Consider the following 72,089-nt stretch of genomic DNA (forward strand, 5'->3'; position numbering starts at 1 on the left):
CTTATGGTATGGAAATAGAAGACTTAACAGTATTCCCTGAAAACTCCCTTCTGTCTGATCATTTCTTAATAACATTTACATTTACTCTGATGGACTACCCAGCAGTGGGGAATAAGTTTCATTACACTAGAAGTCTTTCAGAAAGCGCTGTAACTAGGGTTAAGGATATGATTCCTTCTTTATGTTCTCTAATGCCATATACCAACACAGTGCAGAGTAGCTACCTAAACTCTGTAAGTGAGATAGAGTATCTCGTCAATAGTTTTACATCCTCATTGAAGACAACTTTGGATGCTGTAGCTCCTCTAAAAAAGAGAGCTTTAAATCAGAAGTGCCTGACTCCGTGGTATAACTCACAAACTCGTAGCTTAAAGCAGATAACCCGTAAGTTGGAGAGGAAATGGCGTCTCACTAATTTAGAAGATCTTCACTTAGCCTGGAAAAAAGAGTCTGTTGCTCTATAAAAAAAGCCCTCCGTAAAGCTAGGACATCTTTCTACTCATCACTAATTGAAGAAAATAAGAACAACCCCAGGTTTCTTTTCAGCACTGTAGCCAGGCTGACAAAGAGTCAGAGCTCTATTGAGCTGAGTATTCCATTAACTTTAACTAGTAATGACTTCATGACTTTCTTTGCTAACAAAATTTTAACTATTAGAGAAAAAATTACTCATAACCATCCCAAAGACGTATCGTTATCTTTGGCTGCTTTCAGTGATGCCGGTATTTGGTTAGACTCTTTCTCTCCGATTGTTCTGTCTGAGTTATTTTCATTAGTTACTTCATCCAAACCATCAACATGTTTATTAGACCCCATTCCTACCAGGCTGCTCAAGGAAGCCCTACCATTATTTAATGCTTCGATCTTAAATATGATCAATCTATCTTTGTTAGTTGGCTATGTACCACAGGCTTTTAAGGTGGCAGTAATTAAACCATTACTTAAAAAGCCATCACTTGACCCAGCTATCTTAGCTAATTATAGGCCAATCTCCAACCTTCCTTTTCTCTCAAAAATTCTTGAAAGGGTAGTTGTAAAACAGCTAACTGATCATCTGCAGAGGAATGGTCTATTTGAAGAGTTTCAGTCAGGTTTTAGAATTCATCATAGTACAGAAACAGCATTAGTGAAGGTTACAAATGATCTTCTTATGGCCTCGGACAGTGGACTCATCTCTGTGCTTGTTCTGTTAGACATCAGTGCTGCTTTTGATACTGTTGACCATAAAATTTTATTACAGAGATTAGAGCATGCCATAGGTATTAAAGGCACTGTAGTGGTTTGAATCATATTTGTCTAATAGATTACAATTTGTTCATGTAAATGGGGAATCTTCTTCACAGACTAAAGTTAATTATGGAGTTCCACAAGGTTCTGTGCTAGGACCAATTTTATTCACTTTATACATGCTTCCCTTAGGCAGTATTATTAGGCGGTATTGCTTAAATTTTCATTGTTACGCAGATGATACCCAGCTTTATCTATCCATGAAGCCAGAGGACACACACCAATTAGCTAAACTGCAGGATTGTCTTACAGACATAAAGACATGGATGACCTCTAATTTCCTGCTTTTAAACTCAGATAAAACTGAAGTTATTGTACTTGGCCCCACAAATCTTAGAAACATGGTGTCTAACCAGATCCTTACTGTGGATGGCATTACCCTGACCTCTAGTAATACTGTGAGAAATCTTGGAGTCATTTTTGATCAGGATATGTCATTCAAAGCGCATATTAAACAAATATGTAGGACTGCTTTTTTGCATTTACGCAATATCTCTAAAATCAGAAAGGTCTTGTCTCAGAGTGATGCTGAAAAACTAATTCATGCATTTATTTCCTCTAGGCTGGACTATTGTAATTCATTATTATCAGGTTGTCCTAAAAGTTCCCTAAAAAGCCTTCAGTTAATTCAAATGCTGCAGCTAGAGTACTGACGGGGACTAGAAGGAGAGAGCATATCTCACCCATATTGGCCTCTCTTCATTGGCTTCCTGTTAATTCTAGAATAGAATTTAAAATTCTTCTTCTTACTTATAAGGTTTTGAATAATCAGGTCCCATCTTATCTTAGGGACCTCGTAGTACCATATCACCCCAATAGAGCGCTTCGCTCGCAGACTGCAGGCTTACTTGTAGTTCCTAGGGTTTGTAAGAGTAGAATGGGAGGCAGAGCCTTCAGCTTTCAGGCTCCTCTCCTGTGGAACCAGCTCCCAATTCAGATCAGGGAGACAAACACCCTCTCTACTTTTAAGATTAGGCTTAAAACTTTCCTTTTTGCTAAAGCTTATAGTTAGGGCTGGATCAGGTGACCCTGAACCATCCCTTAGTTATGCTGCTATAGACGTAGACTGCTGGGGGGTTCCCATGATGCACTGTTTCTTTCTCTTTTTGCTCTGTATGCACCACTCTGCATTTAATCATTAGTGATCGATCTCTGCTCCCCTCCACAGCATGTCTTTTTCCTGGTTCTCTCCCTCAGCCCCAACCAGTCCCAGCAGAAGACTGCCCCTCCCTGAGCCTGGTTCTGCTGGAGGTTTCTTCCTGTTAAAAGGGAGTTTTTCCTTCCCACTGTAGCCAAGTGCTTGCTCACAGGGGGTCGTTTTGACCGTTGGGGTTTTACATAATTATTGTATGGCCTTGCCTTACAATATAAAGCGCCTTGGGGCAACTGTTTGTTGTGATTTGGCGCTATATAAAAAAATTGATTGATTGATTGATTGATTAATGTTTATTTGCTTTTATGAGTGTAATATTTATCTAAAAACATAAATATGAAAATACAAGAAGTGTCTTATTGTGGAAAACTGAAAGGATGATGTCGTCGCTCTGCCTCAAACATATTAACAGTGTAATTTAGTTTTTTTTTTTTCTTCTTGGTGGTGTGACAAAGCGCAGATGTCCTCCAGCTCAATCTGAGAAACACATCCAGAACAGATAGACACTGAGGGAGTTATAAAAAATAAAAAAAAACTTTAAAAAAAAACCCTTAACAAGTAACTTCCATCAGAAGGAATTAATGCATTTCCAAACGTCATCGTCCAAAACAAAGGTGTCATGTTGAGAACAGTTTTCAGCTGTGATGATGAATCCAGGCAACAGGTCAGATTAAAAGACTTAAATCTGTGTGCTGCCTTCTAAAGTTCTAGCATCAGTTGCTACTTTGATTCACACTCACGAGCGCCACTAGCTTAGCTTATGATAAGATAAAAGTGGACGCTCTCATGAACAACAGGTGAGAGATTGTGTTTGTCTTCACATTCTGAGCTCATGGGGAACTGTCCATGTCCAACAAAGGCTACTCCCAAAGGCATGCACACGTACAGTAGTGTTCAGAATAATTGTAGTGCTATGTGACTAAAAAGATTAATCCAGGTTTTGAGTATATTTCTTATTGTTACATGGGAAACAAGGTACCAGTAGATTCGGTAGATTCTCACAAATCCAACAAGACCAAGCATTCATGATATGCACACTCTTAAGGCTATGAAATTGGGCTATTAGTAAAAAAAAAGTAGAAAAGGGGGTGTTCACAATAATAGTAGTGTGGCATTCAGTCAGTGAGTTTGTCAATTTTGTGGAACAAACAGGTGTGAATCAGGTGTCCCCTATTTAAGGATGAAGCCAGCACCTGTTGAACATGCTTTTCTCTTTGAAAGCCTGAGGAAAATGGGATGTTCAAGACATTGTTCAGAAGAACAGCGTAGTTTGATTAAAAAGTTGATTGGAGAAGGGAAAACATACACGCAGCTGCAAAAAAGTATAGGCTGTTCATCTACAATGATCTCCAATGCTTTAAAATGGACAAAAAACCAGAGACGTGTGGAAGAAAACGGAAAACAACCATCAAAATGGATAGAAGAATAGCCAGAATGGCAAAGGCTCACCCATTGATCAGCTCCAGGATGATCAAAAACAGTCTGGAGTTACCTGTAAGTGCTGTGACAGTTAGAAGATGCCTGTGTGAAGCTAATTTATTTGCAAGAATCCCCGCAAAGTCCCTCTGTTAAATAAAAGACGTGCAGAAGAGGTTACAATTTGCCAAAGAATACAACTGGCCTAAAGAGAAATGGAGGAATATTTTGTGGACTGATGAGAGTAAAATTGTTCTTTTTGGGTCCAAGGGCCGCAGACAGTTTGTGAGACAACCCCCAAACTCTGAATTCAAGCCACAGTTGACAGTGAAGACAGTGAAGCATGGTGGTGCAAGCATCATGATATGGGCATGTTTCTCCTACTATGGTGTTGGGCCTATATATCGCATACCAGGTATCATGGATCAGTCTGGATATGTCAAAACACTTGAAGAGGTCATGTTGCCTTATGCTGAAGAGGACATGCCCTTGAAATGGGTGTTTCAACAAGACAATGACCCCAAGCACACTAGTAAACGAGCAAAATCTTGGTTCCAAACCAACAAAAGTAATGCCTCGCAGATGTGAAGAAATCATGAAAAACTGTGGTTATACAACTAAATACTAGTTTAGTGATTCACAGGATTGCTAAAAAAGCAGTTTGAACATAATAGTTTTGAGTTTGTAGCATCAACAGCAGATGCTACTACTTGGTGCAACAGCTCTCCAAGGTGTGATCACTCCTTTTTAGATGCAGACTAACAAGCAGATCTGATTTGATGCAGGTGTTAGTTTTGGGGATGAAAATTTACAGGGTGATTCTATAATTTTTGCCTGAGAATTGAGTGATTCCATATTTTTTTCCCTCTGCTTGGTCTAAAAAAGTAACCGTTACTGACTGCCACAATTATTTTTCCTGATTTCTTATAGTGTTTCTTAAAGCCAGAAAGTTGTCATTTGAAATTACTTTAGTTTTGTGTCATATCTGTGATCTGCTTTTTTTCTACAAAATTAAACAACTGAATGAACATCCTCTGAGGCCGGTGATTCCATAATTTTTGCCAGGGGTTGTAATATAATATGAAAAAAAAAATCTTCAGAGACTTTATTGTTGTTTCTCTGCTGGAAACAGACAATGTCACAAGATGAAATAGTCCTGCACCTATAAATTCCCAGTCCAGGTCAGTGTGGCTCTCTACAGCTTTGGAAGGTGTCTGATAACCGAATGCTCCCAGTAACATGGGCAATGAAGCATCGCAGGAGGTATATCCCCAAAAAGTGCAGGGAGCTATATGAGAGAGACAGAGAGAGAAATGAATGAGTATCGCGTGGTAATAGTGTACATGTAGCACAATTATTGTAGATGCAGGGTAGTCAATATTTGTTAAGGAAATAAGGACTAAACATTGCAATGCATAACAAAGAAGACAAGTAACAGTTCTACATACACACGAAAGCAAACCTAAAAATTTGTAGCAAGGAGAGCCAGTAGGGCCAAGTGGTCAATACACTTGCTTGCAAAACAGAAGGTTCCCACTTCAAGACCGCCTGTGCCCATGCTGCATGTAATGTGGAGATGCGTCAGGTCAGGAAGGGGATCAGGCATAAACGTGGAAAATCAACATGTAGACCCACATCGGAGCTGCTGTGGCGACCCCGAGTGAGAACAAACAGTCATTTTATGTTAAAGTTCTGATACTTTTCAATACAATTATGAGTATGAGCATTCAAAGTTAGCGGTGTACTAATTTCTGACTAGTCATTTTACGTTAAAGTTTTGATACTTTTCAATACAATTACGAGTATGAGTATTCACAGTTAGCGGTGCACTAATTTCTGACTAGTCATTTTATGTTAAAGTTCTCATACTTTTCAATACAATTACGAGTATGAGTATTCACAGTTAGCGGTGCACTAATTTCTGACTAGTCATTTTATGTTAAAGTTCTGATACTTTTCAATACAATTACGAGTATGAGTATTCAAAGTTAGTGGTGTACTAATTTCTGACTAGTCATTTTATGTTAAAGTCTTGATACTTTGCAATACAATTACGAGTATGAAAACAGATATTGGTGTCGAGAAGCTCTTTTTATGCAAACCGTGTTAATGTTAACAGAAGGTCAACAAAAACCAGCTGAACACTTAAGACTCCAGATTTTTTTTTTTAGATTATGTCTCTCACAGTGGACATGTACCTAAAATGAAAATTTCAGTCCCCTCCATGATTTCTAAGTGGGAGAACTTGCAAAATCGTAGGGTGTTCAAATACTTATTTTCTGGTACATATCCTCTGGACCAGACTGGAAAAATCATCAATGATCAGGTTATTATTGTTGCTGCCATCAGAAATAAGAACTACGTATGATAAATTAAACCCTGATTAGCTTTTTTAAAGAACACATTTAGTTCTTATTTTATGATTTGTAAAATTTGAAGTGTAAATGGTTTCATATTTTTACAATTGCGCAAATGGCGCACATTTACATATAATTCATTGGCACACATGAATCATCACTCTGGGTCAACAAAGTAAAGGTTTTTCACTTTAACGAGTAAACTAGGGAATACCCTGTTTTATCTAATGATTTGCTGACATTTATGCTGGATTTTACAGTCGCAAATTGAGTTTTACCAGCGACGCGCAACATATACACACATACACACACCCATGATGACAAATACCAAAAAAAGCATGCAAATTAGTCAATGAACTCAAATTTACAAAACCTAATCAGACAAACAATGGCGCACAACACACAATCCCAAAAGCAATAACAAAATCAATAAACCAAAGTCTTCAAACTATAACAAGCAATTTTATTATTCTTGTAATGTCTTTTAAAACCTACTAAAGTACCAAGTACTTTAAATATTGTCAGGACAGTTATTCCAGATATTAACACCTTTAACAGAAACACAATGATTTTTAGCAGTAGTTTGGATCCTTAATTTCTCAAAAAATAAAATTACTCTGAAATTTTAACTGGAGTCCCTTAGTTTAAACTGATTCTGGACATGTTGTGGCAACAGTTTATTTTTAACTTTATATATAATTTGTATTGTGATGTACTCAACCAAGTCCCAGAATTTTATAAGGTGTAAACAAGCAAACAATGGATTTTTTGGGAATATGTATGTTTAGATAAATAATGCGGTATAGCTTTCAATTTAATTGGAACATTTTTAAATTTTGAATTCTGTATGATTCTTCAATTGATCTCTACCTGGCCGCCTATTGAAAATTCAAGTGGCTACTTGGCTTTTTCAACAGAGTAATAATGTCTAAGAAGTATTTGTGCCGACTTTGGTGCTTGTATCACCATTTGCAGAATTGCTCTGCAAATATTGTTATCTGATGCACCATACAGACTGAGGCACAATTTAACAGTATCAAAGTGTCATTTATGAATACTAACACACAGAGCAGTTGGCAGGTCTGGTTTTAAACACTAAGCCTGAATGAACTGGCAGTTTTGTTTGTAGAAAAATTGTTATCTATACTGTAGTTCATATACACATTGGACACAAGTCAACATGCAAACCATGTGAACAAACATTTTATGCTGTGAATGACAAAGATTATGCCTTACCTGACCAGAAATGGTTGGGGGAAGCAGGTTGAAGTGTTTGTATTCATCATATTCTGAAGATTCAAAAGGTTTAACACCAGCTTTCCGGACCCGCATTTGTCAATCTTGGTCGCCACCATCTGCCCAACAAAAATGGTGTTGCATTACAATGTTGCCTTCCAGTAATATTGCATTTCTGATGCACATTTTAGGAGATTAAACAACACATAATTTGCTCTCATATTGAGGAAGTTAGAAGCAAAGTTAGAAGAAAATCTGTCTTTTTAAGGACAGATGAGCCACTTCGTTTGTGTCACACACTTGTCTACCTGAAACAGAAGTTCAACAGTTTTGAAAATAATACCTCACATTCACACACTCACACACCCACAGCTGAAAAAACAAGACAAATTGTCCAAAGATGTTTGTCGAAGATCATGTCATTTTAGTCTAGGGACACCTGGGGCAGAAGGGCAAATGCCTTGAGAGACATTGAAAAATTGTGGGGGAAATAAATTACTATTTTTGCGCTATGGTCAAAAAATGACTAGAGTGCTTACGTAATTTCAAATGTAAATGTATGAAAGTTACTTTCTGACTAAAGTAATTCCAAAATTAACATAAATAGAAAAATCAAGAGATCTGAAATTACATTTGAAATTTACTGATGAGAAAATGTCAAGATAGGGTCTACTTAATACTACTCATATGCCCCGATCACATACAGTAATTGTTACTGCTACTTGAATTATACTCAGGGGCATGGGCGCAATTTGGTGTGGGATGGGGGGGCATGTCCCCCCACCTTTTCAACCAGGGGGGACAGAATATGGTATGTCCCCCCACCTTCTGACATATATGTGTGTACTTGAAACATGCTATGCCAGTCTTATGTGCAAAACCATGTCAGAATAGTATCTTTGTTTCTGCAAGTTTGTATTTTTAGCAGCACTGACTTCTTTACAACACCTGTTTGTTTGTCACATTTGGAATTTTCTGGGACTGCATTTGCCCAGATTTGAAACAAAAAATAGTTGCCTCTAGGGACTAGTGTCTACACATAAGTATCAATGGACCATATGCTAATTTACTAAATTCTGAAAGTTAGAAAAGGACATCAGAAAAGCTATCTGGGACCTCAGAAAGCCCATCTGCAATTATTGCTTTATCTCCAAAATCAGTCTATGCAAGCGAAATTATGTTCAGTATGAGTGTTGTCATTAGTGCCACTTCGAAAATTAAATTCATGATGAGTAATTTATCCTAAACTTATGATCTGTTGTTTTATGCAAAACAAATCATGAGAAGAAAAATAGAGTGATGGTTAATAACTATTAAGAGCCTGTTCTTTCATATTCATGAATACATTTTACCACATTGCAGTTGTTTTTTAATGAAAACTCAACCTATCATTCTTTTTGAGTTCTACACGTGTTGATACCTTATTTACACCAGGATGTTAATAAAATCAATGATGGCTATTCTCAGAATAAAGTACTTATATCCACAGTTTCAAATTACATAAGTCAAATGGTGTCCACTTTATGGTCTCAAAACATTAAAATTACTGTTCTGGATGCTCAGAATACATCTGTGCTTATCTAGAAACCGTTGGCTTCTGGGGGCCTAAAGCGGCCGCCAGATCGCTGGCCTATGGGCTTCGGCCCTGCAGGCCTCGCACTTTGTCCCCCCCAATTTCTAGGTCTAAATTGCGCCCTTGCTCAGGGGTGCACATAACTGGTACTCATCATGCTTCTGTGTGCTAAAAATCATTGATGCACAGCAGACAGCAAACAGAGGGAAACACCTTTCCTACCATCTGTCATTGCTTTAAAAACTACATAACTTACTTGACCCAGTCTTCTTTCATTTCACCAACATCTATAAACAGGTTCTATGTATGGTCATGTGATTCGAGTTTACAAATGAAGTTATAATTTTAATTTTACTGTTGTCAAGTTAGGATTTTTGTTCACTGCAAGTCTGTTTGAACCCACATTCAATTACAACTTTGTTGTACAGCCTCTTAGGAATATGTAAAGTATTTATGAGGAGAATATTAGACTTGGAAACATTTTCTGCACTGCAAATATTTACTGTGATGTTTCTGCATTGTACAGGACAACACGACAGAGCCACGTCACCACTACGCCACATAATGCTACACGTGTGGAATTTCCAGTGACGTTTCAAATAGTTTTAACCAATTCAAGAAGAGTTTGAGAAAGAAGACCCAGCAGTTAGTCTGCTCTAATTAAACGTTCTTACATTAAATTTTGAGAATTTGGGCCAGAAACAGCAACCTGAATCTATGCCAATTTAAACATTATAGGTTGTGAATTCACTATTTATTACAGGTTTTGATTTTCATGATTTACATAATCCACTTATGCAAACACTGCTCTGGGTACATATTTGTATATGAATGAAATACAAGGCACTGCTTTTGTTTACCTGGTGCCATTGTCTATTATATTATGAGGGCTCTATTAGCGGTGGACAAGTGGTTACTGCACTTGGTTTCGGTGCGGCAGGTTCCAGGTTCAAATCCCACCCCTGCCACATTTCTCCATGTAATGTGGAGTTGCGTTAGGAAGGGCATCCGGCGTAAAACCTGTGCCAATTCAACATGCAGATCCACCTCGGATTTGCTGTGGCGACCCCGAGTGCAAACAAGGGAGCAGCCGAAGGGTCTTACTATTAATGACAGCTTTTGGTATGAAACTTAAGATATGAGTAATCCGTCAATTTCTTATCACCCATTCTGGAAAAGAAAGCACTTGGTTTCACCTGTGAGTTGACATTTCTGGTGGAGTTACAGGAAATGTTTACCCGTTTTTCTACATTATGAATCACACTGTATTGAATGGCTGAAAAAGCCAACCATCCTACTGACATCTACAGGCCAGAAAAGGATATTGCAGAAAATGTCAGAGCTGTCCAGTTTAGAAATTACATACTTAAATTTATATTACAGCACATTATTGTTAGCATTATTTAGATTTTGTCCTTCACTGCAGAGATGTAGATTGAATCACCTGCCATTAACTACAGTAACTTTTTAATGTCTGTTTCATGTTTGACATTGTGCAGGGATATCTCTGTTGCATTTTACAGATAAAATTTCACCTTTGGTAAAGATCACAGTCACAGTCTTAATCAAGATCCAAGTGCTTAATAATCTGAGTGTATGAATAATTTAGTGTGAAGTACCTTGAGAATGGAGATGGTTCATTATGTCAAATCTGCTACATTTCAGTGAGGGCCAACATTTAACAGGAAAATATCAAATGAAGAATTAAATGTCTGTAAGAAACACATTACCGCCACCAAACAGGAAAAACTCTAGGGCCAGAAGTATTTGGACAATGCTGTCACTGTACACCACCCAATGGAGTTGGATTTAAACAAGATATGCTTGTATTATAGAGTTTCAGATTTTATTCATGGGCTTTTTTAAAATAAAAAAATACTGCATTAACCAATAAGGCATTATTTGTATGCATAAGCCCCCCATTTTGACAAGCTACAGTGAGGAAAATAAGTATTGGAACACCCTGCGATTTTGCAAGTTCTCCCACTTAGAAATCATAGAGGGGTCTGACATTTTCATTTTAGGTACACGTCCACTGTGAGAGACATAATCTAAAAAAAAAAATAATCCAGAAATCACAATGTATGATTTTGTAATAATTTATTTGTATGTTACTGCTGCAAATAAGTATTTGAACACCTGTGAAAATCAATGTTAATATTTGGTACAGTAGCCTTTGTTTGCAATTACAGAGGTCAAATGTTTCCTGTAGTTTTTCACCAGGTTTGCACACACTGCAGCAGCGATTTTGGTCCACTCCTCCATACAGATCTTCTCTAGATCTTTCAGGTTTGGAGTTACAGCTCACTCCAAAGATTTTCTATTGAGGTCAGGTCTGGAGACTGGCCAGGCCACTCCAGGACCTTGAAATGCTTCTTATGGAGCCCCTCCTTAGTTGCCCTGGCTGTGTTTGGGGTCACTGTCATGCTGGAAGACCCAGCCATGGCCCATCTTCAATGCTCTTACTGAGGGAAGGAGGTTGTTTGCCAAAATCTCACAATACAAGACCCCATCCATCCTCCCTTCAATACGGTGCAGTTGTACCTGTCCCCTTTGCAGAAGAGCACCCCCAGAGTATGATGTTTCCACCCCCATGCTTCACAGTTGTGATGGTTTTCTTGGGGTTGTTCTCATCCTCTAAACATGGTAAGTGGAGGTGACTCCAAAAAGCTCTATTCTGGTCTCATCTGACCACATGACCTTCTCCCATGCCTCCTCTGGATCATCCAGATGGTCACTGGTAAACTTCAAACGGGCCTGGACATGTGCTGGCTTGAGCAGGGTGACCTTTCCTGCCCTGCAGGATTTTAAGCCATGACGGCGTAGTGTGTTACTAATGTAATCTTTGCGACTGTGGTCCCAGCTCTCTTCAGGTCATTGACCAGGTCCTCCTGTGTAGTTCTGAGCTTTCTCAGAATCATCCTTACCCCACAAAGTGAGATCTTGCATGGAATCCCAGACCGAGGGAGATTGACAGTCATCTTGTGTTTCTTCCACTTTCTAATAAATAATCACAACAGTTGTTGTCTTCTACCAAGCTGCTTGCCTGTTGTCCTGTAGTCCATCCCAGCCTTGTGCAGGTCTACAGTTTTGTTCCTGGTGTCCTTAGACAGCTCTTTGGTCTTGGCTATGGTGGACAGGTTGGAGTGTGATTGATTGAGTGTGTGAACAGGGGTCTTTTAAACAGGTAACAAGTTCAAACAGGGGCAATTAATACAGGTAAAGAGTGCAGAATAAGAGGGCTTCTTAAAGAAAAATTAACAGGTCTGTGAGAGCCAGAATTCTTGCTGATTGGCAGGTGTTCAAATACTTATTTGCAGCAGTAACATACAAATAAATAATTAAAAAAAAATCATACATTGTGATTTCCAGATATTTTTTTAGGTTATGTCTCTCACAGTGGACATGCACCTAAGATGAAAATTTCAGACCCTTCCATGATTTCTAACTGGGAGAACTTGCAAAACTGCAAGGTGTTCAAATACTTATTTTCCTCACTGTATATGTAACTGGACAAACTAGATAAGTACTTTTAATTCAACTCATCACTGTTTTAGCCAGTTTTCTTTCAACAAGTCAGCCAATGGATATACTATTAACATTTGCAAGTCACTGAATACGTTTTGGACTTCATTTACTGTACAAAAATCATTAAGAAATACAAACAGTATGTATGAGAAACAGTCATTCTCATTGTGTTTTTTACAATAACACAATCTCTAACCTTAGTGACATGAAATTTGGGGTTCCACAGGGATCTGTCTTAGGCCCCCTGCTTTTCTCCCTTCATAAAGCACCCCTTGGGCATATACTGCGACATTTTGGGATTGCCCTTCATTGCTATGCTGATGATACTCAATTGTACATACCAATAATTGCTGGTAATGTCACTCAAATAAAATCTTTAGAATATTGTCTTGCATCAGTAAGAAGCTGGATGTCTAGTAACTTCCTAGTTTTAAATTCTGATAAGACTGAAATAGGGCTGCCACGACTAGTCACGCCTACTGAAACCGTTGACAACTAATTTAGTAGTCAATGAGTCATTTATTTTATTTAAGTCTTTGTTTTTCTCTCAATTCATAGTTTTAGGCAGCGAGCCGTCCTGCTGTCATTTGGACGTTCAAATTTGGAAAAAGATGGCTGATTAAAACAGTGGCCGTCTTGTTTAAAGCCATCTAAAATGTGCAGTTTACCAAAGGAGCTGTCTGTGTGTGTGTGTGTGTGTGTGTGGAGTCAACTGGCTGCAGACTGCGAGGGAGGGAGGGAGATTCCGCAGACACGAGACATTACATTCTGCTGAGAACCATCAGTGCACGTGAGACAGTGAGCGTGGAGCAGAGAGAGAGGATTTTAACCTGCATGAACATGTTAAAAAACAAAACTAAACCGTGGAGCTGCCTTTTCTTCTCTCTGCACTTTCTCTACCTGTGCGGTCTGACGGCACCATCCTGTTCACACCATGTGCGCAGCGTATACTGAATTTATGAAATCATGAAATAAACTGTCAAATATCCTTAAAAAATGAGAATACATAAATGAACTGAGCAAAAATTATGCATACACGGGTTAAAACCTGCTGTGGAGAAGCTGTTCAGTGATGTTCAGAGGTACAGATCACATAAAGCAGGTGAGAAGTCTGAACTTTAACAGCTGTTATTTTCCAAAGGTATTTATTTGTTAAATCTTGAGCTTAATGTAGTGTTTAAGCACAAAACGTGACTGATGAGGGGAAAAAAAAGGATGACTTCATCACACTAAATTGAACTGGAGTCGGAATAAAAGTACAAGCTGCTGATTTTTTGTTATTTTTCAAAGTTATTAAGCTGCAGCTATATGTTTTATTCATTTCAAAGTGAGTTACCTCTTATTTTATTCTGCTTTAGTTATACAAAAAATATGGGGCGTCAAATCAGCCTGCATTGTTCTGTTCAGTTTATATCAAAGTTTTCCTGCACATGTCCAGGTATTTTTTTCCTTCTTTATAAGAGTTTGGTGTTTGCATTTACTCCATAAAGTTTTAAAACATAATAAAATGTTCACACTTTTCTTTATAGCAGTTCTGTAATTTCAGAAATGGAACAGAAACAACCACAAATCAGAAAAAGTTGGGACTATATGTAAAATGAAGATAAAATAAAAATGTTGCCAAAGGTTCTTCCAGAGTTGTGTCTTGGTGGCTTCCATCACTTGTCTCCTTCCAGCATGGACATTTAGTTATTGAGAACTGCCTACCTGACACAGATTTACTATAAAGTACCACACTGTTTGTATTTCTGAATGATGACGTAAATGAAGTCTAAGAAATAGTCACTGATTTGGAAATGTTCATGTTTTCATTCTCTGACATTTCTCAGAAAATGCTGCAGGCCTTAAATTTAGGAAATTACGTATGATCCGACTAGTCGACTAATCGCAAAAATAACTGTTGACTAGTCGACTATCAAAATAGTCATTTCTGGTAGCCCTAGACTGAAATGATGGTTCTTGGTCCAGCGAGACATCAGCATCAATTTGACCAGCTAGCGCTGAGCCTAGGTTTGTGTGTCATAAATCATACAGGCAAAGTGAGGAACCTTGGGGTAGTTTTTGATCCTACGTTGTCTTGTGACTTCCACATTAGAGATACTTCGAGGACTGCTTTCTTCCATCTGCGTAATATAGCGAAGATCTGTCCCATCCTGTCAATGGCTGGTGCTGAGATCCTGATTCATGCATTTGTTTCTTCTCGACTGGATTATTGCAATGTTTTATTTTCTGGGTTGCCGCAGTCCAGAATCAGGGGTCTTCAATTGATTCAAAATGCTTGACACGAAGCAGAAAGTTTGACCACATTTGATCCCATTTTGGCATCTCTTCATTGGCTTCCTGTCTCTGCGAGATCAGAATTTAAGGACCTGCTACTGACCTATAAAACTGTTCACGGACTGACACCACTCTATTTGGCTGATCTACTTAAACCCTATGTACTGGCCCGGTCTTTGTGTTCACAGGACGCAAGATTACTTTGTGTCCCTAGGGTGAATAAAAAAAGTCTGTGGGAAATAAAGCCTTCTATTATGCCCCAGTCCTGTGGAATGATCTCCCTACGTTAGTGAGGCAGTCGGACTCTGCTGAGACTTTTAAGTCACAAGTGAAGACGCATTTGTTTTCTATTTTATATGATTAACATATTGTTTTGCTATGCTTTTTATTCTTTGTTTTATTATGCTCTTTGATCTTTTGGTTTAATTTGTTTTGTTTTTTTTGAGTTGTCTCCTATGAAGCGCCTTGAGGTGACCCTTAATTTATGTAAGCAGGTATAGAAAATGGATGGATAATACAAAAATACAAATGTGCTCTGTAAGTTCAATAAATTGAATTGAAACACTACAAGCACATTTGTATTTTTCTATTATCCATCCATTTTCTATACCTGCTTACTTAAATTAAGGGTCACAGGAGGCTGGAGCCTGTCCCAGCAGTGATGGGGCATAAGCCAGGGTACGCGCTGAACAGGATGCCAGTCTGTCACAGGGCCACATATAGACGGAAAAACACATTCACAACTGCACGCACACCTAAAGTCTCCAATTCACCCAACCTGCATGTCTGTGGATGTGGGAAGAAGCCGGAGCACCCAGAGAGAACCCACGCAAACTACACACAGAAAGGCCCCAGGTGGAAAGCGATACCACGGCCTTCTTGCTGTGAGGCAACAGTGCTAACCACTAAGGCACCGTGATGCATCTATCGATTGTTTGACTTAAATCTCTTTTTTGTGGTGGACAGAATAAACATGGGAACGAGGTCTTGCCCCAAGTGAAGGAGATCAAGTACCTGAGGGTCTTGTTCACAAGTGACGGGACAATGGAGTGCGATATTGGCTGGGGAATCGGCGCAGCAGGGGCGGTGTTTAATTCGCTGTACCGTACTGCTGTGACAAAAAGGGACCTGAGCCAAAAGAGAGATGGTTCGGGTATTTGGTAAGGATGGGTGCCTCTCTAGGTAGGTCTTCCAGGTACGTCCATCTGGGAGGAGACCTCGGGAAAGACCCAAGAGTAGGTGGAGAGATTATATCTCCACACTGGCCTGGGAATGCTTCAGTATCTTCAAGTCAGATGTGGTTAATGTGGCCCAGGAAAGGGAACTTTGGGGCCCCTGCTCAAGCTGTTGCCCCGTGACCTGATCCCAGATAAGCGGTTGAAGATAAGTGATGAGCAATGTTGCCACAGTTACTTTTAACAGTTACTTCATTAGCAGCTTTATGCAATTACTTTATTAGCAGGTGCTGACAACTTGTAACTAATAAGGTAACTAGTAGTCTAACTTGGTTACTCTTAAGATTGCTAGTTATTTTATTATTTTATTTTATTCAGCAACTGCCGAAAAGTTGCCCACAGCTGCTAATGAAATAAATGGATAGGGCTGAAACGATTAATCGAGTAATTCGAATAATTTGATTACAAAAAATGTTCGAGGCAAAGAATTTGCCTCGAAGCTTTGCGTAAAGCTGTAGTACATATGCCAGGCCTGTAGGTGGCACTGTAACTCTCCCACAAAAAAACGAGAAGAAGACCGCAGAGCATGCCCATAACTAATGTAAGCGCTAATCAATGTAGCAGGCAATGCTACAAGTTTACAAAGACACATGCTGAGTAAAATAAAGCCTTTTAAGAGAAAGGGTCTGTGCTGACAGTCTGAAACGGACTTATTATGCATTTAAAGTGAAGCAGTGTGTTTATATATATATATATATATATATATATATATATTGTTTTGTTTTAAACGTGGTGTGCTCCACTGGCTGTTCTCCACCTCCACAGATGAAGTGAAAGGAAGCGCATCAAATAAATGCCTATATTCAGATTTGATAAGAATTTTTATCAACAGGCTGTAGAGTTCATTCATCAGTGCAGCTGTTGTGGAAATGTTGCACTCCACAGCCGTTTTTTCAAAGGCTTTGTTATTCACCAAGTATCCACAGAAAACAAGGAATTTGACTTCAGTTTGAGCTACACTCTGTATGGCATGTAGAAATATACACTAAACACTGAATAAATCACAGTAATAAAAAGTGCAAATAAAATGTGCAAAAAGAAAAAAAAAAAGAATGTCCTGTCCGCAGACTGAAGATTTCACAGCGCGCCTGGGCTTATGGTTTGGCAAAACTCCAAAACTCCTAATAATGTGAAAAAATAAATAATTACCTGGGAAAACAGAGAGAGGGAACATCCTAAACTTAAAAATCTGCATGATGGCACAGTGACATTGTGCCATTGCGTAGGGAGAGCCCTGCCGCTACTGATACTGTTTAAAAATACAAAAGTACTTTTTTCATCCGATTACTCGATTAATCAATAAAATAATCGATAGAATACTCGATTCCAAAAATATTCAATAGCTGCCACCCTATAAATGGATAAAGTAACTATAAAAAGTAACTAATTAAGTAACTTTTCAAAGTAACTGTGCAACAGTGGTGATGAGTGAGTGACAATAAACATGTCACTATCCAGCTCCTTATGGAGATCTCTCTCTCTCTATATCTATATATATATATATTTCTGTTTCGCTCCCTCCCAGATTTCATTAATAATCTGACTTTTGACTGTGTTGACCACTTTTGTTCAGGGTCAATACAGCAGATCCAGTACAGATCCGCACTGGGATTTGGCACAGGTTTTAAACCATATGCCCTTCATGACACAACTCCAGTTTAGCCTGGAGAAGCATACAGCCCCTGGTCTTCTTAAGAGGTCTACTATCCAAGTACTAACCAGAACTCAGCTTGCTTAGCTTCCGAGCTCTGACAGCCCTGCCTCATGAACAAAATCTTCTGTTTATTTAGTCTCTTGTCTTATTGTTTTTGTATGACCAACTGAGACAAATATGTAAAAAGAGAAAGAGAGAGAAACAAAAACAACCAGCTGTCATGCAGGCTGAAAAACACTGCTGAACAAAATATCTGGCAAGAGCTATTAAAAAAAAGGATACCTGTGTCATCATGACAGACCATTTCAAGTGTTTTTAAATAGCATTATTTTTATGAAAACCTAAAACTCAGATTCCAATATGGAAACAGAGTTGACTGTACATCATGGGTAGGTGGAACGATCTGATTGTGAGAGTAGGTGAGAAACAAAAAGCATGAGAATTGGATGGATGGATGGATATGGATCAGATGTACTTGTCCCTGTTTTTTTTTTTTTTTCAAAAGTTTAAATCAATTAATGATAGTACTCATCATCACAACTGTGCACAAATGACTAATACTGACTCATAGGTCCCTGATCAGATTTATTTCCCTCATAAGCATTTGAATTTTGCTCTGAAATCTTAGACTGCGCTTGGCTCCAATTTGCGTTCTTCCTTTGGAAATGGGAATTAAGTGAAGGCCTGTCCTTACATTTAAAGATACGCATCACAGATGTTCATGGTCTATAACCATGAACAAGCGCTGTGTGATGACCACGGGTGCATCCGGCAGCACAATGTGCTGGACTTGAATCATGTGATGCGAGCAAAAACAACCACAGCACACCCGTAGTATAACTTTATCACAATGTTGGAGCTTCCGGAAAACCTACCAATTATGTCACAGCATGTACAACATTACAGAATGCATGAAAATGCAAAGGATTACCCACCAGGAATTTTCTTCCCAAAACATCTTGAAAATCTCACCATAACTAAAATACACTCAACAAAAATATAAACGCAACACTTTTGGTTTTGCTCCCATTTTGTATGAGATGAACTCAAAGATCTAAAACTTTTTCCACATACACAATATCACCATTTCCCTCAAATACTGTTCACAAACCAGTCTAAATCTGTGATAGTGAGCACTTCTTTGCTGAGATAATTCATCCCACCTCACAGGTGTGCCATATCAAGATGCTGATTAGACACCATGATTAGTGCACAGGTGTGCCTTAGACTGCCCACAATAAAAGGCCACTCTGAAAGGTGCAGTTTTATTACACAGCACAATGCCACAGATGTCGCAAGATTTGAGGTGTGTGCAATTGGCATGCTGACAGCAGGAATGTCAACCAGAGCTGTTGCTCGTGTATTGCATGTTCATTTCTCTACCATAAGCCATCTCCAAAGGCGTTTCAGAGAATTTGGCAGTACATCCAACCAGCCTCACAACTGCAGACCACGTGTAACCACACCAGCCCAGGACATCCACATCCAGCATGTTCACCTCCAAGATCGTCTGAGACCAGCCACTGGGACAGCTGCTGAAACAATCGGTTTGCATAACCAAAGAATTTCTGCACAAACTGTCAGAAACCGTCTCAGGGAAGCTCATCTGCATGCTCGTCGTCCTCATCGGGGTCTCGACCTGACTCCAGTTCGTCGTCATAACCGACTTGAGTGGGCAAATGCTCACATTCGCTGGCGTTTGGCACGTTGGAGAGGTGTTCTCTTCACGGATGAATCCGGTTCACACTGTTCAGGGCAGATGGCAGACAGCGTGTGTGGCGTCATGTGGGTGAGCGGTTTTCTGATGTCGATGTTGTGGATCGAGTTGCCCATGGTAGCAGTGGGGTTATGGTATGGGCAGGCGTCTGTTATGGACGAAGGACACAGGTGCATTTTATTGATGGCATTTTGAATGCACAGAGATACCGTGACGAGATCCTGAGGCCCATTGTTGTGCCATACATCCAAGAACATCACCTCATGTTGCAGCAGGATAATGCACGGCCCCATGTTGCAAGGATCTGTACACAATTCTTGTAAGCTGAAAATGTCCCAGTTCTTGCATGGCCGGCATACTCACCGGACATGTCACCCATTGAGCATGTTTGGGATGCTCTGGACCGGCGTATACGACAGCGTGTACCAGTTCCTGCCAATATCCAGCAACTTCGCACAGCCATTGAAGAGGAGTGGACCAACATTCCACAGGCCACAATTGACAACCTGATCAACTCTATCTCGAAGGAGATACCAGATACTGACTGGTATCCCCCACAATAAAACAAAACTGCACCTTTCAGAGTGGCCTTTTATTGTGGACAGTCTAAGGCACACCTGTGCACTAATCATGGTGTCTAATCAGCATCTTGATATGGCACACCTGTGAGGTGGGATGGATTATCTCAGCAAAGGAGAAGTGCTCACTATCACAGATTTAGACTGGTTTGTGAACAATATTTGAGGGAAATGGTGATATTGTGTATGTGGAAAAAGTTTTAGATCTTTGAGTTCATCTCATACAAAATGGGAGAAAAACCAAAAGTGTTGCGTTTATATTTTTGTTGAGTGTATATGTAACATCATGCAATATGAGTTATGACACAATATGGGAATACTTTGCAATGCAACTGATCTGCACAACTTGCAATTTGAATTGCGTTTCTGTACGATGCTGCCAAAATGCAGTCGTTATTGAATAATGATGTAGTGAGTTTCCAGCTTTAGTGGATCACAGGCTGTGGACAGACCTTATGCTACACTGATCTGTTAGAAGGAGTGTCATACCACATATGGACATTTCAACTCCTCGCACATTTCCAGTGCAATGAGGTCGGCATCCTGCAGACCATCGCTGGCATCCGTCAAGAGGAACGTCCTTACGAGACTGAAAAACCATAAAAAAGCATGTGTTAAATTAATAGGTCTATCCTGGAATAGTGAAAACTGATTTTTTTTTGATAAAACAAGTTAAATTAACGCATGTAATCCTCCCCCCAAAAATGCATTTAAATCATCACCACAGTACACAACAAGAAATGTCAAATAATATTAAACAATTCAAAACTGTATCACCCATTAATGTGTGCATTATGTCTAAAGCCCCTTTCACACCGGGCCTGCGTAGAGTTACATTGTGCTGAGTATCTACGTATTACGCAAGAATGGCTGTGTATGTTGCGCACCGGGGGGAAGCCTGGCCCGCCTCTTCTTCTTCTGTGGTTTTGAAGTATCACTGCCAGCAAAGTTCAGCAGAAGCCAGCAGGATGAATAAAATCTAGCAATGCAGGTATGTACTGATAAAAAAAAAAAAACCTAAAAGGATTTTTCACTGGACTGACATAGGGTTGCATACAATTATGGAGGCATGGTGTACAGTGGCGCAGTGTTGCATAGACGTGCACAGAGCACTGCTTCCAGCACTCTACGCCGAAAGACCGCCAAAAAAGTTTAATCGGTTTAATTTTTTTGTTTCCATTTCGTGGACCCCTTTGCGTCCCTTAGCGTATTGCAACGTAGGGCTGCATAAACTCAGCGTAATTGAAACATACGTTTACACTGTCAAAGCAAGTGTATGACCAAAAAAAGTTCTCTCTCTCTCTCACTCACTCTCTCACTCTCACTGCTGAGCAAACTTGGAATTTTTTGGAAACATGAAGCCTTTCAACAGTAAAACAAGTGGGACGCACGGTCGCACAGGAGTGCAAGACACCGGCGATGGTTTCGTGCATGCTTGTGTGCCTGCAACAGCACAGTGCGAGCAGCTGGAACATGTTGCACATCGTGCCTCTGCTGTGGGGAAAAAATAAAAACCACATACCATTAAAAACGCCGCATTTTATTAATTCCCTTTTATCGATGGTGTGGTGTGTCACTGGATGCTGTGTTATATAAAATAATTATTTTGTAGTGGATTAATCATTTGCTCTCAGAGTTTGACTGATGAAACCAGAGGAATTTTCTACAGCTGCAGCTGTCCTGTGCGCTTCATGACATGAGGAACGCATTTGGAATCGTCTCAAAGGTAATTATTTGTAATATTTATATTGTAATGGCTTGAGAAAACAGTTGCATGTTCATTCCTTCTTATGAGTATCTATGAAATTTTTTTATTATAGATTTAACACCTCATCATAATTGTTCAGACGAGCTGCGCTGTGATGTGCTGCACTGACGCAGTGGCATACATCATTTTTTAATTGTTTGCACGATGCTCACATACAGTTCACAAAATGAATGCGTGCCAGAGATTTTGAACATTTCAAAATTTTCTTTGCGCACTTACACTCAGCCGCGCACAGTTTACAACAGTTCACAATGAGTTTCCTCTCTGGCATGGCAGATTGCGTACCAGTGTGCGGATCAAATTCATGCAAGTGTCAAGGTGCCTTTAGAGTGAATCCTGCAGTTGACGGCCAGTGAACCTCCTATTTATGGCCAAAGTGGCATATGTTATTATGCAAAATACAATAAAAGCAGACAGGTCTATCAAGTTGCTTGAAGCCGTGCTGTTAAGCACAGATTCCTGCTGGCCACTTGTAGCAAAGTGTTAAGGAATTTTCAGCTTTTACTGCAAATTTGTTTTGAAAGCCTGGGCCAACTGCAGAAAACTTGCTACACAATTCTGTTCACGCTCCTTTAGGTCAAATCATGACAGAGTGTTGAACAGTCATACAAATCCACTCAGCACATCTTTCATTGTTGTGTGACAAAGAAAATTCAATTTTAACTTGTGTTGCAATCACATTGTATGATGGTGAATGACACATGATCTTCACATTTGCAAAATACAGTAGTGTTCAGAATGATAGTAGTGCTATGTGACTAAAAAGATTAATCCAGGTTTTGAGTATATTTCTTATTGTTACATGGGAAACAAGGTACCAGTAGATTCATTAGATTCTCACAAATCCAACATGACCAAGCATTCATGATATGCACACTCTTAAGGCTATGAAATTGGGCTATTAGTAAAAAAAAAAAAAAAAGTAGAAAAGGGGGTGTTCACAACAATAGTAGTGTGGCATTCAATTAGTGAGTTCGTCAATTTTGTGGAACATACAGGTGTGAATCAGGTGTCCCCTATTTAAGGATGAAGCCAGCACCTGTTGAACATGCTTTTCTCTTTGAAAGCCTGAGGAAAATGGGACGTTCAAAACATTGTTCATAAGAACAGCATAGTTTGATTAAAAAGTTGATTGGACAGGGGAAAACTTATACACAGGTGCAAAAAATTATAGGCTGTTCATCTACAATGATCTCCAATGCTTTAAAATGGACAAAAAAAAAATGAGACGCATGGAAGAAAACAGAAAACAACCATCAAAATGGATAGAAGAATAATCAGAATGGCAAAGGCTCACCTACTGATCAGCTCCAGGATGATCAAAGACAGTCTGGAGTTACCTGTAAGTGCTGTGACAGTTAGAAGATGCCCGTGTGAAGCTAATTTATTTGCTCTGTTGCTCTGTTAAATAAAAGACGTGCAGAAGAGGTTACAATTTGCCAAAGAACACATCAACTGGCCTAAAGAGAAATGGAGGAATATTTTGTGGACTGATGAGAGTAAAATTGTTCTTTTTGGGTCCAAGGGCCGCAGACAGTTTCTGAGACGACCCCCAAACTCTGTTTCTCCTACTATGGTGTTGGGCCTATATATCGCATACCAGGTATCATGGATCAGTTTGGATATGTCACAAAACTTAAAGAGGTCATGTTGCCTTATGCTGAAGAGGCTATGCCCTTGAAATGGGTGTTTCAACAAGACAATGACCCCAAGCACACTAGTAAACGAGCAAAATCTTGGTTCCAAACCCACAAAATTAATGCCTCGCAGATGTGACGAAATCATGAAAAACTGTGGTTATACAACTAAATACTAGTTTAGTGATTCACAGGATTGCTAAAAAAGCAGTTTGAACATAATAGTTTTGAGTTTGTAGCGTCAACAGCAGATGCTACTATTGAATGAATCACTGATTGAATGCCACACTACTATTATTGTGAACACCCCCTTTTCTACATTTTTTTTACTAATAGCCCAATTTCATAGCCTTAAGAGTGTGCATATCATGAATGCTTGGTCTTGGATTTGTGAGAATCTACTGGTACCTTGTTTCCCATGTAACAATTAATCTTTTTAGTCACATAGCACTACTATTATTCTGAACAGTACTGTAAGTCAATCTAATGGTGGTGTTGTACTGCCCAAAGACTCAGACTCACAGATACAAGCAATGACCTTCCATTGTTACCCAGAGACAGATAAACCCAGTAGCTTACTTCTTCCTGGAATAAAGATAAGGTTCCACCATATCTATAAAATCTTTGGGTGCTCTGTACCCATAGCCTGGCATGTCCACAACAGTGAAAGCTTTGCCCACTCTGTAAAAGTTCATCTTTTTTGTGTGACCCTGTAAACAGAAAGACAGAGACAAAATTCAAATTACAAGTGTGTGATTTTTATTCAGATCTGCTGCACAAATCATCAACATACAAATACCTTAACCTGGTTCAACAGAAACGTAAGACTGACATTCCTACATTTTTGAATGAATGTGCTCTCAGGTCAGCCACAATCAAATGACATTCACGTATAAGATGTTGTTACAGTTCTGTTGAGATGAGTTCTTCATTAATACCCATTTTTTTTCTTGATTACAACACTAACAACTGCCTACTTGATGTAAGTACTGTAAGTCTCTTCAGCTGCTCCCTTGTTTTCACTTAAGGTCGCCACAGCAGATTTGGTTTGCAAGTTTTATGCCGGATGCCCTTCCTGATGCAACTCCACATTACATGGAGAAATGTGGCAGGGGAGGAGTTTGAACCGGGAACCAAGGGCAGAAGGCTCCTGGTTCAATCATGCATTAAATTATGGCTGACAGAATACAATTTTTCTTTTAAACAGAATGTAAATGGATGTTGTCTCAATGTTACAAATTTGCCAATAACTGATTATATGACTTGATATTAATACTTGATTTGCTTTAAAACTTAAAAATGTACATACAGCCTTTGATGTTTTTAAGATTTAAGTCATATAAATTTTCTTTGGCACCACTGTAATTTATCTATTATTAGAATTTGTCTATTTAAATAAGGGATTCATAACATGATGTGTGTACCAATTTTCTTGAGTTTTCACCCATGGCAACCATGACAAAAACAGCCAAATCAAATCTAATCAATCAATCAAAAAAACAACAAACAACAACCATAATAATAATAATCCTCACAGAAACAACAGAGCCTTGCAACTCTGGCACTGGCTCCCTCTGGTGGACACCAGTGGTGCCATACTTATGATGATTTTCTTTTGTAAGAACATGGGACAGGAAAATTGAGCTTGACTTCTGACTGAACCAAACCAAATTTTGAATAAAAATTCAGATTAGGCTTGTTAAGATACCTTGGTAGCATCCAGGCATGCTAGTATGCATGCACTCATAGACACATCGAGACCAAAGTGATCACACAAGTGTACACCACCAGCGGCACAAAAAAAACTAAAAAACATATCCTCTACAAATATATTTGTAGAGGATGCATTTTTTGTTTTGTGTTTTAACATTAAGCAGTGAACAGTTACTATGTTGAGGTGTTGAAACAGTTTAAACGTTGTATTGACAGGACTCACTGGAGTTTTGGAAACTCGAACTTCTACATCTGGAGCCAGTGAGAACAGAGCTTTAATAAGTGATGACTTTCCTACATTACTTCGGCCGATGAAACACACCTGAGAACACACAGAAAAATAAATAAATAAATAATTAATCTACAGAAGCAAAGTGTTCAGGCTATAACATGCAAAATTCTGCTCCCATGTTGTATGGTCATGTTGACTGAAACCTTTTGATGGTGACTCACTGATGGACATAAGATTGAGCTCAAATGCCTTCAAGTTCTGTTGAGGTTTCATTCATGAATTCCTTCAAAGAATATCGCTCTGTTTAGTTCTGCTAGAATTGGATGCTTTAGTTTTGGATTCTCAGCATCGTTGCTGATGTCCCCCTGCAGCTCATTTGGACTCATTCACCTCTTATAGAGAAGACAAATGGACAGGTGCTCTTACTGCCAGCAATCTCAGAATATATTATCCTCTGACAGAGCACTGAAGGAGATTGATGACTAACTCTGCATGCTAAAGACCCTCCTGTCCTATCTATACAAGGAGAAGACGCATGTCCGACACGGTCCTTGAGGTCCATCAGATTGGTGCTTACCCCTAGCAACAACAGTGTGCTGTGAATGGGACATAAGTCCATCCCAAGGTGCCTACGCTAGTGCCCTTTTACAACTGGGTGGACTGAGATGCTAACCATTGACCTCAAGTGATGTCTGGATATCTTTGGTACGAGGTCTCTTTGGAGGATCCTTGGGTGCCGCTGGAATGACTTGGTGCCAAACAAGCAGTTACTTAGGGAGACTCAGATGAGGAGTACTATCACTAGCATTGTGAGGAAGCATCAGCCTCGACATTTTGGCCATGTGGCCCATTTCTCTGTGCATGAAGGACAACTTGCATTTAAATCTGGGCATTTTAAATTTTAGGAAGTGTCAGGAAATGTGATTTACAGTGTGCATGTTCATCTTCCTCACACACTTGCTATACCTGTGTTTATGAGAACAACTTGTGACATTTTGTTTTGAAGACACCATACACACAATAGAATTTGGTTTGTAACTTTTTTTTTTTTAAATTAAATCAGCAATGGGTGAGAATACACACGCACAGTGAAATTTGCACACATAGGACTGGTTGAATGTCCCTCAGCAAGTTTCACCTTGTCCAGATGTTCGCTGAAACCCCCAACGAGCTCCTGGAAGAACTGTGGTTGGGTATTTTGACCACACTTACAGGAATAATTAATAAAATTGATTGTTTCCTGGTACAGATCTGACTTCTCCATCGAAATGAAGTCAGGACTTTGGTTGTAGAATGGATAAAGCAGGATGACATTAAGCTTTTATGGTTTTCCCAGTTTGGATGTGGGTTTGGGAATCACTGTCCTGTTGGAACATTCAACTGTGTCCACGTTTTCATGGACTTTGACACTGTGTCCATCAATCCAGTGCACGCTGTTAAACCCTTTTTCCATTTGCACAGATTAAGCCACCAGTTGCAGTTGATTATGATCACTAATAGGAAGAAAAGACAATGTGAAACTTTCAGTATCGCTGAATTAATATTCTAAGTTGATGTATGGATTTTTTTTCCTTGTGTTGATTTCGTAAAATCAAAAATAACTTCCAACTTTGGCACCAAACACTTAACTTATGTTTCTGTATTAAAGTAAAATATTCTGCTTTCCTACCTACAAAGAATGGAGAGGTCTGTAATTTTTATAGTAGGTATACTTCAACTGTGAGAGACAGAATCTAAAACAAAAACCTGGAAAATTACATTGTAGAATTTTTAAATAATTAATTTGCATTTTATTGCATGAAATAAGTATTTGATTACTTACCAACGAGCAAGAATTCTGTCTGTCTCTCACAGACGTTAGTTTTTCTTTAAGAAGTCCTCCTATTCTGCATTCTTTACCTGTATTAATTACATGTCTTTGAACTCGTTACCTGTATAAAAGACACCTGTCCACACACTCGATCAATCACACTCTAACCTATCCACCATGACCAAGACCAAAGAGCTGTCTAAAGGCACCAGGGACAAAATTGTAGACCTGCACAAGGGTGGGATGGGCTACAGGACAACAGGCAAGCAGCTTGGTGAGAAGACAACTATTGGAGTAATTATTAGAAAATGGAAGAAACACAAGATGACTGTCAATCTTCCTCAGTCTGGGGCTCCATGCAAGATCTCGCTTTGTGGAATAAGGATGATGATGAGAAAGGTCAGGAATCAGTCGAGAACTACCTGGTCAATAACCTGAAGAGAGCTTGGACCACACTCACAAAGATTACATTAGTAACACACTATGCCGTCATGGTTTAAAATCCTACAGGGCAGGAAAGGTCACCCTGCTCAAGCCAGCACAACGCCAGGCCCGTTTGAAGATCACCATTCACCATCTGGATGATCCAGCGGAGGCATGGGAGAAGGTCATGTGGTCAGATGAGACCAAAATAGAGGTTTTTGGTATCAACTCCACTTGCCGTGTTTGGAGGAAGAAGGAGGATGAGTACAAACCCAAGAACACTGTCCCAACCGTGAAGCATGGAGGTGGAAACGTCACACTTTGGGGTGCTTTTCTGCAAAGGGGACAGGACAACTGCACCATATTGAAGAGAGGATGGATGGGGTCATGTATCACGAGATTTTAGCAAACAACCTTCTTCCCTCAGTAAAAGCACGGAAGATGGGTCATGGCTGGGTCTTCCAGCATGACAATGACCCAAACATACAGCCAGGACAGCTAAGGAGGGGCTCCGTAAGAAGCATTTCAAGGTGCTGGAGTGGACGAGAAAGGCTCCAGACCTGAACTCAATAGAAAATCTTTGGAGGGAGCTGAAACTCGAAACCTCCAAGATTTAGAGAAGATCTGTATGGAGGAGTGGACCAAAATCCCTGCTGCAGTGTGTGCAAACTTGATCAAGAACAACAGGAAATGTCTGACCTCAGTAATTGCAAACAAAGGTTTCTGTACCAAATATTAAGTTATGTTTTTCTATTGTATCAAATACTTATTTCATGCAATAAAATGCAAATTATTTAAAAATCATACAATGTGATTTTTTTTTTAGATTCTGTCTTTCACAGTTGAAGTGTATCCACGATAAAAATTACAGACCTCTCCGTTTGTTGTAGGTTGGAAAACTTGCAAAATCGATAGTGGATCAAGTACTTATTTTCATCACTGTATGCAAAAGTCTGACCACAATTATAGTCATTTACCAGAAGAACCCATCTTGCTAAAACTGCACATAAGCCTACCAGTGTCAAAAATATTTTTTCAATTTGAAACATCACTAAATCAAGAAATTACGCACAATATATTCCTATTACAAGTAACATAAATTCAGCTGTACATGCCTTGTGCTAACTAGCCTTTAAATATGAAATTTGTAAAGGCATGCACAATCATGAACCATCCAGCAAGGCTTCCTTTTGGTATGAAGTTGGGAACAATATTTTGAAACACGAGTGTTGCAGAAGTTTTGAAATGCTGCGAAACAGTGTTTCAACTTAGCCATCACTAATTTGCAGTACAGACGAAAGGTTTTGGTAACAACCCCAGCCATGCATAGTATCCATGCATCCATCCATTTTCTTCCACTTTATCCAGAGTCGGGTGACAGGGGCAGCAGCTCAAGCAAAGCCGCCCAGACCTCCCGATCCACACACACCTCCCCCAGCTCCTCCGGGGGAACCCCAAAGCGTTCCCAAGCCAGCCGAGAGATGTAGTCCCTCCAGCGTGTCCTGGGTCTTCCCCGGGGCCTCCTCCCAATGGGACGTGCCCAGAACACCTCTCCAGCGAGGCGTCCAGGGGCATCCGGAAAAGATGCCCGAGCCACCTCAACTGACTCCTTTCGATGTGGAGGAGCAGCGGCTTGACTCCAAGCTCCTCCCGAGTGACCGAGCTCCTCACCCTATCTCTAAGGGAGCGCCCAGCCACCCTGCAGAGGAAAGTCATCTCGGCCGCTTGTACTCGCGATCTTGTTCTTTAGGTCATGAGCCAAATCTCATGACCATAGGTGAGGATTGGAACGTAGATTGATCGGTAAATCAAGAGCTTTGCCCCCCTACTCAGATGGATGCATAGTATATGAGCAGCTGAAGGGACTCACTTACATTTTTACTGTAAAACTCCGACACGGTTACCAGTGCAGAGAAAAAAAATTGCAACTCTGCAAATCATATGGACTAATTTTAAACATCATGTGAGAAGATATGTTTTCTTGAACGGGTACCTTTGTTTACGATAGGTATGCCCCTCACAATATCATCTGTGGTTCATTTCTGCCACTCGCTGTTTGTCTCCAGGTGGTGTGATGAGATTGACTGATTGGCTGAGTGGAGGCACCAAGGCCATTAATTCCTGCTCCAGCATAAAAGGGGTAGATGATCTGCCAGAGTCAAACTGGGGACTATTATTTACTTGTTAGACCTTTGCAATTGTTGCTGGAAACAAACATTTCGTTTAAACATTCCACCTTGCGTTTCTTCTTTGAAATCTTCAAACTGGATGCAACTGGTTGCTATACTTACATCTATTGGCCAATGCAGTGAAATTGGGGTGTCATATTTATCTACTGAAGATGTATAGCAGTGGTGTCCAAACTATTCCAGAAAGGGCCGAGAGGGTGCAGGTTTTCTTTGCAGCCACTGCCTCCAGCAGGTGATGTCACTGATGAACTCATCCCACCTGCTCAAAGGGAAGTTAATCAGTGACATCACTTGCTGGAGTCAGTGGCTGCAAAGAACACCTGCACCCTCTCGGCCCTTTCTGGAATAGTTTGGACACCAATGATGTATAGCATCCAAAGCAAATGTATACACCACTACTTAACCATGTAAAACCCTTCTAGTTCAGTGCACTGACCTCTGGTGGTGCCAGTACCGGTGCATGGTCCATCCTCTCTGCTGAGGTGTAGTAATCAATCTTATGAAATGGCGAAACACAAAACACCTTTTCTGCTTTAACCATGTCTTCCAAGCTGGGATGAAAAAGCTGGAAAGGTGTCCTGTCCACAGACCTGCAATTTTCATTCCACTCAAGTCAAAACTCAAAAAGCCACACTACAAAATAATGTTAGTCTAACACCCCTGTCACACCTTGACAATTTAGCTCATGTATGCCGACCATATTAAAATGCTGGCATCTAATAAGTTATGGATAAGTTTTGTATAAGTTAAGAGCACACTGAAGCATGGTGATATATGTTGTAATACGGTGGGTATGTTGAAGAATTTTGGGCACACATAATATTTTCGATGTATGCCAGCATATATCTCATAAGTACAACATATGTGGGACATAGGTTATGCATTTGTTGACAGACATTTCTTGAAAATTACTCATAAGTCGAAATATGTCCATTAATGCTGTTCATTGATTGGCTCAACAACTGAAAAGCTACAGTCATGCGAACAGTTCAGACTAATACAAATAATAAAACCATTCACACAGGGAGAAAATATAAAGTCTTAAACTTATCTGTTCATTTCAGTCAGATTCATCATCACAGCCTGACAGAAACACATCCAAGTAAAGCATCCTGATTTTGGAAAACGTCTGATAATACTTGAGTTTCTTGTTGTGGCTGAAGAAATGTAGCATTTTAAAAGAGAGGCACGTAAGAAGCAAATACAGAAAAATGCTTAAAATGGCCGGGGGGCGGGGTCAAGAGGGCCCTGGTCGGGAGCGGGGGGGGTATTTAGCCATGCTAATGCTCCCCAGAACCATTTTGTGCAGCCAATTTGCAAAATAGCTGGCTTATAATTAAATCTTATGTCAAAAGGGCAGTGAGAAAAAAAAATGTATTCAACTGTGGATCATACATAGGGCACTACCAGACTGCATGCAACTCTAACTAGATGGGTTCTTGCAATTTTCATCATTTTAAGAAGAGAATGGCTGCCGTGTTCTACATGATATAAAAAGTTCATCATTCTTGTGCAGGACTCATGCACAGGATTCTATGCTAAAATTCCGAAAATATATAAACAGATACAGTGGTGTGAAAAAGTGTTTTTGCCCCCTTGAGCTTTTACATGTTAGAAATTTTTTAGGACATCAAAAAACAAAACAAAAAATCCAGGCTTTGTATGATAAAATTTCTAAAATTATGCCTTTTAAACTCACAGTGAAAAGTAATAGCTACATCATGAATTAAAAGAAATAAAAATCTAAAAGCCAAAATGATGGTGTGAATAAGTCAGTGCCGTCTTTAGTACAGCACATGTAAACCATCACTTTTCCATCCAGTTCTCTTCGGACAAGTTGTGAGATGGATGCATGAACTTTCCCAAGACACTGACTATGTCTTGGACTTTATTTACATGAATTATGAAGAAATACAAACAGTATGGTAATCTACGGCAAATCTGTGTGGAGTCGACAGTTCTCAAAAACTGAGTGACTGTATAGGAGGAGATTAAGATTTATAATTATAAGATTTTAAACTTCTTTTAATTGTTTTTAAAGCCTTCAATGGCCTGGCCCCAGTGTATCTTTCGGAGCTTCTTTTTCCCTTACACCCCAACCAGAGCATTAAGGTCTTCTGATCAACTGTTGCTGAAGGTGCCTAAAAGAGATTAAAGACGAGAGGTGACAGAGACATTGCAGTGGCTGCCTCCAAGCTCTGGAACAGTCTTCCCTTGAATATTAGATCATCCCTGTTCCTAGAGACTTTTAAAGCTTCTTTAAAAACCGACTTCTTTTCTCTGGCGTTTCCTAAATGAGCGATTACATATCTGTTTCACCGTAGTATTGCTTCCGTTTTTCCTGTTGCTTAATGCTGACAAATTATACCTTGGCCCAAGCAGAAGGTCTCCCCTTTGAGTCTGGTCTGCTTGAGGTTTCTTCCTCAATATCATTAGAGGGAGTTGTTCCTTGCCACTGTTGCCTGTGTGCTTGCTCTCGATGTTGGTAAGGTTAGATTTTACTTATGTGTTGCTGTGATTTGGCGGTATAAAAATAAAATAAATTAAATCAAACTAAATTATTTCCTTTGACTTTTTACTCTTTATTTTACTTTGTCTTTTGTTTTATTTCATGTTGTAATTTTATTTTCATTCTTAATTCATTTACTTACAATTGGGGGTAACTTGGTGCCCATTTTTTAATTATGTACAGCACTTTGGTCAACTGCGGTCATTTTAAACGTGCTTTAGAAATAAAGGTTGAGTTGAGTTGTTAAGAGAGGAAAGACACCAAGACACCCAGACTTCTGTGGCTGTGACTGAAGAAATTATGCCGAGTGCAAGTTTTGCATTTTGCATCACCACTCATGCCTTAATAATGGAGTGGAGCAAAGAAGAATATCTTTCAACAAAATTGAATCTCCGATGTGCCTTCTGGCAAACTATAGCTGAACTTTCAAGTGTTTTTTTTTGTTTGTTTTGTTTTTGTTAGAAAAACCTTCTCTGCACCACTTCATCATGAAGCTCTATAACTGGTGAAGCAAAACCAATTTAATTGTATCAAATGCTTCAAAACACTGAAGCATTTCAGCACAATTGCTTCATATTGATTCAGTGGTTCAAAACGCTTCGGTTTCTGTCACTAATAATCAGTTTTGCCACACTTATTTTAAAAAGTTACTTTATTAGTGACTTTTTTAGTTACTTTATACAGTTACTTCATCAGCATCTTTATGCAGTTACTTTATTAGGAGCTGCTGACAACTTGTAACTAATATGGTAACTAGTAATCTAATCTTGGTTACTCTTAAGATTGAGTAATCAGCAAAGTATCTAATAGTTATTTTTCTGAGTACTTAGATTACTAGGTACTTTATTAGTTATATTCAGCAGATCCCAATAAGTCATTCACAGCTGCTAATGAAGTAAATGTATAAAGTAACTGTAAAATGGAACTGTTGACAGTAACTAATAAAATAATGCCCGGTTCACACGGCAGGATTTTAAAATTATCTGTACGTTTCCAAAACCTGACAGACCACACACGTGGAGATAAAAAAACATTGATCTAACAGGTTTGGCCTTACAGTGTGTGGTGTTCAGCCCCACAGTGAAGTCAACACACCACACGCAAACAGATTTCACACACAAACATTCCCAGGTCAGACAGGAAACCTCACAAAATCTCTCGAGATTAAAAGTGACTTCAGATTAAACAGATGGAGATAGTTTGTGGACTATTTACAGAGGGAAAAAAATGCTACAAAAAAAAAGAAAAGGCGTTCTTTAAAGGAGTGGAGACACAGCGCAATCATCGGACTTTCTGGTAAGTCAGAACAGCCGTTTTGCTGTAGATTCTGCTCCGTATGTCCGTCACCTCGCTTTCTGATTGGCTGCACATCACATTCAGCAGGCTGTGTGCTCATTTGTGGTCGGGGTACACAACACACTTTGCGATATCAGGCCAAGACAATCCAACATTTTGAATATCTCCGATTTGCAATTGGAGCACTCCTGACGTCCTTCCGAGCAGATCAGAGCGCTCTTAACACACCACACATGGCAGGAATATCTGATAAGAATATCTTTTGCGTCATCACGACTGTCGGGGAGTCCTTAAGATTGTCGGAAGGGGAAGATTGGGTCCGATATCGGCTTAATTATCTTGCCGTGTGAACCAGGCTTAACTTTTCAAAGTTAGTGTTAGCGACCACTAATTATTTCCACATGTGCATAGATAGACTTACAATCATGACTACTTTGATGTTGTGTTGCTAACCGAGACGTTAAATACCATGTGACATGTCCTTTAAACCCTAACTTAGTGAAGAAAGTAGCAGAGGGTAACTCCCCTGGATCTCACACAATATCCAATCCCACAGGTACCTGATGCCTGCTTCTCCGTCAATGTTCCTAGCATCCAAATCACTAGTTTGGTCCATTTCCATTATGTCACAGTTTTTGACATTTTTTTTTTTTTTGGCTGCGGTTTGGCACCATTACAAAACAAGTTTTTTTTTTTTTTTTTGACTCCTTTATGGCAGTTTGTGCCCATTTACTGTAGCACTGCATAAGCATATGATTATTGGAAAATGTTTTTTTTTTTTTTACTTGTGTTTACTTGCATCAGTTGATTCTTCAGTATTCTAAAATAAAATTTTAAAAAGTTAAATTACTCTGTTTGGCCTCTGTGTGGAGTGGAGAGGCTGCGCAACAGCGTACGTGTGCTCGATGACGTGCTCGTCAATATTAACGTGTTCCGCCAGCCAAAGAATAGGGTTGTGCTGGCAGTGGAAATGCAAACCAAGCCAGACTTAACTGTTCCAACCCGTGCCATACTGACCCGGACCACTAGGTGGAAACAGGGCTGTCAGCATATAAATCGTCAAGGTGTGACAGCTGCATAATGTATCCGACTTATCCAGAGTGTTCACTGCATTTTTCATAAGTCAACATACGCTGGCTAAATAGTCAAAGTGCAACAGGGCTTCAATAGATGAGTGGAGCCAAAAATAAATAAAATACTTGCTAATGTAGGGCTCCAGCTCATCAAAGGGGTAAAGTATTCCTTTGACTTTTTTCTGGGGCAGGACTGTAGCTTTATGAATCGAGGCCAGTTTGTGGGCACCTTCTCTGGAAATGGTGCAAACCCACATTCTGAGCTGAAGGTGCGATCTGAACCGAAGAGAAAACATCTCAGATTCCAGATTTCAAGCCTGCCCGAACCTAAGAAAAACACAATGTTATGGACACTTTTATATGGAATTAGGAATTTCATGCAACAGTACACAAGTACCATCCTCATCTATCCACTCTTGCTGTGCAGCTTTTACTAGCATCATCATCACTAGCATACATTGTGATCGCCCTGGTTTCTATGCAGCTATGTCTGTGTGAAAGCAAGACATTTTCAAACACGGCACGTATACTAGGCCCAAGGATGGGAAGAACTGATTTTGTTTAAAAAAAAGAAAAAAAAAAAAAAGATCAAGTTCAAATTTGTAGGCAAGTCATTGTGGTTACTGGATTTATGGCATCATACATTGACAATATATTTAACACAGTTCTCATGAAAAACTGCACACAAAAGTCTATATTTGCAAGATTTCTTCAGACGTGTACTGAAAAGTATAGGTTCGAGGATTATTCTTAACAGCCTTCAGCTCCAGACATCTGGCGCTCAGCCACCGGCACAGTCCGGCTTCATGACCAAGAATTCATTGCATTGCAAACAACATACTGAATTGTGCGAATAGAATCGGCCAATTTTAAAACACAGGAGGTTATAGCCCTCAGCTCCCACTGCTGAAGCCAGCCTGTGTAAGTGCTGTGTAATGCACATGACTGACTTGATGTTTGGATTGTTACCGCTCTAACAAAGGTGACAACATTCATGTGCACCTCATCGCGTTTCACGAAATCATGACACGTATCACCTGGTGCGCCACAACAATATTTTTGGAGACCATTAATCAACTATAAATTACAGTCGTGACTCGGCACAGAAACTGTTTAGATCGTTTCTTTGTGAAACAGCAGAACGAGTCTGCTTTCAGCGAATGCTTTAACGTGCTGACGAAAGGTGAAGATTTCATCGTTACCTGTATTGCTTAAACTTCACGTCTTGTTAACAAACCACATTTAACTCCGGGAACATGAACATTCCTTTACCTGCACCCCATGTTTTGTGCAGCGCTCAAATCGCTCCGACAGGAAACATTAAACGTCTATCTCTCTCTCTCTCTCTCTCTCTCTCTCTCTCTCTCTCTCTCTCTCTCTCTCTCTCTCTCTCTCTCTCTCTCTCTCTCTCTCTCTCTCTCTCTCTCTCTCTCTCTCTCTCTCTCTCTCTCTCTCTCTCTCTCTCTCTCTCTCTCTCTCTCTCTCTCTCTCTCTCTCTCTCCCCCCTCTCTTCTTCTTCTTCTTCTTCTTCTTCTTCTTCTTCTTCTATCGAATTTATTGGCGGTTTGCAAACCGACACGGTGCATTACCGCCACCAACTGTTTGAGTGTGGCGCATGAATGGAGCCTGACGTATGCTGCAGTTTCCGCCAAAAGTATGGGAACACTTGGTATTTCACACATTTTAACTTGTTTATGCCATTTCAAATACAAAAAAAAAAAAAAAGAAAGAAAGAAATTCTAAAATGATTTTCCTTAAACACAAACTGAAAGCAAATCTGTACAACTTGATATAAATGAATTAAAAATATAAAAGCCAAGATGATGGGTTCCATATGGAACGCTTTGGTATAATACCTGTAAATAATCAATTTTATTGCCAGTTTTCTTCAGAAAAGTCAGAGGATGGATACATGAACATTTCCAAGTCACTGAATAGGTCATGATTTTTTTTTTTTTACATGATTATGAATGCAAACTAGCACTCCATGGTAAATCTGCTTGGAGTAGGCATTTCTCAAATCTGAGTGACTGTGCAAGAAGGAGAAGAGTGAGGAAAGACACCAAGACACCCAGACAACTCAGAAGAATTAAGTTATAGGCTTCTGTGGCTGTGATTGGAGAAATTATGCATTGTGCATGTTTTGCATTTTGTATCACCAGTTCTACAGCTTCTTGATGAAGTGGTATAGAGGAGGATTTTCTTAAAAAGAAGACCTGAAAGTTTGGCTACAAATTGTCAGAAGGTACATCTGAGATGCAAGCCTAAATTTGATCTGTTTTGGTGAAAGAATATCCTTCTCCAGTCTATTCCACTATGAAGCTAAGAGTGGTGATGCAAAATGCAAAATTTCCACTGTCCACAATATTGGATCCAATATTGACTATTCACGTATCAGATATTGGAGGGACAGGACTGATCTAAGACCCCGACATCATCAAATCATCAAATGAATATATGATCTAGTGAGCCTACTGGCTAGCATGGTGAATGTAAATATACACCTTTAAAAATGGTAGAATACAGCAGGCAAAAACTGATTTGTGACTTTATGAATTTGGATTCTGGATGAAGTTTCACTTTAAACCAATTGCACGTACATAACGTTGGTTTGGAGGTTCATGATTGTAGGAAGAAGTGAAGCTTGTTGGAGGAGAAACTGATCCAGAAAGAACCACTCTTCCTGTGGTAAATGACAAAAAGACATCCACCAACGCGACAGAGGACTTTAAAAGGGTCATGTGCATGTCAACATCATTGCATGGCCACGGAGTTACCAAGTTGCAGAAGCATTAATCAGGCTTTAGGATTTTAAGATACCACTCCACAGTGGACTTCGAGAAAAGAGTGACTTGACCAAATGTAATCCTTTTAATGCACATAATGTCTGGCACTTATTTAAGGTGAGTGTTTATTTTTTTCAGATGAAGTTTTGACCCAGCCATTAAATGAGGCAGGTCCCTATTCAAGGTCAGGCCTTTAATCAGGGAAAAATGTAAGGCTAATTGGTGCTGAGGATTCCCCATAGATCATTCCACACATCCTGACTCTAACTAATCCGTTAGATACATGTAACAGATTTTGTCGCTTTTATATACACACACACATATATACGAGGGTAGATCAAAAAGTTCTCGGCCTCACCTAGAAGGCAGGGCAGCATCTCCAAATCTATGATGCAGTTGTAAACTATTATGCCTTGTATGGTTATGCACTAACATTCATGCATCTGTCTTTATTTATTTTTAGGTGAGGCTCTTTGAAAGTCTTCAGATCTAGTGAAGATCCAAAAGTGGACACAAAAGAAGCTCGTGTGGTGATTAAATATCTGCATAAAAAGGGCATGACACCCAAGGCAATCCATGATGACATGGATTGCCATTGCCATTGGCACTGAGTCGGATGATGATGTCATTAAGGCTGTAGAGTCCTACCTGAAGGAAGAAAATGAAGCCTTCTACCATGAAGGCATCGGAATGTTGGAGCACCGCTGGACAAAGTGCATTGAGGTGATTGGGGACTATGTTGAAAAATAACCAGGAACTAGGAGCATCCTGACAAGCCTTCTTGGTGAGGCCAAGAACTTTTTGATCTACCCTCGTATATATATATATATATATATATAGAGAGAGAGAGAGAGAGAGAGAGAGAGAGAGAGAGAGAGAGAGAGAGAGAGAGAGAGAGAGCAATTTCAGTTAAACTTAGTGGTTAGCACTGTTCCCTCACACCAAGAAGGTCATGGGATCGATTCCCACCTGTGACCTTTCTGTGTGGAGGTTGCATGCTCTCCTCGTGTTTGCATGAGTTCCCTCTGGGTGCTCTGGCTTCCTCCCACATCCAAAGACAGGCAGGTTTGGTGAATTGGAAACTTTAAATTGTCTGTAGGTGTGTCTGCTCATGGGTGTGAATGTGTTTGTTTGTCTACATGTGGCCCTGCGACAGACTGGTGTCCTGACCAGGGTGCACCCTGCCTCATGCCCTAGGACTACTGGGATATGCTCCAGCACCCCGTGACCCTTAAATGGAGTAAGCGGTTGAAGATGAGTAAGGGAGTGTGAGGAGCATGGTAGGCGAAGCTAGGGATGGGTATCGAGAACCGGTTCTTTTTGAGAATCGTTAAGAAATTATTCGATACACCGAAATCAATAGCCTTTTTGCTTAACAATTCCTTTATCGGTCCTTCAGAGCAGGCGTTAAATGGTAAATGGATTGCATTTATATAGTGCTTTTCCATCTGCATCAGATGCTCAAAGCACTTTACAATTATGCCTCACCTTCACCCCGATTATCTTATTTGTTTGAATGTAATTATAAGCATGTTATGAGAGCATGAGAGCCCGCCCACACATGTGCATTGCATGGCCTGTTGAGAGGTGATGTTCTTCATGGCACGATATCTGTTCTCTAGCTGTGAGTTGCAATGACACAGTGGTCAGCTGTTCCAGCATGGACATGACAGCCGTCCAGATGTGTGCTGCACTGGACAGCGATCACATTCCGGCCACTGTTGGAGCCTTCTCTTCCTCAGCTGGATCTCAACAATGTTAAATGATAAAAATGGTAAATTGACTGCATTTATATAGCACTTTCCCATCTACATCAGATGCTCAAAGCACTTTACACATGAAATGCCTCACATTCACCTTGATGTCAGGCTGCTGCCATACAAGGCGTTCACTACACACCAGGACCAATAGGGGATTAAAGGTCTTGCCCAAGGGCCCTCAGTGGTTTTCCAGTCAGGCGGGGATTTGAACCCATGATCTTCTGGACTCAAGCCCAACACCCTAACAGCTCCAACCCGCTGCTTCGTTGGTTCTCTGCTTCACTGCTTTGCAGAAGTGGCAAGTCCACTTCTTAACCCCTCTCAAAGCCATTTAAAGATGTCAATCATGACTCACTTTTATGCAGATTAAAGTCACTAACTGGGACTCTTGTCGCAAGAAAGGATAATCGTCCTCCGTTCCGTTCGCACAGCTCCAAACGCTGTGCTGCTCTCTGCCGAGTCAAGTTAGATTCCAGGCTGAATTAATAACTTCAAAGCGAATCGTCATTTTGAATCAAATGACACCTCCTTCCAAACACTGTAATACAAACAATAAACTAAAATTGACCAAAACTTTTTGTTTTTTTTTTTTCTTTCAAAAATGAGATGTCATGTGTTCTTCATGAATTACATTGATGCTGATGTGCAGGTATGAAGGTATGGAGTTAAATTTGTGCCATTAATATCTGAAAGGAAATGCTTTTGACAAAACTACAGTTTTTGTTTATTTCTATTTATGTCCAGAGATCAAGGATCCACCATGTAGAGTTTATTTATGTCCAGAGATCAAGGATCCAGTGACCAATTTCATATTTATGTAGTTTAAGACTCAATAAAATGTTGTTGACATAGAAAACCTGTAAAGCCTACTTTTAGCACACAGAAAATTCACAAGGGATATTGATAAGGGAAGGATCGATAAGTGGAATCGATAATGGCATTGATATTGATAAAATCTTATCAATACCCACCCATAGGCAAAGCCTACAAATCCTGCTGTCTTCTTTGTCATCCTGGGAACAGAGCAAGCTTGCATTTTTTGATTACAAACAACTCTTCTATCAGAAGGTGTGTCAGTATTGGCAGTTGTGTATCAGAATCAGATTGGAACCGAAAAAAACATGGATCAGCCCATCTCTAATGGCAACACAGAAACAATCACTAGGAATAAGGACAAGCACTAGAAACAGGTAGGGAATCATGATTTACAATCCAGCAATGGAGATGACACAGGGAGACACTAATATAGAGGAGAAGATTACAATGAGAGACAGCTGTAAGGTCATTAGCACAATTAGTCTATGAGCCAGTCATCAATTTTGACCTAATTGGTATCATTTAAGGGGACTAAACGACACTTATAATCCATCCTCAGTGTACCACGGCCTACCCAAAAATGTATGATAGCCATCCCAGGGTGGTAGCAATAGCCAGGTAGGAGTCAATGAAAGGTTAGACAGAGGTCAAAATTTAAAAAATGCTTCAATCATGTTGAAAGATATACCACATTATTTGTCTGATCATAATGATTCCAAAATGGTATTGTTGACTAAATGTTACAGAGTTATGGGGTAAAAACAGAATAAAACTGTGACAAAGGACAGCTTCAGTTTTGCTTGGCAGAAGGTTCAAGTACTGGGCAGGAGAACATTTTGGCCAAGTCAATGTCAACAATATAACAAAGCTCCTTGAAGCATTTGCGCACAAGTGAATGTGTCATTTCAATTGGAATCTGCTTTAAAGGGGTCATATGTTGCACATAATCAGCAAACAGATGTAGGTCACTAGGTGTCTCACAAACAAATATTAAGTTTATAGTCAAAATACCCCTCATGAACTGAGATGATGCATCCTCAAATATAAATAAATACAGTTTGTTTCTCCCAAGAAACAGGCTGGTCCAGCTTTATCATGGACATCCATTCAGCTCATATTAGTCTGATGGCAATATGAAGAAAGAAACATCCTTATTATGACACTGACTAACATTTCAAAGACCAATGGAAATGTAATATATGACTACTACAGTCATTATCAATGTGTGCGCTACCACTGAGCAACAAATTTGAGCTTGGACTGGAACCATGACTTTTAAACAAGTTCTTTCTCTTTAGTCTTCTGTAACCCTCAACCATTGCACTGAGCATGGCTCAAGTTGGATCAGATGTTTACACACATTTACCAAGACACAGGACTGAAAATGATACACCTGCATGCGCTACTACTCTACACAAGTGCAAATGTTGAATAACATGGTTTAAATAACGTCTGTGTATCCTTTTCATTTGACTGGTGCTTTGTATGTCATGTGACATGGATTATTCGTCCCATTTGTGTTGCGTTACATTTAGCATGCAAATTTGGTTCCATTTACCGTGAAAATTTGGTTCCATATGTTTTGTACCATTGCATGAGGCGAACCCCACCCATGCACACACTAGTGGGGGCGGTGTTTAGTTAAACATGTTTGTTTTGCAGACGGACAACGATTTGAACAAACTAATTGACGGTGCTAATTCTTCTAACACACACACACACACACACACACACACACACACACACACACACACACACACACACACACACACACACACACACACACACACACACACACACACACACACAAATCCACTATGTGATTTTAATGTTTTTGATTCACTGTGCCCCGGATACTAATTCACGGCGCACAGCAAATCAGTGTCCAGGGCACATTGAATCAACTTAGAATATAATGAAAAAACACATGATTCTAAAGATTTCGTCAAAATTATTAAATATATGCTGATGCATATACAAACTATAATCCAGAAAACTAGCTATGTAATGTGTGTGTCTTATATAGTGATATAAGTCCTTTAGAAACTATTATAAATACAACTGTCATCATTTCTGTTCAAATGTGAAAACAGTTGTTTATATACACAAATTATAGGAATAATTCATAGAAAAATAAATGTCTTAGCTTCAACAAGTAATATCTGTCATGATTCACTGTGCCCCGGGTGCATGTGACACACGAGTCATGTTATCAAATAGCTGATAGTCTGGAGAAGACATAACACATACTCATCAGTTAGACGGGGTAGTCTTCTAACAATAACAATTTTTTTGGGCCACCGTTCCTCTTTTGTGAGAAATAAATACAAAGACACTGACATCCACAACATTTACTTTTGATAGGAAAAAACTGTTTTCACTTTCCTCTTAGTTTTACCCTTAATGTATCCAAAAACAAAACACTAATTTACAAGGTGGATGTCTTTATGCATAAAAATATGGCATCTGTAGTTTCGCAGATATAGCTACTGATTCACTGTGCCCCGTGATTCACCATGCCCCAGTTTCGCCTACCTCGATTCCACAGAGCGCTGTTCCTTCCTGTTTCATCCTGAATAGCAAATCGGGGCGCATTCTGAAGCATCACAACTTCTTGATCCATCTTTTGTCAATCTTGAAGAAACTTGGCATATGCAGTAGTTACAGCCATCTTTGGCACCAGTTTTGAAATCGGGGTGAAATTTTCAAGCTGTTCAAAAATTTCATCCCGATTCAACAAATCTGCATCATTATGAGGCCACATCTGGGTGTTTGTAGTCTTAACAGCTTCACTCATGTTCAAACATCTTTAAACAGGGTAGTCCTTGTGAGTACAGCTTGAAACCTGTTTGACTGTACTCCATCAGTGTAAAAATTTGAAACAAAAGCAGTGTTTGTTGCTTTTCTGGCTGAGAACGCAGCTGGGTGCAGCTTCACTTTTGTTTTTGAGTGCATTGCCAGGTATGAACTTTATAAGCCAACCAATTGCCAGAACTGCACTTTATAAACCATCCTGATAGGAGGCATGCTTTGCAAACTGTTTTTCTTTTTTACTTTTGATATTCTGTGTGCTTCTTACCCTGTGTGTTGCTATACAATGCTGCTGGAACCTCAATTTCCCTGAGGGAGTCTTCCCAAAGGATCCATAAAATTCTATCTAATGTAATCTAATCTAATTTGATCTAATCTAAGCCATTTCTTCCCATTTTTGCATTTTTTTTTGGATTATGGGGCACCGTAATAGAACAGTGTCCTGTGGAATAGGGGTGTAAGTATGACTTCATTGTGTGACTTCATTGGGACGTCATTCATAGCAATCAGTCACAAATAGTTTGCTGATCAATACTGTTATGTTTTGCTGGACTCTCTCTCTCTTCCCTCATTCTCTTGTCAGTGGATACACCTGTGGCACCGAGGACACCTGTAACTAATCATCCCTGCAGTATTTAAACCCTGACTCTTCACTCCACCCTTGTCAGAATCTTACAGTCTTCCATGTGGTAACCTGGTCTCAGCTTTATAGCTGTAAAATCACCAGTTTTTCCTCAGTCTAGTTACTTTTGGACCTTTTAGTAATTTTGTCTTTTTGTTCTTTGTTCCCTGCCACCATCAGCTCCATTGGTTCCACCTGGCCCTGGCTTGTCAACTCCTTTCGTCCCCAATGATGACCGGTGCCCCCTCCATTTGTCTGCACCTGACCCAGCTCCCAATTCAGATCAGGGAGACAGACACCCTCTCTACTTTTAAGATTAGGCTTAAAAGTAGCCTAATCCTTTTTGCTAAAGCTTATAGTTAGGGCTGGATCAGGTGACCCTGAACCATCCCTTAGTTATGCTGCTATAGACGTAGACTGCTGGGGGGTTCCCATGATGCACTGTTTCTTTCTCTTTTTGCTCTGTATGCACCACTCTGCATTTAATCATTAGTGATCGATCTCTGCTCCCCTCCACAGCATGTCTTTTTCCTGGTTCTCTCCCTCAGCCCCAACCAGTCCCAGCAGAAGACTGCCCCTCCCTGAGCCTGGTTCTGCTGGAGGTTTCTTCCTGTTAAAAGGGAGTTTTTCCTTCCCACTGTAGCCAAGTGCTTGCTCACAGGGGGTCGTTTTTGACCGTTGGGGTTTTACATAATTATTGTATGGCCTTGCCTTACAATATAAAGCGCCTTGGGGCAACTGTTTGTTGTGATTTGGCGCTATATAAAAAAATTGATTGATTGATTGATTGACCCTGCAATCCACCACCTACTGGCATTATCAATAAACCGTTTGTCATCTTAACCTGCTGCCTCATAGCATTTGAGTCAAACTTATTGGGTCAAGACCCTGGCAATACATGCTTTCGATCTTCCTTCGAGGCATTTTGCTTGAGATATACAAAGAAGTGTTTTTGGATCATGTTTATCTTGATGTTTGATCATTGACCAAACCACTCTAACATCTAATAACCTCTAGATATCTACCCAAGCAATACTCTCACCAGATTTGAAGGAAATCTGTTCATCTGTTTTTTAAGTTATCTTGTACATACACAAATATGCAGGGTCCATAGCAGAAAAATATTAACACTTACAAAGAAATACGGGACTATCAACACATCATGGTATCTTTTACAGTCTACTTTTATAGTACATCCCTTAAGGTACTCCCTTGTATGGAACCCGGGAGAGGTCACTTAAAGTGATATTTTTTTTCTGGCCGTGATAATTTGTGGGCACGTTTTCCTTTAATTGAACGCTCCAATTAATAAAACGTGAGCATGTTTTCATTTTTGTCTGGCAATGATAATTTGTGAGCATGTTTTCCTTTAAATGAGCCCTCAAATTAATAAAACTTGAGTACATTATAGTCCTAAACTGAGCTCTCAAAATATGTATTTTGTGCTCACATTAAGTCTTTTCTGACATTTTCTCTTTGTTCTCTTTTGCAAGCTATTCTACGGAGATTTGGGCTATTAATAGTTAAGTAAATGTTGTGTGGGCCGCCCGAAGAGGAGGTACTGCTGGCTCACCACCAGAGGGCGTCCTGCCTGTTGTCGGGTTTCAGGCACCAGAGGGCGCAGTTGCCGCAGGAAGTCCACCAGGAGCCCGGAGCTGACAGCTGTCATTCATCATTCATCACCACCACCCATAAAAGCCTGGAAGAGACAACAGAACTCTGCCGAGTTATCAGCTTACCCTGAAGGTAAACTAACTCAGCCGTTCTGTGCCGTACGCACACGTTTTTTTGCATCTGAGCTTTTTGCAGTCGTTAACCTTTTGTACACTTGCAGCTTGTAGCCGGGTTTGTGGAAGTTGGAGGAGTTGGCATCTCCACTCCTCACTTCAGACATGATTAAGTGATACATAAGGCACTGCACACACTCTGTGTTCCTGTGTTTGGAGGTGGAGGTTTTCCCCCAGAAAGGAACTGTATTTTCAGCTGACTTGTTTGCTGGGTGTTCACACACCCACCCCGTAACCTGTCTCTTTTCCTGCCAGCAGTACCAGATCTGACAGCTGGAAGCAGTGGCCACCTGGGGACTCAGGACTTGGTGGCTCCGGTGTGTTGCAGGTCTCCGTTGGCGGTGGAACATCGTGGGTTCTGGCTCTTCTCTGGTTAGGCGTCTCTTACCCTCGGGCCTGCCCACGCGTCATCTTTGGTTATATTGATATTGACAGACTAAAAGCATATTTTGACCTGTTGTGCACATTTGCAGCAATAAACTGTATTTATTGGATTCTCTATTGGCCATTCATTTATGCCCCCTATTGTGGGTCCGTGCATTTCACTTTCCCCAACAGGATAACTCGGCCATGTCATGGATTCCGAGGGGCACATACCACCGGTTGAACAACCAATGGAGATGCAAGGTGCGCAGGCTCCAGCAGGAGGCGTGTTGGGTGAGTTGCAGCAGATTCTAACCACCCTCACTGCTCGGCTGGATTTAGTGACCGAGCAGAATATACTGCTCAGTCGTAGGATGGAGGCTCTCACTGCTCAGGTGGAAGCGCAAGACAGGGCGCGGCTGCAGCTCCTCCTCCTGCGGACCTGTCGTAGAACAGAGACCTTCCAGTGGTTGTTCAACGGACCCCCCCCCATCCCCTGAAGCATACATTAGCCACCCGGAACCGTATGGGGGTTGTGTCGAGACGTGCGCGGACTTCTTAATGCAGTGCTCGCTCGTCTTTGCACAGCGCCCCGTGAGGTACGCGTCAGAACAGAGCCAGGTGGCTTATGTCATAAATTTGCTTCAAGGCGAGGCATGCGCCTGGGCTACGGCGCTCTGGGAACAGGATTCACGGCTCCTAGCGACATACACTGGGTTTATTAGGGAGTTCAGACAGGTGTTCGATCATCCCAACTGCGGCGAAATTGCTTCATATGTGCTACTGTCAATCCGACAGGGGCGCAGGAGCGCCGCTGAATATGCAGTCGACTTCCGCGTCGCGTCAGTGAGAGCCGGCTGGAATACGGTAGCGCGCCACGCCACCTTTATAAACAGGCTGTCTCCAGCCCTTAAGGAGCACCTGGTGGCCAAGGATCAGCCGCGGGATTTAGATGGGCTTATCGACCTGGTTATATGGTTAGACAATTGATTAGAGGAACATCGACGGGAGTGAGACGAAGGACGTGGCTGGGCGCGCGCCGTCCCTCTCCCTTCCAGGTCTGAAGCAGCGCCGTCCTCCCCCCGCTTCAAAGCCAGGGCGCGCCACGTGACGACAGCTCCCCCTGCTGATGAAGCTATGGACACAAGCAGGGCTAAAATGAGATCTGATAACAGACAAAGGAGGCTGGCCTGTGGAGAGTGTTTTTACTGTGGCTCGAATGAGCACATGCAGAAAAACTGCCCCAAGCGGTTAAACGCCAACGCTCGCCCTTAGAGACTGGGCTAAGGGTGAGCCATAATACACACGCGGGAACACCACATAAATCCGCACGGCTCCCAGTCACAATCCTCTGTGGGGATTTAACCCTTAATGCCCCAGCACTGATCGACATGGGGTCAGAGGGAAATCTACTGGACAGTAGATGGGCTAAGGAGGTAGGGCTCCCTCTGGTGGCTGTTCCTTCACCATTGAAGGTACGGGCACTAGATGGCACCTTCCTTCCAGTAATCACACACCAGACACAGCCTTTAACACTGGTTGTCTCTGGAAATCACAGGGAGGAGATTGTGTTCTTAGTAACACCTACTACCTCCAGGATTATTTTGGGTTTTCCCTGGATGGTGAAGCACAATCCCCGGATCGATTGGCCGTCTGGGGTTGTGGCTCAATGGAGCGAAACCTGCCACTGGGAGTGTCTAAGATCCTCGGTGCCACCCGGTGAGACTGCTAAAGAGGAGGTCCAAGTCCCCCCCAATCTTACAACGGTGCCGGCTGAGTACCATGATCTTGCTGATGTTTTCAGCAAAGATCTGGCACTCACGCTTCCCCCGCACCGACCGTATGATTGTGCCATTGATTTGGTTCCGGGCACTGAGTATCCGTCCAGCAGGCTGTATCTCTCACGTCCTGAGCGCGATTCAATGGAGACCTACATCCGGGACTCTTTAGCTGCCGGGTTAATCTGGAACTCTTCCTCCCCGTTTGGTGCGGGTTTCTTTTTTGTGTGCAAGAAGGATGGCGGACTCCATCCATGCATTGATTTTAGAGGGCTGAACGCGATCATGGTTCGCAACCGATACCCGTTGCCCTTATTGGATTCAGTGTTCACGCCCTTGCATTCACCAAACTCGATCTGCGTAATGCTTATCACCTGGTTCGGATCCGGAAGGGAGATGAATAGAAGACAGCATTTAACACCCCCTTAGGTCACTTTGAGTACCCCGTCATGCCGTTCGGCCTCACTAACACCCCCGCGACGTTCCAAGCACTTGTTAACAACGTCTTGGGGGACTTCCTGCATCAATTCGTCTTCGTATATCTAGACGATATCCTCATCTTCTCTCCGGACCCTGAGACCCATGTAAAGCATGTATGTCAGGTCCTGCAGTGGTTATTGGAGAACCGGCTGTTTGTGAAGGTCGAGAAGTGCGAGTTCCACCATACTTCTTTGTCTTTCCTGGGGTTCATCATCTCCTCCAACTCCGTCGAACCCGATCCGGCTAAGGTCGCAGCGGTGAGAGATTGGCCCCAAACGGCAAGCTGTAGATAGCTGCAACAGTTCCTCGGCTTCGCAAATTTCTACAGGAGGTTCATCAAGGGCTATAGTCAGGTTGTTGGTCCCCTTACTGCCCTGACCTCCACAAAAGTCCCCTTCACCTGGTCGGATCGGTGCGAGGCTGCGTTTTGGGAGTTGAAACGCTGGTTTTCGACTGCACCAGTTCTGGTGCAGCCCGATCCATACCGCCAGTTCATAGTTGAAGTGGATGCTTCGGACTCAGGGATAGGAGCCGTGCTGTCCCAGAGTAGGGAGTCCGACAAGGTTCTCCACCCATGTGCCTATTTCTCCTGCAGGTTAACCCCAGCTGAACGGAACTACGATGTTGGCAATCGGGAACTCCTGGCGGTGAAACAGGCCCTGGAGGAGTGGAGACACTTGCTGGAGGGAGCTGTGGTCCCATTTATCATTTTCACTGACCATCGGAACCTGGAATACATCCAGACCGCCAAACGTTTGAACCCCAGGCAAGCCCGTTGGTCATTGTTTTTCGGTAGGTTCAACTTCAAGATCACCTACCACCCAGGGATGAAGAACCAAAGGTCTGACGCACTGTCCCGGGTGCATGAAGAGGAAGTTGGACCAAAGCTGTGGGATGCACCAGAGACCATTCTGCCGGAGTCCACTATCGTCGCCACCCTCACGTGGGACGTCAAGGAAGTGGTCAGGGAGGCCCTGACCAGACATCCTAATCCCGGCGGTGGACCACCAAACCGGCTGTACGTCCCACCAGACACTCGGACTGCGGTTTTGGACTTCTGTCATGGTTCCAAGCTCTCCTGTCATCCAGGGGTGAGCAGAACCGTGGCAGTGGTCCGGCAGCGGTTCTGGTGGGCGTCAGTCGAAGCTGACACCCGGGATTATGTCCGGGCCTGTACGACCTGTGCCAGGGGCAAGGCTGTTCACAAACCCGAGCAAGAACTCCTCCAGCTTCTTCCCATGCCTCATCGCCCCTGGTCCCACATCGGCCTGGACTTCGTCACGGGCCTCCCTGCGTCCCAGGGAATGACCACCATCCTGACGACAGTGGACAGGTTTTCCAAGGCGGCCCACTTTGTGGCCCTCCCAAAGCTCCCGACGGCCCAGGAGACCACAGACCTCCTGGTCCACCACGTCGTGCATCTGCATGGTATCCCAGCGAACATCGTCTCGGATCGTGGTCCCCATTTCCCCTCGCAAGTCTGGAGGAGTTTCTGTAGAGAACTGGGGGCCACCGTGAGCCTGTCGTCCGGGTACCACCCCCAGACCAATGGCCAAGCAGAGCGTGCGAACCAAGAACTGTAACAGGCCCTGAGGTGTGTTACCTCCGTGCACCCAATGGCCTGGAGCCAACATCTGGCCTGGATTGAGTACGCTCACAACAGCCAGATCTCGTCAGCGACCGGCCTCTCCCCCTTCGAAGTCTGTTTGGGGTACCAGCCCCAATTGTTCCCAGCCATAGAGGGAGAGGTCAAGGTCCCCTCGGTCCAGGCCCATCTAAGGAGATGCCGTCGGGTGTGGAAGACAGCTCGCTCTGCTCTCCTCAAGGCCCGGACGCGGGCGAAGAGCCATGCAGATCACCGACGAGCCCCGGCCCCAGCTTACCAGCTCAGGCAGGAGGTGTGGCTCTCAACCAAAAACATCCCTCTGCAAACGGACTCACCTAAGTTGACAGACCGGTACATCAGACCCTTTCCAATCACCAAGATCATCAGTCCGGCCGCAGTGAAGCTTCAACTCCCAGCTTCACTGAGGATACACCCGGTTTTCCATGTCTCCAGAATCAAACCACACCACACCTCGGACTTCTGCCCCCCAGGACCAGCGCCGCCTCCTGCCCGCATCATTGACAGCGAACCGGCCTGGATTTAAAAACACTGCTGGACGTGCATCGGAAGGGTCGGGGCTTCCGGTATCTGGTAGACTGGGAGGGTTACGGACCAGAAGAGCGCTCCTGGGTGAAGAGGAGCTTCATCTTGGATCCTGCCCTCCTGGCGGACTTCTACCAGCAACACCCCAACAAGCCGGGTCGGGCGCCAGGAGGTGCCTGTTGAGGGGGGGGTCCTGTTGTGTGGGCCGCCCGAAGAGGAGGTACTGTTGGCTCACCACCAGAGGGCGTCCTGCCTGTTGTCGGGTTTCAGGCACCAGAGGGTGCAGCTGCTGCAGGAAGTCCACCAGGAGCCCGGAGCTGACAGCTGTCATTCATCACATCATCACCACCACCCATAAAAGCCTGGGAGAGACATCAGAACTCTGCCGAGCTGATAAGCTTACCCTGAAGATAAACCAACTCAGCCCTTCTGTGCCGTATGCACACGTTGTTTTGCATCTGAGCTTTTTGCAGTCATTAACCTTTTGTACATTTGCAGCTTGTAGCCGAGTTTGTGGAAGTTGGAGGAGTTGGCGTCTCCACTCCTCACTTCAGACTTGATTAAGTGATACATAAGGCACTGCACATACTCTGTGTTCCTGTGTTTGGAGGTGGAGGTTTTCCCCCAGAAAGGAACTGTATTTTCAGCTGACTTGTTTGCTGGGTGTTCACACAGCCACCCCGTAACCTGTCTCTTTTCCTGCCAGCAGTACCGGATCTGACAGCTGGAAGTGGTGGCCACCTGGGGACTCAGGACTTGGTGGCTCCGGTATGTTGCAGGTCTCCGTTGGCGGTGGAACATCGTGGTCATCTTTGGTTATATTGATATTGACAGACTAAAAGCATATTTTGACCTGTTGTGCACATTTGCAGCAATAAATTGTATTTATTGGATTCTCTATTGGCCGTTCATTTACGCCCCCTGGTGTGGGTCCGTGCATTTCACTTTCCCCAACAGTAAAGTTGGAAAGATATTGAAAGATTTGATTCTCCCGAATCAATAACTTCAAAGTGAATCGCTGTTTTAAATCAAATGACACCTCTTTCCAAATGTTGTAATACAGACAACAAACTACAACCAACCAACACTGGTTTCCCCCCGAAATGAGATGTCCTTCATTCTTTATGAATTACAGTGAACTTGACGCACAGCCCAGTTTAGGGACCGTCAACAAATTACCACGGCAAAAGGAAATTCTTTGATATAAACCAAGTAAGTTACATTTATGATCTGTAGTGCCACTAAACTGATGTCATACATCAGTGAGCTCCTTCTGGTTGTACTACAGCACTGAGATTGGAAAAATGTACGATTATATAATTTAGAATTTTTTTTATGTAGATAAATTTGAATAAAATGTCAATAACTTTTTATTTATGGCTTGTAGTGCCACCAAATTCACATCACACATCAATAAACTCTAGCTTTAAATAAAAAGCTGTTGATTTGGCATACGTTTTATGCTGGTTGCACTTCCTGACGCAACTCCACATTATATGGAGAAATATAATGTTAAATATTTTGAAGTTTTGCTGTTCACCATTAGTCAATGAACAAAAACGTACAGTTTGGACTCCTGAATCAACCCTGGCAGATTTAAATTCCTTCTGACATTTTCACCTGAAAACATTTCGTATAATAAAACCATCCTTGTACAGTATGCATGTTCTAACTCGATCTAAAGGCAAAGCAAAGACAAATGAGAATCCGAGGCTAAATCAAGTGCGATGCAATTATCTCTCAATTCCTGCACTACTCTAATATTGTCCACGACATTATTTATGAACACTAATCCTTTTTTTAGTCTCGGGTCCATTTTTCACACTGATGCATGGCAGGAGGAAGATAAAGAAGCACTCTTGGGTGAAAAAGTTTGCTATTCACTGCACAAAGCTGGGTTTTTGTGAGGATTATAATAGTGCCGTTTATGTATCCTGAGCCAAGAAAATGTTCATAAATTTACTTACAGGAGGAGGTCATGATAAGACTGACTCTATGCTCCCCCCTGGTGCATAGTTTTCCTCTGAGATGCTTGAGAAATTGAGTTTCATGGCTAGTCAAGTTGAAGTGGTGCTCAGATTTAAGTGCTTCATGAACACAAAGCGGTTACACTCCTTAGTCCTTCCCACAGTGCACCCAAAACACTAATTTCCATCTTGCTCCTCTGGATAAAATAGAAATACATTTTGATATTTCCATGAATTTCATACATTTTTTTAAAATAAATGGTATTTGACAAATATAATATTTGTAATACCTTGGAGTTTTAATTTTAATGCCCTTCAAAATAAATATCTTCTCATAACTCATCAGATTTATTGAACCTTTTCCATCCACATGGTGGCAGTGTCGACTACTAAGACGTTCTCTTTTCCCACCCTTGTCATTCCTCCCTGTGCAACTTTCAGGTTTTATAAGCTGATGTCATTTATTGCATGTTCATTGAACACATTATTCTCAGAATGACCTTTACCACTCTCATATTCTCCCCATAAGAACATTTTATATTTAAAGGGGTCACATTGTGCCAGACCTGGTTGGAGCTGGATTTTATAGTTGCATATGGTTGGGATTCCATGTTAAACTTCCACAAAGTTCCACAGTTCTCTGACTTGTAGAAATTCTTCTGCTGCGATGAAACGTCAGGTTTGACCAACTTCGCAACATCAAGTCTTAAAAAGATGCTCAAATGACCTGCAATTCATGGAGACAAATTGTATGTATGATATCGTTGGTTTGGAGGTTGATGATTGTATAAAGAAGTGAAGCTTGTTGAGGGACAAATTAATCCATAAAATGCCACTGTTCCTGTGGTAAATTGCATAAAGATGCGATGCAGAACATTAAAAGGGTCACACGCATGTTGACGTCATTGCATGGCCACAGAATTGCAGAAGCACAAATCACAGTTTAGATTTTTAAGGTACCACTCTGCAGTGGATTCAAGCAAATGTAATCTTGTTAATGCACACAATGTCCAGTGCTTAGTTAATATCCGGTGCTTATTGAAGGCAGGCATTAATTTTTTTTTTTTTTCAGACGAAGTTTATGATGTGGCCATTAAATGTGGCAGGTCCTGATTCAAGGTCAGGTGTTTAATCAAGAGCATATGTAAGCCTAATTGGAGCTGGGGATTCCCTGTAGATTGCTTGGAACCTCCTGGCTGTAACTAAACCTTTACATACATATAATGACTTTTGTCCATTTTATACATAAACAGATTTTGATTATAATGGACAAAATCTGCTGGTCCACCTGAATCCATCATAAGTGCATTTTACTGTACTCCAAAATGACAGACACTGCAGCAATACAACAGTGAGTGACTGCATACATGTTAACCCCTTTGAGGGTCCACCTGTATAACCAAGTGAGTAAATCCATAAAATCAACACAAAATCCTTATAACCTCCAAACTGCACCAAAATCAGTTTTATTACAGTACACACAACCACAGCGGTGTCACATAACTGGGTTTTTGTCCACAAATTATGAGTTGCCACAATGACATTAAAGTCAGGATCATTAGTATTTCCTCCACAGTTGAATTTCAAACAATAGCGATTTAGTATTCATGCGTCAAGCTGAATTTTATCGAACTGAATGTGTCAAATTTACTTATTTTTTACAGAAACAAGAACTGTCTGTCACTAATGGAAATACAAATAAAATCATGAAAAATAAATTGAATAAAGTAAATAAATATGAAATTGGTCACTGGATCCTTAAACTTTGAACATAATAAACTCTACATGGTGGATCCTTGATCTCTGGACATAAATAGGAATAAACAAAATCTGTAGTTTTTGTCAAAAGCATTTCCTTTCAGACATTATTGGCATGAATGTCTTTCCATATACCTGAGTTGAGCTCTTGCAACTCGCTGTGCTTCACATCAGCATCAGTTTAATTCATTCATTTTTGGGAAGAAAAAAACATTTTAGTCGATTGAAGTTTCTTGTCTGTAATACAGTGTTTTAAAGAGGTGTCATTTTATTTCAAGCGGCAATTCGTTTTGAAGTTATTAATTCTGACCGGACTCTGTCTCGGCAGAGAGCCGCGCAGCGTTTGGAGATGTGCCAACGGAATGGAGGACGATTCTCGTTTCTTGACTGCAACAAGACAAGAGTCCCAGTTAGTGACTTTAATCCACACAAAAGTGACTCACAATATTTTAATGGCTGTGAGAGGAGTTAAGAAGTGGACTTGCCTTTTCTGAAGAGCAGCGAATCAAAGAACCAACGAGCTAGTGGATCGAAGCATCGTTTCATTTGGTTCACGCATCAAAGTGGAGTCTCGCTGCAGAAACAGTTGATTACAGAACCGCTGCAGACCAAACCTTGAATATCTGTAAGACTTTATTTGTACGTCCGTATGACTCTGAAACTCTGAAAAATCCGTATAATTTACGGACAATCCGTATAGGTTGACATGTATGTGACCGCTGCATCAAGCGCACTATGATTTATGATCGAATGCAACAAGAGGTGAAGTCGCTGGGCTCTTCTGCTGTCACTCATAGCAACCCCACCCATAATTCTACAGATATTTATGGCTTCAAACATCTTCAAATAAGGTTACAAAAGTCATAGTTGTCGAAACAGAAACAGGTTTTGTACCAGGCTGTAAACATGTTTATTTCTGCTCTAAAGATGGACATTTTAACATGGAGTCCTATGGGAATATGCTCTGTTTTGGAGCCAGCTCAAGTGGTCAGTCAAGGAACTGCAACATCCTGGACTTCTGGGATGATGACAAAAGATGGCCATTGAAATTTAACACTTTTAACACAGTTCGAAAAATTAAGCTGGTTTTCGGTGAAAATTTTAACGGCTGATGAGAGATTTTGAGGTGATACTGTCGCTTTAAGGACTTCCCACGGAGCGAGACATCGCGCAGCGCTCTCAGGCGCCGTCGTCAGCCTGTTTCAAGCTGAAAACCTCCACATTTCAGGCTCTATTGATCCAGGACGTCGTGAGAGAACAGAGACGTTTCAGAAGAAGTCGGTTTCAGCATTTTATCCGGATATTCCACTGTTAAAGGAGATTTTTTTAATGAAAGACGTGCAGACGGGTCCGCGCGACGCAGCTGGCGCAGTGCGGCGGCACAGGAAAAACACCTCCATGTTGATAACCATTTGTAAAATCCAGGCGGCTTTTGATGGCTTTCAGTGGAGTGAGTATATGAGAAATTGTTTAACAGCTGGACATGTTCCAACTTGTCCTTAAGGCTTCCAATGGAGGTGTTTTTCCTGCGGCGGAGCGTCGCAGCGGCTGCGAGCCGACGCTGCAATCCGCCCGCACGTCACCTCAAAATCTCTCATCAGCCGTTAATTTTCACCGGAAACCAGCTTAATTTTTGGAACCATGTCCACTTCAATGTGTCTCACAGGTTTAGAAAAAATTTTGATGAAACAAAGCGCCAGTCTCTCAGCAACTTCTCAGACAAAGGAATTCCGACGAGGGGCTGGACGACTCCTCCCACAAGGAGTGCTCACAGGCGAATGACATCACCGACAGGCATGGAAAAACTCACGCATGCGCACGAGGGTTCAAGCATGTCTGACGTAAAAACATATGAATGAAATCCATATAGTTTTTGAAAAAAATAAAAAGGACCTATACTTTATTGACAGACCTCGTAAATGTAGCTATTAAATTCTTTCTAAAAATTTTCTAACTTTTAAATTCTTTCTAAAGTTTTTAGTTGTTGAAAATATTATTATAAGCAGAATTAGAAAATAAAAAGACCTCAAATGTGGACCTTTAATCTCGGGTTGTTGTGGGGGAGCCCACTCCCCACGCCCCCTTTCCACCTGGATTCTCCCCTGCTTTGGCGTCTGCGCAGGAAGAATGGATAACATTTATTTATGCAGAAAACATGACCAGATTGACAGGTAAGAAAGTTTTATCTGCATTTTTTTTTTTTACATCATGTTGTCCTCAGAGAGTTTAGGTGCTGGAAACGTGGATCAGCTGTTTTTAGCGAGGAGACACACAGCGGCTTAGCTCAGAGTTTCAAATAAAGAGGGGGAAAGCGTTAAAATGTCTTTGTAAAGCTCAGTGCAGGTGCGCTGTTGTCGCCACGCTTTGAGAGATGAAGACCGTTTTTCAACTCAGAGGTGCAGCGCAAAACCGCAGAGGAAATGCTTGCAGCTTGCTGAAAGTGGTTAAACCCTGATCCCCTGCACACGGGTCAGTTTAATGCTGTGATCGACCTGCAATGTAAAAATAATATTAAAGTGCAGTGACTTGGAGAAGTAACTTTAATCTGATTACTGATTTGGAAAGATTAACACATTAGATTACTCATTACTGAAAAAAAGCGGTCACAATAAAGTGATGTGTTACTAAGAAACATGTTACCTGCATTTTGCTAGTTACTTTATTAGTTACTTCCAGCAGCTGCAGCTACAACCCCCTGCCACCTCAGCATGAAAATGATAACCAGTTTTGCATTGTTTATAAATGTAACTACTGAATTCTAGGGGAGGTGATGGTCTAGTGGACATTTTAACGCTTGGTTAAGAGGATCCTTGGTTCAAATCCTAGCCTGACCGGAAAATCACTGAGGGCCTTTGGGCAAGGTCCTTAATCTCGTAGTTGCACCTGGTGTGTAGTGAGCACCTTATATGGCAGCACCCGGACATCAGGGTGAATGTGAGGCATTATTGTAAAGCGCTTTGAGATTCTGATGCAGATGGAAAAAGCGCTATATAAATGCAGTATATTTACCATTTCTAACATTTAAATTCTTTCTCAACATTTTAGTTGTTGAAAATATCATTATTATTATTAGTAGTAGTAATAGTATTAGTGGTAGTAGTAGTATGAATAAATGTCTTCAAAAGTGGACCTTTAATCTAGGGGTGTTGTGGGGAGCCATGCTCTTCCATGCCCCGTTTCCATCTGGATTCACCCCTGGATGGCCATCTGAGCAGGAAGAATTGATTACTTGTATTTATGGAAAAAGCACAACCAGACTGACAGGTAGGAATGTTTTTTTTTTTTTTATCATGTCGTCCACAGAAAGAGACTTTAGTTGCATTTGGGTGGAAAAAAAAGCATTAGTATTTGTTAATGTGTGTGGATGAGCTGTTTTTAGCGAGCAGACACACAGAGTGGCACCGAGTTTTAAAGAAAAAAAGGTGTAAAAATGTCTTTCTAAAATGCAGTACAGGTGTGCAGCCGTCACTGCGCTTTCAGAGATGACAACTGTTTATTCAACTTGGACCTGCTGCAGAAAACAGATGAAAAGCTGGCAGTATGAAACGCTTAGTGAGAGAAGTGGGTTAGTGAGTTCAGTGAACGGCCTGCCCACAGGCTGCTGCGGTCAACCCACAATACTAAAATAATAGTAATGCACAGTGATTTGGAGAAGTAACTTTAATCTGATTACTGATTACGAAAGATTAATGCGTTAGATTACTCGTTACTGAAAAAAGTGGTCACATTAGAGTAACATATTACCAACATCATTGATTATGACACAGCGACTGGACCAACAGTCTCCAAAGCTCAGTAGAAGCCACTGATGTGCTGCTTAGCAGATACTTGTTTTTAGCCACAGACTGACTTCCGCTCATTCAGACGGTTTTTAGCACGGCTTGACAGATCTACGATCTCACAAAATGACACATCTCATGGGTTTTAAAGAGGCACTTGCGTGGAAAACAAGACAGTGAAGGATCCGTGCTGCAGACAGGATTGATGGATGGTGGAAGGTGGAGAGGGAATTAGAGGGACAGAGGATGGGGAACAGAGGGAGGATGGTCACGGCGCTCCCATGACCATCAGCTCATCCTTCACTGTAAGCCAGAGGATCAAATGCCAGACCAATCAATCGTGCACCAAACAGACATCTATAGCTTGGCCTGTGATGACATTTACCTCCACAGGGTCCATGTCAATAAAATAAAAAATATATATCATACAAAATTGATTGCCCACAAACAGCCTGCCCACCCACACCACCCAGCCGTCCTGTCCCCATCATCATTTGTCTCTCAGTTCTTTGCTCTCTTTTGTCTCACTCTCCAATCAGGTTTCCTGTAGATTTTCAGATGGTTTTACTTTAATCAGGAAAAAATATTCCACAAGCAAAGTTACAACAGTGCACATGTACAAAAGCATGATTATTTAACAGTCCAGTTTGTTCCTTTTTTGCTGATATTGTGACCACACCCACCACACGATCAGCTCCCAAATAACCTGTGCAGCTCATAGTATTTACACAAGTAAATACTCTGTCCCATCCTTAATTTCTGATGGAGGTGACCTCAGGTGACATTCAGACTGGCTCTACAATTCTTTGCACCCTCTGTTGAATAAAAGTGGTCCAACATGTCCACCATGTTTCAACCAGCAACTGATTATATTGATTGTTTTTGGTGTGTGTGTGTGGGGGGGGGCTATTGATTTCTACATATTGTATGATGTATTACACACCCTATGACTGCTGGGATAGGCTCTAACCTCCCCCGTGACCCTTGACAGCTGTAAGGTATGGAAAATAAATGACTAAATTAATTACATATTACAACCCCTGGCAAAAATTATGGAATCACCGGCCTCGGAGGATGTTCATTCAGTTGTTTAATTTTGTAGAAAAAAAGCAGCTCACAGACATGACACAAAACTAAAGTCATTTCAAATGGCAACTTTCTGGCTTTAAGAAACACTATAAGAAATCAAGAAAAAAAGATTGTGGCAGTAACGGTTACTTTTTTAGACCAAGCAGAGGAAAAAAATATGGAATCACTCAATTCTGAGGAAAAAATTATGGAATCACCCTGTAAATTTTCATCCCCCAAATTAACACCTGCATCAAATCAGATCTGCTCATTGACATTGACCCTATGCCATGACATTGACCCTATGTGTCTTTTTGCAAGGAATGTTTTTGCAGTTTTTGTTCTATGGCAAGATGCATTATCATCTTGAAAAATGATTTCATCATCCCCAAACATCCTTTCAATTGTCCAAAATATCAACATAAACTTGTGCATTTATTGATGATGTAATGACAGCCATCTCCCCAGTGCCTTTACCTGACATGCAGCCCCATATCATCAATGACTGTGGAAATTTACATGTTCTCTTCAGGCAGTCATCTTTATAAATCTCATTGGAAAGGCACCAAACAAAAGTTCCAGCATCATCACCTTGCCCAATGCAGATTCGAGATTCATCACTGAATATGACTTTCATCTAGTCATCCACAGTCCACAATTGCTTTTCCTTAGCCCATTGTAACCTTGTTTTTTTCTGTTTAGGTGTTAATGATGCCTTTCGTTTAGCTTTTCTGTATGTACATCCCATTTCCTTTAGGCGGTTTCTTACAGTTCGGTCACAGACGTTGACTCCAGTTTCCTCCCATTCATTTCTCGTTTGTTTTGTTGTACATTTTTCGATTTTTGAGACATATTGCTTTAAGTTTTCTGTCTTGACACTTTGTCTTCCTTGGTCTACCAGTATGTTTGCCTTTAACAACCTTCCCATGTTGTTTGTATTTGGTCCAGAGTTTAGACACAGCTGACTGTGAACAACCAACATCTTTTGCAACATTGCGTGATGATTTACCCTCTTTTAAGAGTTTGATAATCCTCTCCTTTGTTTCAATTGACATCTCTCATGTTGGAGCCATGATTCATGTCAGTCCACTTGGTGCAACAGCTCTCCAAGGTGTGTTCACTCCTTTTTAGATGCAGACTAACGAGCAGATCTGATATGATGCAGGTGTTAGTTTTGGGGATGAAAATTTACAGGGTGATTCCATAATTTTTTCCTCAGAATTGAGTGATTCCATATTTTTTTCCTCTGCTTGGTCTAAAAAAGTAACCGTTACTGACTGCCACAATCTTTTTTTCTTGATTTCTTATAGTGTTTCTTAAAGCCAGAAAGTTGCCATTTGAAATTACTTTAGTTTTGTGTCATGTCTGTGATCTGCTTTTTTTTTTTTTACAAAATTAACAACTGAATGAACATCCTCCGAGGCCAGTGATTCCATAATTTTTGCCAGGGGTTGTACATATCACTATAAGAAGGTCATGGGATCGCTTCCCACCTGGGGCCTTTCTGTATGGAGTTTACATGTTCTCCCCGTGTTTGCGTGGGTTCCCTCTCGGTGCGTCGGCTTCCTCCCACATCTGAAAACATGCAGGTTATGTGAACTGGTGACTCTAAATTGGCCGTAGGTGTGTGTGTGTGTGTGTGTGTGTGTGTGTGTGTGTGTGTGTGTGTGTGTGTGTGTGTGTGTGTGAATACAGACGTACATATGTGGCCACATACATTCAGCTACCTTTTATATGTGGACAGACTATGTACCTGTCTTGACTCTGTATTCGTCCTTGATGATTTGGATTGTGCAACAACACTTTAAACAAGCGTGCAGGACTAAGCAGCCAATCAGAAGAAGCCAAACCTCCGTGATAGACACAGCATGAAGGAAAAACAAATTGGCGGCCGACCCCACCTTGGTGCTCCCTACCTACGAACCCGCAGAGGAAGAAAATGTGATAAAATTAGAGTTTTGTATTTCACATTACGTTTTACCTTTAGTTCGGTTTCTGATAACCGTGTAGCCCCGTGTACACTGCCAACCCGTTCACATTTCTAACCATTTTTCCCCACTCGGCGACACACCCACCGAGGATCAAACTCTGGTTATTGGCGACTCTGTTTTGAGAAATGTGAAGTTAGCGACACCAGCAACCATAGTCAATTGTCTTCCGGGGGCCAGAGCAGGCGACATTGAAGGAAATTTGAAACTGCTGGCTAAGGCTAAGCGTAAATTTAGTAAGATTGTAATTCACGTCAGCAGTAATGACACCCGGTTACGCCAATCGGAGGTCACTAAAATTAACATTGAATCGTGTGTAAATTTGCAAAAACAATGTCGGACTCTGTAGTTTTCTCTGGGCCCCTCCCCAATCAGACCGGGAGTGACATGTTTAGCCGCATGTTCTCCTTGAATTGCTGGCTGTCTGAGTGGTGTCCAAAAAATGAGGTGGGCTTTATAGATAATTGGCAAAGCTTCTGGGGAAAACCTGGTCTTGTTAGGAGAGACGGCATCCATCCCACTTTGGATGGAGCAGCTCTCATTTCTAGAAATCTGGCCAATTTTCTTAAATCCTCCAAACCGTGACTATCCAGGGTTGGGACCAGGAAGCAGAGTTGTAGTCTTACACACCTCTCTGCAGCTTCTCTCCCCCTGCCATCCCCTCATTACCCCATCCCCGTAGAGACGGTGTCTGCTCCCAGACCACCAATAACCAGTAAAAATCTATTTAAGCATAAAAATTCAAAAAGAAAAAATAATATAGCACCTTCAACTGCACCACAGACTAAAACAGTTAAATGTGGTCTATTAAACATTAGATCTCTCTCTTCTAAGTCCCTGTTAGTAAATGATATAATAATTGATCAACATATTGATTTATTCTGCCTTACAGAAACCTGGTTACAGCAGGATGAATATGTTAGTTTAAATGAGTCAACACCCCAGAGTCACACTAACTGCCAGAATGCTCGTAGCACGGGCCGAGGCGGAGGATTAGCAGCAATCTTCCATTCCAGCTTATTAATTAATCAAAAACCCAGTCAGAGCTTTAATTCTTTTGAAATTCTTAGTCTTGTCCATCCAAATTGGAAGTCCCAAAAAACAGTTTTATTTGTTATTATCTATCGTCCACCTGGTCGTTACTGTGAGTTTCTCTGTGAATTTTCAGACCCTTTGTCTGACTTAGTGCTTGGCTCAGATAAGATAATTATAGTGGGCGATTTTAACATCCACACAGATGCTGAGAATGACAGCCTCAACACTGCATTTAATCTATTATTATACTCAATTGGCTTTGCTCAAAATGTAAATGAGTCCACCCACCACTTTAATCATATCTTAGATCTTGTTCTGAAGTATGGTATGGAAATTGAAGACTTAACAGTATTCCCTCAAAACTCCCTTCTGTCTGATCATTTCTTAATAACATTTACATTTACTCTGATGGACTACCCAGCAGTGGGGAATAAGTTTCATTACACTAGAAGTCTTTCAGAAAGCGCTGTAACTAGGTTTAAGGATATGATTCCTTCTTTATGTTCTCTAATGCCATATACCAACACAGGGCAGAGTAGCTACCTAAACTCTGTAAGTGAGATAGAGTGTTGTGTGGGCCGCCAGAAGAGGAGGTACTGCTGGCCCACCACCAGAGGGCGCCCTGCCTGAAGTGCGGGCTTCAGGCACGAGAGGGCGCTGCCGCCATGGACACAGCCGGGGTGACAGCTGTCGCTCATTACCTCTTGACAGCTGTCACCCATCTACTCAACATCATCTCACTCCATAAAGACCAGACGTCATCTCCACCTCGTTGCCGAGATATCATACTTCATTGGAGGTAATATCCTCAGCCGTTTTGTAATTGTAATATTTGTATATTGTGAGTGTTTGCAGGAGTACCAGTTCCTCCGTCGGTGGAAGCTGTGAGAGCACTGAAGGCACTCTTTTCCCCTGAGGAATCCACAGTACTCTGCAAGTTATTGAGTGAGAGGTGGAGGTGGCATTCCCACCGTTGTTGTTACTGGGTGTACACACACCCACACTTGACTGTCTTTGTTCTTCGCCAGCAGTACCAGATCCGACAGTTGGGGACGGTGATCACCTGGGAATTCGGGACTTGGCGGCTCCAGTATTCACCAGGTTCTGGGGCGGCGGAAATCGTGTGGTTCCGGCTCTTCTTAGGACAGACGTCTTCTATCCTCAAGCCTGCCCACACGTCACCTTTGTGTATTGACTGTTATGATATTCTGAGATTGTCTGTATGTTCGTTGTGCACATTCACAACATTAAATTGTTATATTTTGGCTCATCTATTGACCGTTCATTTGCACCTCCTTTTGTGGGTCCATGTCACTACACTTTCCCAACATAGAGTATCTCGTCAATAGTTTTACATCCTCATTGAAGACAACTTTGGATGCTGTAGCTCCTCTGAAAAAGAGAGCCTTAAATCAGAAGTGCCTGACTCCGTGGTATAACTCACAAACTCGCAGCTTAAAGCAGATAACCCGTAAGTTGGAGAGGAAATGGGGTCTCACTAATTTAGAAGATCTTCACTTAGCCTGGAAAAAGAGTCTGTTGCTCTATAAAAAAGCCCTCCGTAAAGCTAGGACATCTTACTACTCATCACTAATTGAAGAAAATAAGAACAACCCCAAGTTTCTTTTCAGCACTGTAGCCAGGCTGACAAAGAGTCAGAGCTCTATTGAGCCGAGTATTCCTTAAACTTTAACTAGTAATGACTTCATGACTTTCTTTGCTAATAAAATTTTAACTATTAGAGAAAAAATTACTCATAACCATCCCAAAGACGTATCGTTATCTTTGGCTGCTTTCAGTGATGCCGGTATTTGGTTAGACTCTTTCTCTCCGATTGTTCTGTCTGAGTTATTTTCATTAGTTACTTCCTCCAAACCATCAACATGTCTATTAGACCCCATTCCTGCCAGGCTGCTCAAGGAAGCCCTACCATTAATTAATGCTTCAATCTTAAATATGATCAATCTATCTTTATTAGTTGGCTATGTACCACAGGCTTTTAAGGTGGCAGTAATTAAACCATTACTTAAAAAGCCATCACTTGACCCAGCTATGTTAGCTAATTATAGGCCAATCTCCAACCTTCCTTTTCTCTCAAAAATTCTTGAAAGGGTAGTTGTAAAACAGCTAACTGATCATCTGCAGAGGAATGGTCTATTTGAAGAGTTTCAGTCAGGTTTGAGAATTCATCATAGTACAGAAACAGCATTACTGAAGGTTACAAATTATCTTCTTATGGCCTCAGACAGTGGACTCATTTCTGTGCTTGTTCTGTTAGACCTCAGTGCTGCTTTTGATACTGTTGACCATAAAATTTTATTACAGAGATTAGAGCATGCCATAGGTATTAAAGGCACTGCGTTGCGGTGGTTTGAATCATATTTATCTAATAGATTACAATTTGTTCATGTAAATGGGGAATCTTCTTCACAGACTAAGGTTAATTATGGAGTTCCACAAGGTTCTGTGCTAGGACCAATTTTATTCACTTTATACATGTTTCCCTTAGGCAGTATTATCAGACGGCATTGCTTAAATTTTCATTGTTACGCAGATGATATCCATCTTTACATATCCATGAAGCCAGAGGACACACACCAATTAGCTAAACTGCAGGATTGTCTTACAGACATAAAGACATGGATGACCTCTAATTTCCTGCTTTTAAACTCAGATAAAACTGAAGTTATTGTACTTGGCCCCACAAATCTTAGAAACATGGTGTCTAACCAGATCCTTACTCTGGATGGCATTACCCTGACCTCTAGTAATACTGTGAGAAATCTTGGAGTCATTTTTGATCAGGATATGTCATTCAATGCGCATATTAAACAAATATGTAGGACTGCTTTTTTGCATTTGCGCAATATCTCTAAAATTAGAAAGGTCTTGTCTCAGAGTGATGCTGAAAAACTAATTCATGCATTTATTTCCTCTAGGCTGGACTATTGTAATTCATTATTATCAGGTTGTCCTAAAAGTTCCCTGAAAAGCCTTCAGTTAATTCAAAATGCTGCAGCTAGAGTACTGACAGGGACTGGAAGGAGAGAGCATATCTCACCCATATTGGCCTCTCTTCATTGGCTTCCTGTTAATTCCAGAACAGAATTTAAAATTCTTCTTCTTACTTACTGGTTCTCTCCCTCAGCCCCAACCAGTCCCAGCAGAAGACTGCCCCTCCCTGAGCCTGGTTCTGCTGGCGGTTTCTTCCTGTTAAAAGGGAGTTTTTCCTTCCCACTTTTGCCAAGTGCTTGCTCACAGGGGGTTGTTTTGACCGTTGGGGTTTTTCCGTAATTATTGTATGGCCTTGCCTTACAATATAAAGCGCCTTGGGGCAACTCTTTGTTGTGATTTGGCTCTATATAAATAAAATTGATTTGATTTGATTTGATAAACCAGTTTCACTTTCACTTTTCACTGCTGGGTAAATTTAAGGATCACAAACACATAAGAATGCATGAAAAATGAATGAATAAAAAAAAACAAACAAACACTGTCATCATCTTTCAAAAGCAGTAAAACACAGTATTAGAAGTCACAGTTTATCTTGGTATTATATACACAAACTAAAAAGCTGCTGCTTTTTTCACACGCTTTGAAACCTGTGGCTTAAACAACCGAAATACGTCTATTAATGCATTGGTTGGCAGAGTTAAAGAGATATTAGTAAATATAAATTCTTACCTGTTAGTTTCACTGGGATTCATCTTAAGAAATAAAGTGTCTTTTTTTAATATCAAAAACAGTGTCTAAACGGTGAAGAAAAGTCCCTCTGTACACAGCATGAGAGCTCCTCTCCCCCACCGAGTCTTGGTGATTAAATTATCCCGTCAGCCATAAAGAAATAAAATAAAATAATGTTAAAATTAGTGTGTTTTGTTTGTTGAGCCTATGGTAACAGTGTAACATCCAAAGTGAACCTGAACTACAGTACCCACAATGCTGCCTGCGTTGACTGGCCAATCATGTCTTGCGCTTAATGATGACATCATCAGCAAGCCACAGGCGGCCAGTCTGCTACAAACACACAACAGATGGACTACAATGTTTGATTTTAGGGTTTACAAACGTTTTGAACGTTAAACTTTACCAGTAAAAAAAAAAAAAAAAAAAAAAAATGTTATCAGACTGAAAGTTATTGGAACTAAATTTATTGGAAGATAATTGGTCTGATGGTGGTTGTAAAATGTATCTGAAAAGCTAATCCATTAGCAAAAACATTAGCTTTGATAGTTATCTGTTATGGGATTAGCTGAGCTGTGCCTACCACTGGATTTGGCACTATGTAATTAAATTAAATTAAATTAAATTAAACCCTGTGTGCACAAGCAGGGGTGCATGTGCTTCAGGAACCTGCATATGAAAGCTGCATCTGAACAATGCACCATGCAAATAGTAGAAGAAGTGTGTGGTTGACTTCAGATTGGGCTTTTTGGGGAGGTGATGGGCTAGCGGTCACATGATTGACTTGAAACCAGAGGATCCGCGGTTTGAACCGCTGCTACAACAGAAGATCAGCAAGGTCTTTAATCTCCCAGTGTGTTGTTGAGCGCCTTGCATGACAGCACGCTGACATCAGTGTGTGTGAATGTGAGGCATTATTGTAAAGCACTTTGAGATTCTGATTCAGATGGAAAAGCACTATATGAATGAAGTCCAATTTGCTATTTTTGGAGGCCTGTGGCACAACTGCTGTGGACCTGTGGAAACAACTCTAGCTGCAGTGCTAACCAGTCACACGCACACACTGATGAGGATTTAATCTGACAGTGAGTTATCTTGCCGTTTGACATCTGTGACCTCATCAGACCTATTAAACCATTCATTTGCATGTTAACCAATAAGGCCCATCCCCCTACTCCGCCCCCTGCGCCTCTTGCCACAGTGTGACAGGGACACAATGGGAAGTGCGCTGCAAGAATACCAAAAGCTCTTCTTTTCCATTGCTATTGTGTGACCACAAGGATGAAGTACGGAGTAGTTTATTAAAGCACAAGCTCAAGCCGTCAATACGCCTCTTACAAACATGCACAAGCATCAAAGACAGAGATTTCCACAGATTGTATTTTATCTGTCGCTCCATCTGGCAGCACCGAAAACCCATCAGGCCCAACACCCGTGGCAAAGATCTTTAAACTGCAGGGGTCAATATGTGGAGAAGCTGAGAAATCTGTTTGCACTGGAACCAAACGCTGAATCACTTAATCTTAGCCAGGCCTTCCCTCAAGTGTTTCCAACCCACAGACTGTAAGAAAGAGACGGACGGCAGGACAGCAAGGGCATTGATTGATGTCCTCCTAGACTAATCCATACTTTTTTAACACAATTGAGAATTCTATAGTGTTTTGAAAGCTCTGAATGTTCCTGTCACATTTTACTAATGTGCTGAAAATGCTGCAGGTATTTACAGAAGACTGGCAGTGTTTCCAACATGTAGGTGGGTTTAACATCCACCACTCCAAATATGTAAGATTCTGTTTTTTCATCATCTTTTGCTCCTGCTGTTGGCTCATTTAGTCGTTCTGAACCACACAGAGACATTACAAAAGATGTCACATATTGTTATTCTCATGGATACTGCATGTCAAGTAGAATCAATTCATGTGCTGGGCTTTTGCCCATAGCATGATGTGTTACAAGAAACACTGTGCAAGATACATATGTTAAATGGCGACTTCTGCACCACAAGGCAATATGTATAATTTCTTTAATTATCTTAAATTCAATCACAAAGTGGCTTATGGCCAAACAATAATGGAACAAAAACAAAAATAAAGCCCCTTGGACTTCCTTCACTGTAACACAGTCATCGACTAATGACATCGATTAAAGACATAAAGCAATAAGAGATGCCATCACGTTCCTCCAAGCAAAATACAAGCCAAAATTAGGACTGTTAAAAAAGGTCAATTTCAGTTTGTACAGGAGTCAAAATTTAAAGTTGCTCTAATTGTGGTAAAAAGGGATATAAATTATTGGTTGAATTAACAGAGTTTTAAAATGGAATACTCTGCACCATGCTTAGTTATCATGTTAGGGGTAACATATGTCATATGTTATAGAATCCAATGGACATTGACGTTGTTTGACCTTTAGTTTGGAGACTGTCACCATCTTTGCAGTTTTTACTCCATAACTCCATAACATTCAGTCATAGATACGCTGTGTAATTCTTCATTGACCCCTGTAGGTCATTAGAGGTCAGTTCCAGGATGTGTCAACATCTGAAAATAAACATAAATGTAAACAAAAATACAGGACCAAACAGGAGGGGAGGAGGAGTAACAGGAAGACAGAGGACGGGAATGAGAGGAACAGTAGCATCCAGTAAACCAATATTGATCAGTATGTCTGGTATTTATATTGTGTATCTATATTTATATTTGCAAGATGGTTTTCTTTTTTACTTTCTCTTTTGATGCTCTGTGAACTTCTTACCCTGTGTGCTGTATACAATGCTGCTGGAACCTCAATTTCCCTGAGGGAGACTTCCCAAGGGATCAGTGAAGTTGTATCTAATCTAATCTAATCTAATTAGTAAATTTAGAATCTCTGTGCTAAATCTGGTGCTTTTATGACAAAATGAACAATAGGTTAGTTATACCACCACACTAAATAAGTAATTAACATATATCAACTGTTCTGCGTTGATCTATTTCTTTCCTCCCACAAAACAAGCAATGAAATCAACAAATAATAATAATAATAATAATAATAATATTATTATTATTATTATTATTATTATTATTATATCTTATGTGAACTACTCCGTAATAATCATCTCTTGTTCTGTTACTCGCCCACTCCCACAAATGCCAAATGATGCTTTCATGAAGGTTACAATGATCATGATGCTAATTATGTATATATTTGTTGTAATCTTGCAGAATGCAATGAAGAATCCCAGGACTGACTGTGTACTCGGGCTTTGCAAAAAGCCAGTCAGCAGCTTCCCCAACAGTTGGAGAAAAGAAAAGGTAAGATCAAAGAGGCAACTAGATGGGGATCGAGGCAGGTCATGAATGAAAAGGTCATCAAGCAGCAGAAAGCCATTGTCCAGATCCTTTCAAACAACTGAAAGGTCAAACACTGCATGACCTGGTGGCAAGACAGTGCTATACTGGAGGGCATCAATAACACACTCATCTCATTCCGGTTGGATTCACACATACACTTGTCTTTTTATGAAACAAACTCAACATGTCAATGTTGGCGGCCAGGATGATCCACTGGTGTGATAGAGGGAATCCTTTGAGCTCTATCTACAGCATCACAGTTACAAATTTGTCTTCAAAGTGGGACTTTATCACAGGAAATATCATCACCTCAGCAATGAATATATGTTTTGGAGTTTTCAAAGAGGTTGTGGCAGTGCAATACAACCAAAATGAAAAATAAATAAAATGTGGACGTTCAAAAAAACTGCAATTCCTCAAATGATGAATTGAGGTGAGCTTTGAAAGTGAGTCAGGCATCTTAAAAACTAATTTGAAAATGTTTAACACTATAGCAGAAAAATTCATGTACAGCCTGGTACAAAAAACCTGATACAGAAACAGTTTTGGTCTCTGTATCCTAGTTCATGACAACTGTAAAGGGAATGAAGTATTATGTAACTCTGCCATTTAATCCGTTTAAGCCATTTTAACCATTAAGTTATGAAAATTTAGAGGCATTATCTAATGTCACTCACATTAGATAATGTGAGTGACAAGAGCCATGTCGGCCACAAGCTCCTTTGAGATAATATGGTTGCCTTGGTTCAGGTTTGATTACGTCTCTGGTGTTTGTTCCTTTACTTTGTAGTTTCTCATGAATTTTCCTCTGTGCTGTTGTTTCCTCTCACACCATTATGGTAAACTGCTCCATATGTATTTCCTTGGCTTTACGCCCTCTTTTACAGGCACTTGGATTTCCAGTTTCACATGCATGTTCACTTTCTAGTTGACTGAGTCAAATGCTATTTAAATGCCACACACTCCAGTGCCAGATTGTCTAGCTCCTATACGTCCTATCTCATGTTATTTCTCCATGTTTGAGTTCCAGTTGCTGACCCACACTGCCATCCAGTGTTTACCAACTCTTGCCTGCAGACTCTTGAATTATTCACCTGATGTGATTGCTGACTGTGGTTTGACCCTTAGCCTGTTTCTCTGGTTAACCCGCTTGCTAACTCCCTCACAAACACCGTTGCTTTTTGGACTGTTTTCTTGTCTCCTATGAGCAGTGTTGCCACAGATACTTTGAAAAGTTACTTTATTAGTTACTTTATACAGTTACTTTATTAGGAGCTGCCAACAACTTGCAACTAATAAGTAACGAAAAAGGTAACTTTTCAGAGTTAATGTGGCAACACTGCCTATGAGGACCACAATGTAAATAAGTGCCTGTTTTGGAAGCTTATTTGTGTTATCCTTGGCAATAGTAAGATATGTACATTTGTATATGTACTTTTGTTGTCAACAAATGAATCCATCCATCCATTTTCTATACCTATTTACTCCCAATAAGGGTAACAGGGGAGTGGGGAGAGCTGGAGCCTGTCCCAGCAGTCATAGGGTGTCAGGCGGGGTACACCCTGGACAGGACACCAGTCTGTCGCAGGGCCACATATAGACATATGAACACATTCACACCTGCACGCACACCTACAGACGCATGTGTTTGGTTGTGGGAGTAAGTCCAAGCACTCGGTGAGAACCTACAAACGCCACAAAGAAAGGCCACAGGTGGGAAGCAATCTCACAACCTTGTTGTGAGGCAGCAGTACTAATGACTAAGCCACTTTGCTGGCCTAAAAATAAATCAAATCAAATAAATTAACATTTTATGGACATATGTAACAGTCAAATGCAACCACACAACCCACTCAAACATGTAGAAACTATCCAGAAACTGGTTTTAAATGACAGTAAGAGAACAAGATGAATTTAATTTTGGCTTCCTAGCCACACATCAATAGTTCACAGGTGCATGTTGACTGTCTTTATCTCATAATTCCATATCATTAATCTCTTCTTCAGGAAACTAAATACAACAAAAGAATGAAAAAGAGCTGTTCCCAAATGAATTAAGCAGTTATAGTTCACACATCAATACTCACACTTCTCTCAAAACATGAACGAGAAATGAAAAACTGAGCTGAGCTCAGCTAGCTCTGCTGGGTCAGCGCCATGAATTGAGAGCAAGTGGAAGAAAAGTATAAATCAGGCACTAACGGGAGTTGCTGAGTGCTCCATTTACGATCCCACCAAGCAACGAGCTGTGTCTTTCCTTGTTCTTCTCTCTCTAAGCATCTCTCATGAATACAGCATAAATATTTTGGCAGGTGATGTTTGGAAGGTATTAGTGCACAAGCGCTGGGCGCTCAGGGATATTGATCGGGCTTTAGCAGCCAAGAACCACGGCTCGACTGGCATCGATATGCCGAGGAGAGGAGGATGAATGAGAGAGAATGACCTTGAGTCTGGAAGCAATCCTGACAAACAAGCTTCAGAAAGGAAACACATGCAGAAAACAAAACGCTGAGGATGTTGGGTTGCAGTGACTAAGGGGTCACGTGTTGCAATGGAAATATATTGAAGGGACAACACAAATCAAGTGGTGAAAGACTGTGATCACCTCCTTGAAGCAATTTTATTCGTTATATGTCATTAAAATGATCAAATTACATTTTTATGAGAAATAACTGTATTGAGGCATAAGGCATATTTTTTTTAAAGTAGTTCAAACCCATTATCATGATTGACATCACAATGTGCACTGAATATGTACTTAAAGAAGTGCCAGTCAGAAAGTGCACAGTTTAAGGCCAGTGGTGAGTCTTTACTTATCTGTGAAACGAAGCGATGCGTATTTCCATGCCGGGCAGTCATGAGATGAGTGCGGGCTGAGGCCTGGTGGCCCTGGTGGTGTCTGATTTTTATCATTGGGATAGGCTCTGGCTTCCCCGTGACTCTTAACTGGAATAACTGGGTATTGAAATTGAATGGATGAATTAAGGCAGTGTTGCTGTGTATTGTTCATGGGATTTTTGGAACAGTACAACAGTAATTCTCAACCATTGGGACAAACTATGTGCATGGACTGGTGGGGGGGATTTTAATTATGGGTAATACAAACCAGCTTGCTTGAGACTGATGACATATGTAACAAATGCAGCCTAGATGCTCCGTGTCAGTCATAAATTATGCTTAAAGCAGGAGAAAACATTCATTACACTTACCTGTGGCCAGTGCTCACCAGACTTCCATAAAGAATATATGTTTGGAGGAGATGGATGCTTTTGTTGTATAAAATCTTCAATGGAAGCAGCCGCAAAAAAGGAAAAAAAATTGCATAACTGTGAAGGACCAGATTTAAAATAACCATCTATTTGCCAGGTGAAACATGGGCACCCCTGTGACATTCTCCAGCTGTTGGTGTTTGCAACACTCAGGCACCTGAGTGATGGATCATGCAGAGAGAAATGGGCAACATGA

General features: G+C 41.1%; 1 protein-coding gene across 2 annotated transcripts; it reads right to left on the bottom strand.

Annotated features, from left to right (window-relative positions):
* Positions 1-4,979: 4,979 nt before the first annotated feature.
* On the bottom strand, positions 4,980-35,971 carry gtpbp8 (GTP binding protein 8 (putative)). 2 transcript variants are annotated; one of them, XM_034187022.1, is made up of 8 exons: positions 35,934-35,971; positions 34,788-34,987; positions 30,220-30,373; positions 25,353-25,451; positions 23,996-24,126; positions 20,501-20,600; positions 7,450-7,568; positions 4,980-5,144 (listed from the first exon to the last, which is right to left on the bottom strand). In XM_034187022.1, the coding sequence occupies exons 2-8, from the start codon at positions 34,955-34,957 to the stop codon at positions 5,039-5,041; spliced, it is 879 nt and encodes a 292-aa protein (XP_034042913.1). In that variant the 5' UTR covers positions 34,958-34,987; positions 35,934-35,971; the 3' UTR covers positions 4,980-5,038. The 2 variants fall into 2 exon arrangements, with proteins under 2 accessions (XP_034042913.1, XP_034042912.1); XM_034187021.1 differs by having other exon boundaries at positions 34,788-34,988; positions 35,864-35,950.
* Positions 35,972-72,089: the final 36,118 nt, after the last annotated feature.

Source organism: Thalassophryne amazonica, chromosome 14, assembly GCF_902500255.1.
Source record: "Thalassophryne amazonica chromosome 14, fThaAma1.1, whole genome shotgun sequence".
NCBI classification, from domain to species: Eukaryota; Metazoa; Chordata; class Actinopteri; order Batrachoidiformes; family Batrachoididae; genus Thalassophryne; species Thalassophryne amazonica.

Bases quoted from the DNA above. Each gene is read 5' to 3' on its own strand.
- gtpbp8 (XM_034187022.1), bottom strand. From the start codon at position 34,957: ATGTTTTCTCTTCGGTTCAGATCGCACCTTCAGCTCAGAATGTGGGTT. The intron at 30,374-34,787 runs GTATTTTATTTA...TGAAAATTGCAG, and splicing joins CTGGAGCCCTACATTAGCAA to GTCTGTGGACAGGACACCTT. The intron at 20,601-23,995 runs GTAAGCTACTGG...ATGGTTTTTCAG, and splicing joins TATCTTTATTCCAGGAAGAA to TCTCGTAAGGACGTTCCTCT.